The 72,089-nt window shown below is 38.0% G+C and overlaps 2 protein-coding genes across 2 annotated transcripts; one reads left to right on the forward strand and one right to left on the reverse strand.

The window, feature by feature from the left end:
- Positions 1–18,677: 18,677 nt before the first annotated feature.
- Positions 18,678–33,730, forward strand: LOC108676217 (integrator complex subunit 3). The gene is made up of 14 exons (XM_018164271.2): positions 18,678–18,875; positions 21,478–21,642; positions 22,381–22,497; positions 23,039–23,190; positions 24,354–24,501; positions 24,849–24,972; positions 25,257–25,402; positions 25,946–27,189; positions 27,614–27,763; positions 28,611–28,821; positions 29,251–29,524; positions 29,922–30,108; positions 30,360–30,873; positions 31,207–33,730. Exons 1-14 carry the CDS (start codon positions 18,801–18,803, stop codon positions 31,276–31,278), a joined length of 3,579 nt encoding a protein of 1,192 aa, XP_018019760.1. The 5' UTR covers positions 18,678–18,800; the 3' UTR covers positions 31,279–33,730.
- A 1,512-nt stretch (positions 33,731–35,242) lies between these two features.
- LOC108676220 lies at positions 35,243–57,552 on the reverse strand. The gene is made up of 3 exons (XM_018164273.2): positions 56,644–57,552; positions 37,402–37,538; positions 35,243–37,131 (listed from the first exon to the last, which is right to left on the reverse strand). Exons 1-3 carry the CDS (start codon positions 57,232–57,234, stop codon positions 36,084–36,086), a joined length of 1,776 nt encoding a protein of 591 aa, XP_018019762.1. The 5' UTR covers positions 57,235–57,552; the 3' UTR covers positions 35,243–36,083.
- Positions 57,553–72,089: the final 14,537 nt, after the last annotated feature.

The following is a 72,089-nucleotide window of genomic DNA, read 5'->3' on the forward strand; positions in this document are numbered from 1 at the left end:
GTTAAGGTTATAATATTGTAAAAAAAAATTGTACCGTGCCTTACCAAGAGATGTATTGCAGATACCGGGCCATTCCCTGAGACGAAAGGCCAGACCTAGCGAAGCGTTATATGTGAAGAGAGGACGGGTCCCCGTTCATTGAAAAAAAAACGCCATGTAAGTGTGGAATCACGTGATTGGGAGAGTCAAACCACATCATTGGGTCATGGTAAGCCTAGATAATAAGATTTTACTGATGAAAAATTGTCCCAAGTTAAATCTGATACGGAAATAAAAGTTGGCATGTAATCTGTGTGAGAATAGCATATTTTTTTGGTAACGAGTAATATGGTAACAAGATGTGTGCTATAGGCTAGGACATTGAAAAAAAAATTTTTTTTATACTAGTCTAGTTATTAGAATGTGTGTTCTGCCATGACCCAGGATGAGACTCGTTTCATTTAAAATAATTTCAAGACGAAAAAAAAAAATATTGCAGAAAACGGGCCACTCCCTGAGGCGAAAGGCGAGACCTAGAGACACATGTGAAGAGAGGACGGGTCCCCGTTCATTAAAAGGAATACCATGTAAGTGTGGAATCACGTGATTGGGAGAGTCAAACCACATCATTGGGTCATGGTAAGCCTAGATAATAAGATTTTATTGATGAAAAATTGTCCTAAGTTTAAATATGATGATGAAGATAAGGCCGTCATGTAATCTGCGTGAGGGTAGCATATATATTTTTTTTTTTGGTAACCAGTAATATGGTAACAAAATATGTGATATGAGCTAAGACATTGTAGAGAACTTTTTTTTTTTGCTGTTGTTCTTGTTTCTTCTACGATATTAGGATGTGTGTGCTGCCATGACCCAGGATGAGACTCGAGTTCACTTAAAAACTTTCAAGACGATCAATGCCGTCTAATAATAATTGTAGAGTAAAATCACGTGATGCCACACAAGGGGGCCCGACTCCCTAATGTAAATTTAAAGACTTTTCATTTTTTTTTGCGGTGCCTAGATTGAGTCCTATACCTGCGGGTGGCAAATGTATTTAAATGTGAAGGTAGGCTAACCACCAGAAATATCCACATGTACAATCAACGCGGACGAGCCGACGAAGGGGGAAGAAAAATTCAGCTCCTGAACCGGCGGCACTCCAAATAGAACACGTCCACAGGGGCACTGTCACCGCGGTCTAACATTGAAAATTCAACGCCTCCGATGGATATATAAATATAAGTTTTTATTCTAATAAGCTTTCGAGGTACAGGAAAATTTTTTTTATGTGTTAAGATGTTTAAAGCGAATTTTGGGTTGCGTAGTAGAATTCATTTCTGTTCTCACGATCATAAGCGAGCTAGTAAAAATAGACTCCTGTAGCGAAACCGGGTGTGAGATTTTTTTCGGGTGTGTAATTGTGTATATTCTATGGGGTTTGTTATTTTTTTTTTGTATTGGGTAGAATTTTGTGTCCGTAGGAAATCAAGCAGGGGTAGAAAAATCACAGGGATAAGTTCTTAAATAGGCTGGATGAGTCTTTCTGGTCAGAGGTTACGACGGCGTGCTGTTTCTAGGTGTTACTGGGATTACAATTTTTTTTTGACGATAAGGGGTGCAGGGAGAGAAAACGAGACGATTTAAGGTGTCGCTGTGGAAGCGAGAGAAAGAGAAAAGAAATTAACGAGAATGTACGTCCTGACGGATAGTGGGACGATAGTATTTATTGGTGATTAGAACAAGGGGGTGCGAGTTTTTCAGAGGAGACTAAGAGAAGATGTGCGAGTGTACGGACAGAGATGCGCATGTGACCGCGATTAGGGGATAGCGCAAGATTTTTTTTTTGTTTTGTTTGTTTGATTAGCTGGGATCGATATAACAGTAGAAGGAATTATTTTTTTTTAGATAGAACGCTCCATTTCATGTGTCAAATTGATTCTCGTCACGTTATTTTTTTTATGTGCGCCAACGGACATTTTTATCAATAGATAATTTCTAATATTGTTTTCGCACATCTTAGAAGGAATTATTTTTTTTTAGATAGAACGCTCCATTTCATGTGTCAAATTGATTCTCGTCACGTTATTTTTTTTATGTGCGCCAACGGACATTTTTATCAATAGATAATTTCTAATATTGTTTTTGCTGAGAAGGAATTTGTACGGATCGATTTTAGACATATAATTTTAAATAGGCGTTTATAACTCAATGCCACAGGATTAATAGGTTTATTGGAAATCTTTTGGAATTAAACTTTTGTAGGAAATTTTTATGCCAGTATTGTGGCTGTAGATAAGTGTAGAAGTGTCACCTTTATTCTGAAACTAAAATGGCGCTAGGCTAACGATTAATTGATACTAGGATATGATTTTTCTGAGCGTAAATGACGACAAAAAATTTAATGGTGTTGATAAATAATAAGGAACAGAATTTGTCAAATGAGTGCGGGTATCAACAGCGCGAGATATATCTATAGGATGTGACGGTATAACAAGAAATTCCTAAATAGGGGGCGATGAAATTGAAGAATTATTGGCAAAAAGTTTGTATTCATAAAATAAGTCCGTTTTAATGCTGCATTTTTTTTTTAATTCTGTGGAAATATATTTTAGCCGCTGTGTGAAATTTAGTACGCTTGAAACCATGCCAGAATTTGTTTGGGAAGAACTTGGTTCTTTCCCAGGCATTATAACAATGGCAACAAAATTATTTCATTAGTTAGGTCTCTAAAAAATTATCGACCTTATAGTGCAGTGAGTCTGATTCAATGCGAGTGTTCTTATAAAGGTTCGAAGTTTAGGATTAGTTCGAAATAATTTGTTGAGATAATGCATAGCTTATTAAAGGAGAATTTAGAGATTCAGGTGGTCAGGCAGGCATAAAAATTTTTTTTCTTGGGTAGTGATTTCTAGTGATTCAATTAAACCGTTTTTTTTTGCTTTTATTGTTATCGCGCATCTTGTGGCAAGTATCGAAGGTAGAATGATCAGTAATAATATCAATTTTGCACACGAATGCACGAACGGCATAGTTTCACTTTCAGAAAAATTTTGTTTGTCTGTGATTCCATTTTTTTTTCTTGTTGATTTCTATTTTTTTTTTGCGTGTTCCGATAACTTTGGTGGAACGTACTACGTTCTTAATTTAATGTTTGTTTCGAATAATCGTCAATAATGTTGCGAAAATTCAGCGACTCGAGTTGAAAGTGATTTCAAAACAGTTCAGAATATCCATTTCAATTTTGGGGTCAGTAGTGATCAATTTGTAGGCCAGAAGAATTTACGTAGTACGTTTTTCTCTCTTTATTAGTATTACATACAAGTATGGAGAACGCTCTATTTCATGAGTTGAAATTATATTCGCTTTGTGATTTTTTTTTTGTGTGCGCCAGAAATTTTTTTTTTCTGTTTCATGGATGATTTGGTAATTCCGTGTATTAATTGGGTGACACAGTTATTTTTCTGTTCTTCTCCTCTGGTGTATTGCGTACTAATTTTGTGACATTAGGATGTCACATAGAGTGTTTAATTTGGAAGTTTTTTCTTCTTATTATCATTGTTGCTTAAGAAACACTGGGTCTTAAATTCTGATTGAGTAGATCATGTGCAGTTATTTTTTTTCGTATTATGCATTCATGTATTTCTTGCTATATGGCGGTAGATTTTTTTTTTTTGTGAATATAAATGAACGGTGATGAGCGAGTGAATTTAACGGAGCTTAATGCAAATTTTAATGTTTTTTTTATTTTTTTGTACAAGACGAGCGACATTGAAAGTAACAACCAGGACTGCTGATGATCGCGAGCGTTTACACCAATTCAAATGTTGCCGCTATTGTTAAAATTTTTTTGTTTTTTTTTTGTGTGAAAATTTTTTTTGTGATAGGAAGTTAGAGTAAGGTTTGATAGATATATATATATATATTGCATCATATTTTTTTTTCTTGTGGATGCGATGGTGATTTATTTTTATTTTTTTTTTGTTTCGTATGAATCTCTGTCTAGAAAGAATACAAATGAAGAGTATGAAGATTCAAGCTAAAATAGCTTCTGATTCTAATGTTAAGAACGGTGTTTTGTTCCAGGTTTCTTTGGGAAATTATATTATAACTCTTTCTGTAAAAGAATAGGATGCTAAGGGAAGGAGAAGTGCCTGGGAGTTTATATATATATAATTTTTTTTTTTCTGCCAAGGATCCACATAAACATTCGTTGTGAAAACTTGTTCTGATATTTCATATTTATGTGTCATGTTAGTAGGATGCGAAAATGTACTCTGCTTTATAATTTTTTTTTTAGGTTATTATTCTTTTATGGGTTGCTTTGGTTTAGCTGCAAAATTTGGGTACTTCAGGAGGCCTGTCGGTGATTATATTGTATGTGTTATTCTAGGATCCCATCTGTTTTATAATGCGGTATGCGGGGGGATTAACAAAGTTGGCCAGAACGCAGGTAGAGGGAAATTAGCGGTGTTGAACGAGGGGAGGCGAAAAATGGAGACGAGAGTAAGGGATAGGAGTGGCGAGATGAAAGCCATGTAGGTCACGATAGATGCACCTAGAGAAATTGGATCGTGTTAATATGAGTTGCAAAATCGTTTGGTTCTGTAGTGGAGGTAGGGTTGAAAAAAAAAAATCATCACGCTAGGCTTAGATGTTTTTTTTTAGCCAGCAAGGGAGGATATGATAAGGATAGAAATTCATAAAATTGGGGATATATGTAGAACCGTTGAAGATTTCATAAGCCGACGGTTTGAAAACAAGCGGGTATACGACGCCCCGCGCGGGTAGCGAATGGGGCTATAAAAGGAGGGAGGTAGTAGGAGAAGCAGCGCAGAGTGAAACGGCCAGCGTGCCGAGTAACATCGTTTTGTGAAAAGAGAACCGTATTATCATCGTGCCAGTATAGCCACTCTGGTAAAAGTCAACCTGGCAAATTCCTAATTTGTATCAGATGATAGAAAATCGATAAATTAACGTAATCATTTTAATACGGAAGTTGAAATTCTGATTTAACCTCGTGGCAACGTTAGAAGTGATTAAAGATCTCGAACAGAGTTAAAGATTAGCGAGAATTAGGAAGTCTTAGACTTTATAACAAACCTACAAACCAAAGTTTTATTCATTACCCCAGCCTGGTAAGACCCCAGTCCAGCCTTACCCCAGCTCACTTTTTTTAATCTGTACAGAAAACTATGTTAGATGCAAAACGTCCGAGTTGTAGCTTAGAAGCCCATTGCATAGATACACCTTGTGATAGGTTTAGGGTTTTTTAGTTATTCATGGTATAGATGCTACAGGCTTGTTAGTGATTTTGGTCCTGTCTTACCCCATCTGACTATATACCCCATCTTGCAGAAATGGCCACACTTTGTTTTGGATAGGGGTATGAAAATTCTGTCAATAGCTTTAGCCAACACCTGTCTGCAAGTTTTTTTTGCAAAATTTTTTGATACAGCAAATACATTTTTTACTAAAGACCCTAGCAGAAGTACTTTCTCTAAATATCATTATTAAACATTTTGTCAGGGATTTTTTAGAGCTAGTAAATGAATGATTTCCTAACTTCCCTTATGCTACATAGATATGAAAAATGTCAAAGTTTATGCCACTATTTTTAGTTTTGCAATACCGGTAACCTATTTTAAGCAGTTTTGCTGCTATAACTTTTTTGCCCTATGGTGGAGGAGGAGGACTGTCCCAATTTTTGCCACCAGTCCCTCATTACCCTGATTGATGGTATATAACAGAGTAAGATTGGCTATAATTAGGTGATTCTAAAATGATGTGAGCAAGTGTAATGGGCAAATGAAATAGTGCAAGTCGAATTCATTAAGAAGAGGCAACAACAGGTTATTTCTGCACATCTGGAAAAGGCTGGAGACTGGGTGCAGGAGAGGACTACCAGTATCTTGAAAGGACATTCCATGAGCTGTTATGTTGTCATTATTCTTATGCAGATATGCATATCACCCTCCAATTTAATTATTCCAAAATGATGTGCAAAAACTGAGGGAAGAGCACAACAAAACATCATTATGGAGAATAGATCACTAGCTGTGCACAAAATTGCAATTACCCTACATATAACTAAAATCTTGCTGCTCCCAGGCCTGCATAACATATTGCTGATAACTTTGGAATCAAGAGGCCCAATAATACACTTTTGTTTACAATTAGATAGAAATTTATCTATCTAGCAACTAGCAAGAATTTTGTGGTACCAAAAATGTCAGAGAAAAATCCAATCAGAGAGTACCAATTCATGAAAAATCAGAGAGATCTTTTGTCAGAGAGAGTACCAATCTTTTTGTCAGAGAGACTACCAATTCATGAAAGAATCATGGATACCAGCATTATCATACTGCATACATAAGAAAATAAGAAATGGTTTTAAATCTTGATTGGATGAAGAAAATAAAAATGAAATGATTCTAAAAAATCGGTGGTTTGAAACCATGATTGTAAACTGTAAAGTAACTGTACTCTGTAGATTGTATATTTCATGACTCAAGTCATGACTGTAATTGCAAGCTCAAAAAAATAATGAAGACTTTATTTGATTTTAGGCTTTAGCAGTCATTAGACCTTAGAAGTAAAATATAAAAAAAAAACACATCAACCCAATAACAAGGACCCATCATGGGTCCTTGTTATTGGGTTGATGTGGATCTCCAACACCATAATTGGGTTGATGTGTAATCTTCAACACCCAACATCATGGGTCACCATGGTGTTGAAGATGGCAACTAATGTGATGACTGATATCATTAGCATAAAAGAAAATTTCCACACGAAGTGATTTTGGGAATTGGTCACTCAGCAATCAGCATTATGTTGAACATTTGAAAAGTGTTAGAGAGAGGACTGCACCATAAAGCCGCCACTTACCAAGAGGTTTCATTTTCATCTCAGAGAGGCACTCGCCATTGCCAACATATTACACCTGTTGACACTGTGAGTCATGTTGTATGACACTGGCAAAGCAGAGTTCTTTAGACACTCACACAAGTTAAATTTTGAGTACTATAAGTAGACCAGTAAAGTATCATGGATACCAGCATTATAATACATAAGAAATCAGTTTAAATATTGAGTAATTGAGGAAATTAAAAATGAAGCGATTCTGATAAATCTCTGATTTGCCACTATGCAATGTATGCTTGAGAGAGAGATAGCATTAGACTTTGAAGTCCCAATCTCAGTTGTGGAAACTACTAACTAGAAAGGAGCTTTGGTATATACTCACTATCCTGCCACAAAACTGGTCCACTGGATGGGCAGTGCTTTCCAAGCCTGATGGTCAGGAGACAGGACCAGGAGGCCTCTTTTTATGTTCTTTTTAATTCCCTTGATACCAATTATTACCAACTGTACCAAACGTTGAAGAGTCTAAACTACCATCTGTGTCTGGCCTCTCAGCTCTGACCAGCTGTAAGGACTGAGTCAGCATCACTCTTGTGTCTGATCATTGGAACCCAGTGTGGAATTCTAGAGTGATATTAAATTAACCAGTACACATAGCACATTGGAAAGCAGGACCTGAAAGCTTGGAAAGGCCAGGAACTTCACACTTTCAGTCAATTATGTAAATATCCTATCCCTTTCCAGTTTCCAGAATTCCAGCTGTGATTGATTGATAAGATTGTGATTTTAGCCCCTCTCAGCTTTCCAGTTGTGATTGGTTAATGGAATTGTAATGTTATTTTGCTTTATAGCTGTGATTGGTTGATGGGGATGCTTTCAAGCTGTGATTGGTTGATGGGGATGCTTTCAAGCTGTGATTGGTTGATGGGGATGCTTTCAAGCTGTGATTGGTTGATGGGAATGCTTTCAAGCTGTGATTGGTTGTGTCCATAAGCCCCACCCCCAAATATGGTATATGTGCTACAGTACTGGTTAACTAAATACTTAACTTAAACTTGATCATTATGAACAAAGAGCCTGGAAGATATTAAAAAAATCCATTAAATAAAATAAAAATAAAAAATATCTATCAAACAAGAGACATCCAAATTATTCTATAACAAACCTGATGTACTATACAATTGAAACAGTTTGTCCACTTATGATCCATCTTTACATTTATAGTCAGTAACATGGCAGAGCACTGTATCAAAGGAAAGCTTTTCACCTTAGGTGGAAAGCTTTTTTATAAGTGAACTTCCATTCTTAGAATTCCAGCCTGTTGGAACCTAATGGACCTGATAAGGGCAGGAACCCCTCAAATTTTGCATCATCATGATACCTATTTAACTGCACCTCTTCAACAGTTGTTCTCAATGTTGTCTCAGATCCTAGCCAGAAATCAGAGCCTTGACAATCCATAGAGTCTAGAGATAGAGCTATGATCAATGCTTGTCCCACTTGAGAAATGGGTCTGTGAGTCAGAATGGATGTTCTGGTTCTCTCTTCTCCTCATGATTTTCTGGTAACCCTGACATAGGTATTGACTGAGTGGGTTGGGCCACAGCTGCCACACTTACCCCGACTTGCCACCTTTATTGCCATGGCTGGCTGGAGGCTTTTCTCGCAGAGCTTTAATGCTTATCCAAATTAAGTTAGGTTAGGCTGCAACTTGCATAGATCCTCTTTTCATAATGTAATCGTAATGCAGTCGAGTGAGCAGAAACTATAAAAAGCCATCCAGCAGTCTGTGAAAAAAGGCGGAGATGGGGTAAGCGTGGAGGTAGAGTTATGCTGGGGGTGGGGAAAAACAGCTGCAACAAACAGACAAGCTAGAGTGCTGGATGTGCACCAACAGCGCTGTGGCATAGTGAGTTTTTTACCAAAAATTATTAGGAGGTTAGGCAGCATGGGATAGAACTGTTGGTTCGTTGGACGGTTTTAAATACAGCTTAGAGCAATTGTATTGGTGCTGGTGGCTTACTTCTCATTAGCTTGCTGGTTCATTTCCATGAAGGGGATTTGTACCTTTGGCTTTAAACATATAATCCCTTAGTCTACACTGCCCTTAAGCAGGCTTATGCACGGAAAGGAGTATGAAAGGGGTCGCCTGCCAAAGGCCACCACTGCCTTGGATATAATGGACTTCTTCTTCTTCTTGTTTGATGATTACTGGAGCTTTGGAGACCCGTCCATGTAGCTCCACGTCTGCAGGGGGATTCAGTTGTTACAGCAGTCCGACCAGTCACACAACTGCTTCACAATTCAGAGACTGCAGCAGTCCCAGCAACTGTGTGCACATGAAGAATGTCATTAGCTTAAAGCATCATAAACATTGTGTCAATTGGTCAGCTACAGCTCATAAAATTAGGGAGTTATATGTCAATATCATGTTCAGGGAAATATTTTGCAGCGGGTAGATCAAGGGACAACATGTTTCAAAATAAAACATCATTCAATATTATCAGGAGATGCTAGTGACTAGTTCATACTAAACAGAAGATGCCATTAAATTACCATAGCTAGGCCAAATTACCCAAGTTGGTAACTAGAGGATGCCCTACCTTGTGCCACATACAAGAAACCAGACTCTAGGTGAGGGTCCAGCCTGGGTGGCGCAACCTGGAGCCTCTTTCAGCCAAATGTGGCTAGTGCAAACAGTATTTGATGCAAATACGCTAACAAGATGTCTCTCTTATGGGCAGGGCTCAGAAGGAGGCAAGGGAAAAACTGTTTATCTGGTGGAGGCAAATAGAGGCACCCTTCACATAGGCAGTCATTACAGCATTCAATAGATCTGCACAGAGCACCTCTACTTGAGCTCATGGATGCACCTAGTGGTGCGTTTGTTGAAGATTGAAGATGAAGTTAGTTCCACAGAGTGTTATTTGCAATTAGTATACTTGCACTTGTTAGCTGTGACAGGCGAAATTTGAATAAAACAAATGGGCAACATTAAGATAGGTTGGACATACTAAATTCTATTCCTTAAAATTACATTTGCTTCAGGGCATTAATTTCCTTCAGAAATTCAATGGTAGCTTTGATTATTTTCACCTGTATCTCAGGTGGGAAAGGGCCTCCCCCAAGCAAATTTTTCACAGATTGATCTATGTTGAGCAAGGTTAGTGTGTTAGAAAGGTTAGTTCGGGCCTGAGCATGCAGATGGCAGTGAAGTAGCAAGTGATCTATTGTTTCTTCATGCTGGGCACAGTTACACATGGGATCAATCATTCTAAACCTAGCCAAGTGTGCTTTCACTCCAGCATGACCCGTCCTAAGCCTAGCCAGTGCTGTCTCTGCCAGCCTGTTTTGGTTCAGTGCCCAAGGCTAATTGCCTATTTTATCTTTGATTTGATGAAGGAAAAGGCCCTTTCCAGAAACTTCAGTACCATTTACCAACTCTCTCTGCCAGTACTCTAGTAGAGCAAATTTGCAAAATGGATATCTCTCACCGTTTCTTCCTTTGACCTGGGAGTAATTGTACGATACCGAAGGTTGTGAGCCTGCGATGCTGCGTGATCAGCTGCTTCATTCCCAGCAATGCCCCGGTGACCGGGAACAAACTGGAGCTTGACATCGTGTGAAGTTACCAGCGCCATCAGCCCGCTCTGGATCTGGAAAACAAGGCGAGTGTAAGTTTGGGGCTTCCTGTCTTTAATTAAAAACAGTGAATTGAGGGAGTCTGTAAAAATGACAATTTTTTCTTGATGTCTGAGGTTGTGTTGTGCCCACACCAATGCCTCATAGATGGCAAAGAGCTCTGCCTCAAGAACTGAGACTTCAGGACAGAGTTTCCAATTGAGGAGTACACCTCTAGAGGCCAGTAGAGGGCACAACCATGGCTGCTGATGAGGAGGGCATGGGTTTGGTGACTCGAGATCCATCAGTGAAGGCTGCAGTGAAGTTATGAAAATGTGTCTGTAGAAGATCTTTGAAGATTTGTGAAGCAGAGTTAGGTGAGAGGTCTGACTGTCTGACACAGGAGTTGATGCAAAGGCTGTTAGCCTGTTAGGATGTTGTACCAGGGAGGGAGGGGAGAAAGGAAAGGATATCTCATTGGTGTGGGGAGGGGCAAATTATGTTCTGAAAAAGTGGCTCGTGCGAGAGCGGTGAACGATGGTAATAGGGAAGGAGATGTTGGAGGGTATGGGTCATTTCTTTCCGCACAGAAAAGATCATTGGATATAATGGACCATCAAGATTCCTGCCTTCCGGAACGGCGGAACGTAGCCTTTAACACTTCAAGCCGTCCGTATCTAGACCGTGGGTCGAACCAGCCCTCGGTTGAAGTTTGAACGGCCACTTGTCAAAGGACAAATGGACAATAAATTTTGGAACAGAATTATACTATCTGAAACCTAACAGGCTAACCTCAGACGCGGTGAACGTAAAATTACGTAATTTAACGATGCCTGGAAGTCATATTCGATCCGCGGCCCGGTGGTGCACACTGCACAGCAGGTGGTGGTCAAGGCTGGAAGAGGACAAAGCCGAGTTGTGCACGGCTGATTGGTGTAGGTCAGGAGAGATCCAAGGGGTTCGATGCCGGTCTCACCGGCCAATTTCCAAATTCAACGATCAAGGAATATCTCTCAAACTAATGAACAAAACTCGAAACTTGGTACACGTATTCATTAGGACCTAACGATAATGTTTTGCTCGTGAAAATTGTTTGAATTTTGTCATCGTTTGTTTTTGCCATAGTTATATGGCAATACGGGCCTAAATTCACAGTGATCAAGCTATATTTCTTCCAAACTACTGTACATAATCGAACGAAAATTTGAATTTACAGTCCTAACTACCGAACGGTAATATTTAGCTCGTGAAAATTTTTTTCGATTGTGCCTTCGTTCGCGAGTTTTTTTTTTTTTTTTATTTAACCTTCATTTGTGATTTAAACAGCAATACGTGCTTGAATTCGCAGCAATCAAGAAATTTTTTTTCAAACTACTGAACAGATTTGAACGAAACTTAGTATTTAAATACCCAACCTCAGGAACGGTGATATTTACAATTTTTTCGTTTTACCTTCGTGTGCGAGTAATACGGCTATACGTATAAGGCACTTGGTTAAAACGGCCGGTAGAAAAGCCATTCGTTCCTCCTATATCTGTATAACTCGCGAACGAAAGCAAAATAGAAAAATTGTCACGAGCTAAACATCACCTTGAGAGGTTAGGTATTTATATACAAAGTTTCGTTGAAATCTGTTCTGTAGTTTAAATAAATTTTTTGATCGCAACGAATTACCCGGCGATGCGGGCCGAATATAAGGAAGTGTGAAATCAAGGATGACGGTGAAATGAAAAAAAAAACTCGCAGACGAAGGTAAAATAGAAAAAAAAATTATAAGCTAAAAAACCACCGTTTGGTAGTTAGGAATGTATATTCAAAATTTCGTTCAAATCTGTTCAATAGTTTGGAAGAAATTCTTTGATCACTACCAATTTCGGCCTGTTTCGCAATATACGCGTAACTCACGAATGAAGGTGAAATTAAAAAAAAATACGAGCTAAACATCACCGTTAGACTCTGATGAATACGTGTTCCAAGTTTTATAGAGCTGCGTTCATTAGTTTGGGAGATATTACTTGATAATTGAATATGGAGATAGGTCGTGGACCGGCGACGAGTCCGGCCGTAAATTCACCCGCGACGTCCTAGGTTTCTATGGTGCTGAAACAGTTAAAACAGCTGAACCACATATTGTTCACTAAATGTGGTTATATGTATTTGTGTAATGCACATTTGTGTTTAACCTTTATCTTTTAAAATTGCGCGTACTAAATTTCAAGAAAGAGCCGTATGTCAGTGGGGGGCGCTAGAAATTCACTAGGAGCCAAAGGGGGCGCCAGCCTGAAAAAGTTTGGGAACCACTGCTCTAGCTGCTGCAGCTAAGGTTTACGGAATTAGCAACCGCATGACTTGGCAATTGTGTATTGAGTGATACGTAAAAAACTACACCTGCTTTCATTCACACTCAGCCGGAGTGATCATTTTCAAAATTTGTTTTGCATGTTTTGCTGTCGATTTGAAAGATAAAATTTGTTATTTAGGAACCGTTTCACACATTATATTGCCATAATATATTGCAGTGAGAATTATTATCTTCAAAACATTTCATTCAATTAGCGGAGCTTGATTGTTTGACCATTTTAACTAAAAACAATCTAGTTAAAAGAATGCATCCCAACTCTCGTTGGCGGAATAAAAATAGGGTTTGGGTAGCATATTATACCTCATTGTATTCTCTTTAGCAAAATTTATGAGTGACATGTAGCATTTGGGGCAGCCGTGTTACAAAACGGGTAGACCAGTAGAGTATGGTACATACAAGCATCATCATATAGATATTGAATAAAATTTTGAACTAAATCTGGGAATAAAAATGAACTAGTTTCTAAAAATTATGAAAAAATCTTTCGTTTGCTACTATAAAACCGGGTTGTTAGCAGCAGAAAAAATGTACCAGATGCTTCTCCTATACTCGTGGGATGAATTTTTAGCGATTCCTTACAACGCATTATGCATTACCAAACCATTCTTTACCTAATTACAATCAAAGCTATTTATTCACAATACGCTCATACGAGCGTTGTCAGATTTTTTGCCAAGTTTTCAAATTAGAGCGCAAACGCCAATTTAGTGGTCCTCCTCCAAGGGGCTAAATTTGATAATTCAAGGGGGCCATGTTAAAACAAAGCAGACGAAATGAAAATTTACAACGCTCGCGGAAGCATATTAAGCATACATAATCTTTGCTCTTAATAAGGTCATGATTTCGCTCGATTTGACAAAGTGTCATGTTTAGAAAAGGGTATCAAAACTTGTCATTTAGCGCACTAACTAAAACCGAAGCTTACAAAAAACGAAATTGCTTACAAGAGCGTATTAGGAACAATTTACTTCGTTGTTAGTAACATTAGTATCGGTTTCGTTTTGAAAATGTTAAGCGTGGAAAAGGAGCACCAGAAATATCGTAGAAAAATGTCAAAGCAAATGCAACTCCACAATGTCAGGCTTACTGTTTTTCGTCGATTCTACTGAAATCTAAACATAAATAAAAATCGAAGCAACTCTTTCGTTTATTTAAGCATTACCTCGTATCAATAACTCAATTCTAGCATTTTCTTTTTCCGGTCATAAACTTACGAAATTTTTTTAGATGAATAGAATCTTTTATTCATTTTGAACACGTTTCAGCAGTTCATTTGACCGTGATTAAATCATAGGAAATTATGTCGCAAGGATGGTCATTGGTGTTGGACTAAAGATGGTAATTTATTCAAGCTAAGAAAGGTTATCAAGTAACTACCTATTTTAAAATAAATTTTGTGTAAACTTTCAGATATTTCGAGCCTTTTCGAAACAAAACACTCGTGGCAATGTGTTTATTAGTATTTTTTGTTCATTCCTGAGCAACTATTTTAACACGTTTTTTTTAACTTAGCTTCGCGTTTGTTTGTGGATTTGTTTGTTGTTAACATTGACAACGAAAATTAGCCCACTTCTAATTGCTCTAGATATCTGAAATTCGGCATGCAGGCTATTTTTTGCCTAACAATTTCAAATACAATCATAAAAACTAGCAATTAGAGACCTAAATTAGCTTAATTGAGTAAAGTATATATATATATATATAGTATGACGTGCGGGCGCTGACGTTATAGACGAGCAGGCGCTGACGCTGCGTATCATCGATACGTACGTACGTCAAGTCATACTTAATCAAGTCTTAATCGTTTTTCTTGTGGACTAAAAAGTAGAAAATAAAATACTCCAAAAAAACTTTTTAAAAACCACATTTTTCTTGTGGACTAAAAAGTAGAAAATAAATTATGGCTCGCCCCAAAAAACGTGGGTCGGGCTGTACGTTCACCATCAAATTTCCAAAATTCGTGTGTTGTGTGCTTTTCGCTTTAATCATAAATATGCCCGACACACGTTTTTTGGGGCGAGCCATAATTTATTTTCTACTTTTTAGTCCACAAGAAAAACGTGTTTTTAAAAAAGTTTTTTTAGGTAATTTATTTTCTACTTTTTAGTCCACAAGAAAAACGTGTTTTTTTTTAAAGTTTTTTTTAAGTATTATATTTATTATTGTTCAATCCGCAATAACTTCATTATTTGTTAGCAACAGATTGTTTACACCGCACAAATTCATTAATGCTGTTCATTCTCATTTTTATATTTTTTGTGTAGAATTGGATATTTCTAGTTCACACTTCTTCCGTGATCTAAAATATATTCCAATGATCCAAATCAATACAGCCTGTTTTTCAGAAGAGTTCCATCAACAGTTAATGATACGAAACTACGAAGCTAGAGTAAAACACCGACAAAGGCTGCAATAGGAAGATCCAAAGTTCATTGTTTAGGAGAAATGCAAATCCATATTTTTTCTGCTCCTCACTGAACGTTGTGATCAAGGCGTCATCGATTGGTCATGGTAAACTAAGTCTTGCCCGTTCGCAAAGCTTCATCCAGTGATAAATTAACTATGGCACATAGACGTTTGAACTCGTTTAAAGATTTACTCATCACTATAATCGTATAGATATCCGTCAAAGTTTTTTTATGTTTGTTCGAAACCTGACGCCGTAAATATACAGGTCTGATAGAACGCGTGTCGTATCAGCTAGGATATTACCGGGACCTGAAAAGTTATTCTAAGTGAGAGAATAGCAAGGCATTACAAAACGGACAGGAAAATACTGGACCAAAACATGTTGATTTTGAAATTGGTAGTTATCTTATAATTTATATTATAAAGGCGCAAAATTATTTTTCCGTACTATGAAACGAGAGTTAAAGGGGAGTTCTATTTTTCATGTACAACGTAGGTTTTAAAGGGATCTTTTTATAATGAGCAAGCATAAGCTTTTTTATGTGGTTAACGGAATTGGGACATGAGTAACTGGATTCGGAATAACGGTATTCCTGCATTATTATCGAGCCTGGGCAAGGCATGGCTAAAAAGACGATCAAAATGTCCAGGCATCAAGAAACCTCGATAAAATCTATCTGCCTGACGTACAGCGAAAGGATAGGCAACAGCTTTCACGTGGTTCATGGCACATTTTGACTTGACACAACCATTCATTGGGGTGGGATGTTTGATTGCCTGTTCAAACGAAAGACTTCGCAGCTAATTCTTAGTAACATGTGGACTGGAAAATCAAGCACTATCAGAGATACCCTTACGTACTTCCTAAAGAGAATCAATGGTTAGTCCGACTGTGTTTCGGAACTAAATCTGATGCCGGTAGCTCGTTGGCTGCGGATCAATTGGTTAGGTAGAACACTTGTGCTTCCATGGCACGCCCAGTCCACAACTGGGCCTCGCTGTGAACTCCTGGAGCTCGCTGCACAAGTGGTCATTGCGTGGCTATTTACTGAACACCTAATGTCGCGTACTCGCTGCCATTGTAGATTTAAAGTTCTACTACTATTTTACTGCAAATCGTTTTTCATTATATTTTGGAAACGAAAGTTATTTTATCTGGTAAATAGAAGAATGACTTATTTCCGTGTCACTTCAATCAAGAGTAAATAGTCAAGCTATAATAATGTTCAGCGTCAGGCAGTGTAAAATGCGAAATCTAGATAAGATGACACAATTTCGGTGTTATTTCTTCAAGCCTATTTTTTCTTACAGTTCCATAGTTTATGATCGGTAATAGGCCTTATTATATGAACTAGAAGTCGTCGGTGGATATGGCGTCACAAGCTCCGGCATGCCTGGCGAGCTCTGACTGTCAGTTGCTGACCACCTTCCTCGCACTACACGGATGCTCCGCCACCACTGCGATCAGTGCGATGTCAACGATCATTTTGCATTCCTAATCCTGAAACGGTGAAACCTACGCTCACTTCAATCACAATGCAACTTGAGTCTTTAGCAGGCATTCTTTTAAACATGTATAGATTTTACTGTAATAATCTTTAACTTTAATTTACCCGCAAAATAAGACTATAACGACGGAACAACACATATAGCATCGAAGCAAAATTAATTGTATCGGAGCAAAATTTACAATGTGATAGCAAAAAACATGAGTTGAAGCAAAATTACGACGTTGAAATCAAATATGCAGTTAATTTTAATAAAATAAATTTAAATATTCGAGTGAATGCAATAAATTTAACTTTTATCTTGTCATAATAGATTTTCACGATAAAAATAACATAATTCAAAAACTAAATTCTAACGAAAATTTCAGACTTACGCAATGAAATAATATGCCTTTAAAAATTACTTTTTAAAGACAACAGTTCTAAAGAATAGTGTCTCCGATGTTACACATCTATATTGAATTTCTAATTTCATTTCCATATATTAAAAAATATAACTCAGTACTCACTGCAGTGAGTGACAGAGAGCGCATTTTCTCGTCGACGAAAACTTGAGGTCACGGACAGACAGACGGACATGGCGAGCACAATAGTGCATTTTTTCCATAAATGAGAAAATGCGCTAAAAATGAGTTTTCAATTTTTCTAATATTAATATATGAAATAAATTTCTATTTCCAAAATTATTTATTGTGTCCATTGATTCATGCATTGTCTCCGATTTTGCGTAAGTGCGCAAAATTTTAGATCGATTGGACAGGAAGAAGTGGTTAAATATTGATTATAAGATTTGTAGCAGACAAAAAAAAAAACAATAAGTGAAGTTAAAGAGAAGTGTTGTTCTTCACTTCTTGTCGGTAATGAATCATTCGTCAGATTGTTACTTGCTCGACAATTATTCGGAGCAAGATGTATGTATTGTTCGGAGCACTATAAGATGCCAATCGACTTAATCATGCAACGAGTTTTACAGTGCTATCTGCGAACACAGACCATAAAAATGACTCCTCGTGGAGTTGTCTGCCTAATGCTTGGCAGTGCATCAGTCATGGGGGAGGAGGTCAGTTGACAACTTGACAAGTGGTAGAACTCTAGTAAGCATGTCAGACGTCGCAGATGTTAGCAACATTAGCTTTGTAGGGGAAAAACGTCACGAATGTTACCACAAGATAATGTATTGTTAGTCTACGGTATATATTAAGAATGATCAGAATTGCTTTTAGTGCATTCTTGAATAATTGTAACAATTTATATTTACAATATACTCAAGCCATTACGCACTGCAAATCTGGACACAATACGAGGCTTTGTGTCAAGTAATTTCATTAAAAAATTACACATTAAAACGCTTGAAATTATTTTTGTAAGGAATTTATTTCAAAATTTAAAAAATAATTTAAGGTCGGATTCTTTTATATTGTATAGCAACTGCTTGAAATCTCAGGACATTCAAGGAATTAGTAAACTCTGTGCTTAACTTGTACCCAATCCCCAGCCGAGTCGCATTTGATTTTACATGAGATGAAACTAATTAAAATTTGATCAATACATATGTACGCATAATGCAAAGCATAACTAAGCTCATGCGTAAAAATTAGCCTTTATTAGTAAAAAAAATTGTAGCAATGTAAATAACTCTACAAGGCAGCACTGCGAGCACGCAACATACTACCTCGTTCAGTTCTGCTCGGTAACTAGCACTTCAGCACAAATGAAAGGTTGAGTTGCCAAGCATATTTTTGTGAGAAAAATTATTTACCCTAAGATTTATCACTAATTTGACTATGCCCTAACGCAAATTTAATTCCCAATCAAAATGAAACTAAACAAAGTTCAGTCACTAATAAGTAACACAATATATGTATGCAAAAGCTCTCGATAATTTTTGACTCGATGATGATAAATGCTAGCGAGCACTTGTTTGTGAGGTGGCGCCTCACCTCCGCCATAGCCGTGCGCGCAATGGCTGCGCGTTGTGTCTGATGGTTGCGCTGAAGGGAATCTCCTCATTTAATTGTTATTTGTTGCGTTAGTATTGTGATTATGTGTTAAAAATGGCTACTGAGCGAACAAACACCTCTCGATTATTTGCTACGTCAGTCGTAGAAGGAAAACTTGATATAGATGAGGTAAATAATACTGTTATTATACTGCACGTCTCCCGTCGGGTCCTTCGTGTGTTCATGTGATCATGGCGGCGGAGCTCGCTCTATCCAACAGCTGATCCTGTGAAAAATAAAATTTTAATTTACAACTTGATTGAATAGATGAATTTACATGCCATATGATATTTTGTTATCAATTTCTTTTTAATTTTCCGTTCACTTGGAAGCTAATTCTATTGCAATATTCGAAATATATATATTGTTGATAAAATTCTCGACTTTTGCAAGTTCACTATGTCTAATATGGAAACTTTATCAGTCATTCCTTATGGAAAACATGTGAAAATATAAAACTTATTATTTTCCTGGTTGAAGATTTTTTAGATTTTAATTATACAGAGTTGATTCTTATTAAATTTTGCCTATATAAAATTACTGATAAATTAAAAATTTATTAAAGAATAAGGACAATATGATTATAGGGAGACTATGATATGCCAATTTAAATTATAAATTTTTGTTTAAGGAATAAATGAACTAGATGCTTATTTTATTTTGTTAAAATTTACATGCAATCATTGTCAAGCTCAAAGTTAAAAAAATTGTGTAACTGAATCTGAGCACATAAATGATTGCATTTTGTACCTCATATCATTTTTTTCTTTCATAGTGTATTGAAATAAATTTGTTTAGCTTAAGAGCAGCCCAGAAGGAGCCTGGGGGGGAGTTTTTCCTGCAAAATAATTTCTAAACTAGCAGCTAGGGCCTAACTGACAGATCCTTCTGAAACTTCTTACACAGGTGTTAATTTGTTTAACACTAATAAAAGGACAGTTTTTGTTCCAATGATTTTATTGAGGAAACAAAAGAAACCTAATTGCATAGAAAATGGGTTACAGGAGAACTTTTATAAATCTATCCCAATCCCCTTCTTGCATTTATAAGCTAAAAAATGAATATTTACAAGCTATAATAGCAGAAGCATTCAATTTGTGATAAAAATATCTGTGGAGTTGAGAGGCTATTTAATTTTTTTTATTCTTGAAGGACTTTTTCTATTCTTTTACCCCTTCATCTCTAATTTCCTTCAGTTTTTTATAATACATTAATCCAAACAATAGATGAATTGGGAAAAAGACTTTCAGAGTTGCTAGAATTGGGGTAAAACAAATTTATATGTCAAATTAAATGATATGTCTCTCATCACTCAATGTTGTACCTTAAAAATATATGGAGAAGATAGAATTAAAATGAAGCAAAAAAAAGGCAATTTCAATTGTTCAGAAGAGACATATAGGTTGGATGGATTAAAAAAAGCCAAGATAATGAAATGAGCATAATAATTTTAATAATGTATCATCAGCTTTTCCATCACCTATTTCTCGTATTGAAGGTACCATCACGCACTGCATGACTTAATGTTATCCATTTCAATGAAAATAACATCCTATAAATACCATTTTTCTTGAATACCTACATATCTTAAGAAACAATTTTTGGCTCCCCCTTAATGCATAGTTTGGTTAAATTTTTCCTAGCAAAAATTGACTCCTGTTGAATCCTCAATGGCTTTCATAATTGGTGCAGAATAATTGGCCCAGATATTTTGCAGAAGTACAGTATATTAATTTAAAGCTGCATAATAATATGCTCAGTTGCCCTAATTTTGTTTGTTTTCTAAGAAGTTGTGTTTTGAAAGATTTGCCTCTGTATTAAAGCAAACTTGAGTTTGATTTCAACTTTGTTGAAAATAAAAAGTTTGAATGTTGAACATGATTAGTGACTGACTATTTTGAGACTTATCTGTCCTGCATTTTTTTTAATTGGGTTAGAACTACTTGATTCTCCATGCGTATTACTATTCAGATGGTTTTAATATCCACCTGAGTTAGGTAGCATGCAAAAGTCATGCAGAACAATTAATACAACCATTTCCATCCTATTTCCAATTTTCCATCAAAGTGGTTGTCAGTTTGCATTCAGAAGAATCACAAGATTTTCAAGAATTTACACTGGTGGAATGTAGATGATGAGTATTTAATTTGTACATGAAAAACCTGGGTAATATCTCCTGGATGTGGTCACTCAGCAGTGACTCCTAATGTAGCCAAATTTTCTATGAAATCATTTGCTCAGTTTCCATGATCAAGGGCCACAGTTGTTGGAGTGAATGTTTTATAGTGAATGAAATTATGAAAATAAAATTGAACTTATTTCCAAGTTCATTCAATGTGTTTACATTTAAAATCTAATCCTTATTTACCATATTCAGGACACCATTGACTTTAGGGCATTAGCTAACCTATATTTTGAAAATCAGCTTCCTTGGCTACAATACTTTTGGCCTTAAATTATAGTGTTTTATCTGGAGATATGACCTAACTAATGCCATCTTCATTAACTGCTGAAATAGATGACAATGAATACCAGTTAGAAGTTTATAATTCATAATTTGTTTCATAGGAACCATTTTATCTTAGCCCAAAATATTCAGCCCAAATTTATATAATTGATATCCAAATTTACTGATGTTCATTCTACAGTTGTATTTTGCAGAAATAGCACTTTCTAATTTTTTCTCCATAAATTATGTTGTGATTATCCTGATCTATTCTATGCTGTGCAGAAATATGACAAAGCCTACATGATGCTCATGAACCTCACCCGGGGCCTGAGTGACAAGGAAGCTCATGACATCCTCAACAAGGCCATTGATGATCCAAAACAACATGAAGATATATGCCTAGGATTAATGGTGGCCATTTTGTCTGACCCAGCTCAGGCAAATAGGGTGGGTGGGAGAGATGACTTTTATCATTGAATTAGTTTTCATTTTTTCTTATTGTAAAACTTTTTTTTTCTATAGGTAGAAATGACTCTTAATTGTTTCATGACCAAACATTTTGGTGTCACTTTTTATTCCTTATAGCATTTCACTTGATAATTAGGTGTTTTGCTGCTTGCATCAAACTTTTTTATGGATGGTGATATGAATAAAATTGAAATTTGGGAGGTATGGACCAGGCTGTAGATGAAGCATTTAAATGCCTTACATGTTTTTGTTACCCATTTTGAGTATTGAAGCATCTAATGGCAAATGATAATTTTACCTTACATGAACATGGAGGAAAAAGTAATTTTTGAATCTTAATGGTTGTGGGTAGTTTAGTCAATAAATTGTTAATGGATAATCTTTTCATGGAAATAACCTTGTGGTATATTATGTTTAATGTTTAGATTATTGGGATTTTTTTCAACAATGAAGCTTTTTTGAGATTTCACATTGTTTTACTTTTTCAGTATTGAATCAACAACTTTTATTTTGCGCCCTATTGAACCACAAGTTTTGATCTTTAAATAACCAAAAAAAATATATTGTCACAATAACATTTGTATACATCTGTATGCATATGGTTAAGTTTATTGTACATTCTAATGTGTAAGTTGTCTCAATGCTCTGATTTTTAAAATGTAATGCATAAGAATTTTTTGTTACTAAAATTTCTAAATTGTGGATAATTATTTGCAGGCATTCCAAGACCTGATGATGGTGTGTCGGGACAGCCTGAAAGGCGTGTGCGACGCTCTCATCAATCACATTGTGACAGAGCGCTTTCACAGACTCCTAGAAAACACTAAAAAGCAGGTATGTAACCATTCACTTTGTGCAAGCTATACCTATATCTGTACCTACTAATCATTATTGGAGTCCTGAGTGATATGTACAAGGTAACAGACTTTTATAGAGCCTTCTGTCACGTATGCTAATCTATTGTATATGCTTCTCCGAATGCCACATATTGTAGTTTATTTATCATTTTTTCTCTCGTCTATCATCATGCTGGGATAACCAATCATTTGAATGGTATCAGTGCTACTATGCATTTGCCCTGGAGCATTGTTCATTACAAGTTATTTTCCGAAATTTAACTTGCTTAAACTTTTATGCTGAGATATCCCTTTATACAGGGTTAACTAGCTATTTTTTTCTCACAGTTTACTGAGTAATGATTGGTTGATCCATAATCCATGCTTGATTTTTCTTAAGGACTTGTTATTTTTATACATGAGCATTACATTGTTTGGATGATGTATAAATTTTGAAATTTCAAATGCTATGTTAAACTTATACTTGTGTTCATTAGACGTGTTAAAGGTAGGTAGTGCTTATTGTTTATTATGTTCAGGTGGTGTGGCTAGTGCGTCAGTTGGTCCGTGCTGGTGTGGCTCAGGTGGAAGGCGTTGTGTGGTGCCTTCTACGACAAATGGCTGGTGGTGACGTCTCAGCACGAAACATATGGCTAGCTGAAAGCCTCTGTGATATGCTCAAGGAAAACAGGTGGGTTATATTTATCATTTGAGGAATTTGATTTATTCCATTTAAGTATCTCCGTAAAAGTTTTGGCCTTGCACTGTCAAGTAAGGAGGGGCTGTTGTTCTCAGCTACTATGCTGCAACTATGATTTTAATTCCGCGCAATGCCATCTATATATTGCTCAAATTTTTTCTAGTGAAAATAGTTTTTGGTTAATTCATTTAAAAAAATAGAAGTGTATGCTGTTACGTGTTTATATCTGCAAAGCTTATTATTAGTTTTGCTCAAAGATAGACATATTGCACAACAGTATTTAAGTTTGACTAACTGGAAAAAATGTATGACATTTGGCCACTTACAAGTCTAACAACTTGTAACATTGTCATATTATTTAATATATCAGAAAAGCAGTTGGTCATTCATGGGCAGTAATTAATGTCCTCATGGCAGCATAATTTTTTTGCTCATATGGTGGTGCATCATCCAACAATTAGAATAGGTTTCCTTTGTCCTTTGTTAGTAAATACGACAATTTCACTATTTATTTGTAGTTGAAAAAAATTTACATGTCAGTATTCTCATCTTTTCAGGAACAATTTTTAACCACTTGTTCAATCTAATTCTGTTGCCACTGATCGTGGTCACTGTTGCTGTCTATAATTCCTCCACATTTGTGAACTAAACTGAATAAAAGTTTTAATTGTATGGACGCCCATCAATATAATGTCCAGCTTGCGCTACCGTTCTAGACTGACTATCAAGTTTGCTCTGTCGACTTCACTTGGGTGCAATTGATTGAAGCCTTGCCTGCTAACAACAAGCATGCTTCATACTTTAAATCCTGTCAATGCGTATTGCTATTTGGGTTTGCAATATATACCGTATATATCATACTGAATAACAAACGGCAATGCTAGTTATATAATAACTTATGATATTAAAAAATTTCATGGTAGTTTTGTATAAAGGTTACTGAAATTAATAACAGAAATTCAAATACTGAAATTAATAAAGCAAATTCATAGCAGTTTTTTATGGAGGTTGGTGAAATTATTTTAAAAAGTCATGGCGGTTTGAATGGAGGTTACTAATACTTGTTATTTGTGGGAAATTTCTTCATTCATTGTTGTATTCATGTTTAATTTGTCCAATCTTGAAGTGTGAACTAAAGTGATCCCATGCTTCAGAACATGGCTAGAGCGGTACAGCGTGATCATAGCGAGCACCGTGTACAGCTTCCTGCGCATATTGGAGGACCATCAGGCCCCTAACTTTGCCGCGTTAAGGCAGAAGGAAGTCTCGCTCGTCATAACTCTTCTCAGAGAGAAATTCCAGGTAAATTAATGTAGATTTACTTTTTTAACAGAGATACCTGGGTATGTTTAGCTGGAAAATGAGCAAAGGAAAATGAGCAAAAACATCGTAATAAGCATAAGTTTCTCTTTTAATTTTATGATGGGTTCAAACTGACTTTATTTCCAATAAACGAACAGTAAGTATTTATACAAATATTACAATAAGCACACGGTTGTATAAAAACAAATATATTTGTTCAAATTGTCTTGTAATTGCTTTATCGGGGTAGGTCAGATATCAGATGTCTCAATATCTCATTCTAATTCTTCAGATCTTTCAGAACACTGCCTTCATTTACATGCTTAATTATAACTTTCAACCCTCAGGACTGCCTAGTTATTGGTCGTGATTTGGTGCGTTTACTTCAAAATGTTGCCAAAATACCCGAAATTGAGGCTTTATGGCGTGACCTGCTGCACAATCCTGGTTGCTTAGCACCAAACTTCCCTGGTGGGTGAATCAAAAATCCTTCAGAGTTTTTCATTGGAGTTCTATATTACGAGTATCATAGAAGCAATAATCAGTAGATTCATTAATGTCTTTGTCATTGATCAATAATTCAATTTTGTGAGGATATTTTGCCCGTATTATTTAAATATTTCCATCCGAATTGAAATTCCGTGCGTGAAATTCGTTTAAGGCATTGTCAACAGACACTGCATGCATTTAGGATTTTGTACAAGCATTGATCTTCTTAATAACTTTAAATGGTTGATTTATTATTCATTGTGCAGGACTTAGCCAACTAATGTCCACACGCACATCTCGTCGATTTTTTGTGGTGCGACTGACGCCTGAGATGGAGCGCATGATCCACTACCTTTGTTCTGAAGTCAAATTCGGGATGCAGAAAAGATATCAAGATTGGTTCCAGAGACAGGTGAGAGCTGGTATCTAGTGGCAGCTATCAGCGAGAGGTGAATACTGTTATCTAGTGGCAGGTATCAGCAACAGATGAGAGCTGGTATCTGGTGGCAGGTATCAGCAACAGATGAGAGCTGGTATCTGGTGGCAGGTATCAGCAACAGATGAGAGCTGGTAACTGGTGGAAGGTATCAGCAACAGGTGAGAGCTGGTATCTAGTGGCAGGTGAGAACTGGTATCTAGTGACAGGTGAGAGCTGGTATCTAGTGGCAGGTGAGAGCTGGTATCTAGTGATAGGTGAGAGCTGGTATCTATTGGCAGGTATCAATGACAGGGGGAGCCAGTATTTAGTAGCAGAGACATTACCGCGCAGCAGTTTTGAATTTGATATGATTTGCATCATTGCAGGATAGGTTGAAATTTGAAGTTATCTTGATACAAAAATGGCAGTGTAAAATAAATTGCTACGTCTTAGCTAAATTGTTTTCTCTTTCCTGTGCAATGTAAAAAAAGTATTGTGCCTCAGGATTTACTAATCACCAGTTCGTTTTTTTTGCAGTTCCTGAACACTCCCGAGTCTCAAAGCTTACGGTGCGACCTGATAAGATTCATCATTGGTGTCATCCACCCCAGCAATGAAGTGCTCTGCTCTGACATCACTCCTCGCTGGGCGGTGATTGGTTGGCTGCTGTCATCGTGCACTTCGGCTACGGCCACTGCCAATTGCAAACTTGCCTTGTTTTATGATTGGCTTTTCTTCTCCGGTGAAAATGACAATATCATGAACATTGAACCTGGGATCCTTGTGATGTACCACTCACTCAAACCACATCCCATGCTCACCACGACGCTCTTAGACTTCCTGTGCAGGATCATACCACACTTCCAGCCTGCCATGGCAGCTCAAGTGCGGACTGGCGTTGTAACGTCTCTGCGACACATTCTTGAGAAGCGTGTCATTCCCAACATTGAACCTCTCTTTGATAACCCACGAATGGATCCCGAATTGAGGAGGCTGGTGCGAGAGACATTCCCCGAATTTTGTTCGAATAATTTGAGTGCTGGAGAGGAATTTCATGCCGGAGCGCCTGTGCCCCTGCGAAGTTTAGACCTTATGGCGGAGGCAGGATTGGATTTCAACAGTGGTGTTAGTGGAGCAAATGCGGGGCCTGATGTGGAACTCAACAATCATCACCCAAGTGTTGAAGAAGATGCAATGTTTAGTGATGAGGATGAGGAAAATGGAAGTGTCACGCCTATTAGCAATAATGTAGCCTTAACCAACACCCGGGTGACTTCTGCTTGTAAACCTCTATCAAACAAATTATCCAAAAACAATACCGATCCCATTATCAACCACTTGCCTTCCGTAACCACTGCTGATGCAGTCACTGGCTCCTTAACTTATACCACGAGCACCCTGAGCGCAATATCTCAGCGACCGCTAACATACAGTAATAACAAATCTTCTAGTTCACTTCTTAATTCCACCACATCTAGTAACTGTAACAACATTAGCAGTAATAATAATCACGCAAATTTTAAAAGCAATAGTGCCCAATTAAATAGCATAATTTCTGTTTGTAGTGGAAGTGCGGTTAGTGACGATGTTGTGGAGGTTATGGCAGAAGATGGTGTTTGTATAAATGGAAATGTGATGCTCCTGAATGGAGGAAGAACTAATAAGTGCAGTGCCCTAACAGATGCGCAATCACAAGAACTGAATGGGCATCTTAATACTTTCGAGACTGACATGAAAGACTTCCTACTCGATCTCAAACTAGAGAAAGACCAAGCCCGAAGGTGAGTTGTGACATCCAATATAGTCGTTAATTTTTTTTTATGCTTGCTTCAGTTACGTATTCCATCCAGTTTAACGAGGACCAATGTCCAAAGTCTGCAAATCTGGCTTGCCAGTCACTTGGTGGTGTGAAGTGTGATCTGTTTCAGAATATCATTCCATAGATCCTGCCTTTTTACCATATTCAACCACAGCAGCTTTATTCCTCCGGATTAGTAAATTCGTAGAATAAATTTAATTTAATGCATAGTCATCTATTTTCATAGAACGAGTCAGGTATTTATGTGATCATCTGATGAGGGTGCTTTATAATATTAACATCTTATTTTTGTAAGCTTCTAAAGAAGCATTTTTGTAGTTGCGTTGCTCATAATGAATTGTACTATATATCTGAATTACCTAACAATGTCTCTTGATGCGTGTCAGGTGCGAGCTGCTACAGAAAATCTGTGATCTCATCTTTGCTGAAGATTTAGATGAAGAAGAGGCCGAGCATCTGGCCGGAGCTCTGTCCCTCCTGCTCGCCTCTGACTACAACACTGAAACTTCACTGTTGCCTCAGCACATTTCACAGGAGTAAGTGGTTCATTTTAAGTGGAAGTATTTATTAAATAAATAATATACGTTTAAAAATTACCTTTTAAAGCCATCACTTCCAAAGAATCCAGTGTCTCCAATCTTACAGATGTACAATGAATTTCTCATTTAATTTTTGAATATTAAAAAATTAATTTTTCAATTTTTTAATATATAAATTTTTCATATATATTTTAATATATATATTTTCTTCAAAAGTATTTATTCTATTAATTGATTCATGCATTGCCTCTGGCTTCACACAAGTGTGCAAAATTTCAGATCAATTAGACAGGCAAAAGTGTGTCAAATATCAGTTATAAGATTTGTAGCTGACTAAATTATTTTTTCAATTTTTTTAATATTGAAAAAAAAATTTTTAATTTCTAAAATCATTTATTTTGACATTTGATTCATGCATTGTCTCCAACTTTACGCAAGTGGGCAAAATTTCAGATCGATAGGATAAGTAGAAGTGTATTTAATTTTGATTACAAGATTTGTAGCAGACAGACAGACAGACAGACAAACAAGAAGTGAAGTTAAAGAGAAGTGTTGTAAAAATTACTGAGCATTGCGTGAAAAAATTTCCCAACCTCTTAATTCCCAGCTACATCTGCAATTGAGGCGATTTGTGTGTAGAAGTTTTCTGTTCCTAGATTTAAATCAAATACAATTTAGGTAGCAGTATTCAGATTTAGGCAAATATACCCTAACAAAGTGTTGATTAGCTTTTTTTATCAAATGCTGTGTGTATGATATGATTCAGAATGCTAGGTCCTAAAAATTGTAACAATCCTGTTTAAAAATTTTGCTGCCTATAAATGGAAATTTTTCATGTTTGCAGAAGTTTGTGTGAAAGTTTAGAAGCGCCCATCTTCGTATTGTTCGAGAACTTGTTGAGTCTCAACGAGGACGACCACCGGCGGCAGTCTCTGCTGATGCTGGTGTCGGCGCTGCAGCAGCTCAGACCCGCCACTGGCTACCGCCTCCTCTTTTACATCACAGCGGCGGCCAAGACGCGCGCCACCGACTCCTCTGACCAAATATCATTCCAGGTAACTTAATGTCTCGACACTGAACAATGAAATAATTCTCATAAATATTAGGCGATGTCATGCTAAATGAGTCGAATAGATCTCGGGAAATTCAATTTTGACATTTCTTATCTACTATGATCTTGAATTAAATATAAAGAGTCTTGTGGAATTCTGCCAATTTTATTCAGTGTCATAAAGATTTTACTCTTATTATAATTAACCTCTTTTTTTTTAGGTGTGTAATATGCAGATTTTTCGCCAGCTTTACACTCTGGCTATAAATAGTTTTTTTTTGTCAGGAATAATTTCATTAATAATTTCATGTGTAGGGGTACCAAAATGAAAACGCGTCATTCGACGCCTACAGTCGCATCATGTATAGAGATTTTCTGATAAACTTTCACAACTCCAAAAGCCTATTATAGTATTATATAACTCTGTCTACAGGTGTATCGAGACCTGTGGAAAGCGTCAGGTCAGAAGGACCTGAGTGGCTTTATTGTGCGGGACCTCACCGTTTGTTCTGAGGACGACCCACGTCTGCTGTGCTGGCTGCTTCCTCACCTCTACAACTTCTTCCCCAAGCACACGACCGGCAACGCTGAGCTCGTTCATCTTGTACTGCAGAGACTTGATGCGGCACAGCTTCATGACCTCGTCTGTCTCGTACTGCAAGGCACACTCACAATGTTCGATAATAGTTCCTTCACCAATATCTTGGGTACGTTCCCTAACACTTGATCATTTATGTTAGTCTTCGGTTATCCGTTGTATTTGATTTTTTTGTTGCAGCATTGTTTATAAATATTTTAAACGTTTGAACATCTGTTTAAAATAGCCTGTGCGATTGCCGTGACTGCTGGGGACTTTTTTATATGTAAATGAATCATTCTTGGGTTATTTATTTTGGAGCTGTCATTTTTCTTACTAATACTTTGTACTGTACAATGTTTACATTATTTGCTTAGCCAGGTGTTCTCTCATCGTGAATACTAGTTTGTTGGTATTTTACAGTACATTTGATCTAACAATATTTATCTTGAACCTCTTCCATGTCTACTTGAATGAGTGAATCACGCGCCGATTGTGGTATTTTTAACCGTTATTATAATTTCCAGACAAATCTTTATCATGGGAGAGCGTGGAGCAGTTTTTCCTGTGGCAGTTGGCGCGTGCCCACGAGATCCCCGTGGACTGCTGCCTGTCGGTGCTGCACAGACTGCGCTTCTCGTCGCACACGGACGCCGTGAGCACCGTGCATCCTGAGGCGCTCGCCAACATCCTTATGATGCTCAGAAGAGAATCGTGAGTTCTTCTAGTCCTCTCTTTGACCAATTTAGTTCTTACCTTCGACATCTTTTAAATTTGATGAAGGTCAATCCTAAAAGAATATTTTCATTTATGTTCAGTATATACCTATATATTTGTGTTCAGTTTACTTAAAGAATTTATACATTTCTTGGAAGCACTCGTCTCGTTTATGTAAAGAATGAGTTGGATGATGGACCTTGATAAATTTGGTATAAATTGATAAATCGAATTGTACTTCATTTTAGGCCGTCAGAAAGTCTGCTGAAGCATTTACTACAACGTGAGTTGAGAACTGAAGATCCGACCGTGGCTACCATCTTGCAATATTGGGTCCAAAGATACGAAGATAAAATGGCCAAGCTAATCAACGACATTGTTAATAATAAACCTCCAACCTCTCCTAATAAAAGAAAAAGGAACCAGGGTGGAGGTAAACTCAATAGTCACGTTACTCTAGACCAGTTATTATCTCACTTGAATCATCTAAGAAGAGAGTGCGACCAAACAAAATTTTTTAATTTATCGACCATGCAAGATTCTTTACAAGCCGCGCAAAATCTTTGCACTGAAAGTCAGAAGAAGAAATACGGTGATTTATTTGCTTTGATAACGGACAGTCCGGACGAGAAATCTGGCAAAGAAGACAGTGGAAATTCTTCTGCATCCACGGCCAGAAATAAACAGAGCAATAGCAAGCGCGGAAGAAAACCCAAGCTCAGAAAAAAACCCGAGTCGGAAAGCGAGGAGGAATCGAGTGAGGTGAGAATGCGTTTTCTTTAACTTTTTATGATTTGACACTTTTATTTTATTGATACTTTTATTTTTTGCTTGCTATTCAACTTACGTGTAACGTGCGAAGTTCATTTGAATCAGACGCCACGATTTTCACTTTGTAAAATAATACTGAATCCTTTAAGCCTGGATGGATCATTGACACCTATTTACAGTGAGAACGTACTTGTTTGTGCTATGTATGATCGAAGAGATTTTAGTCAATTTATATCATCGGCTGTGCGAGAAACTGTAAGTTAACGCAAGTTTCTGTAATATGAATGAATTGCAAACTCTAAATGAATTTTTCTCTGGTTACAGGAAGAAGACGTTAAGAAACCTGCAAGAAAAAGAAAGAAGAATAATACAGTGTTTGCGTCGGACAGCGACTGAAGACGCAGCTGAAGTGCTGCATCTGTGACAAAATGTGATAAGCTCTCTTTAATGGAGCGACTATTGTATAATGCTTGAACGCTCCTCGTGGCAACCCTTAGCTTGCCTTTATTCCGACGATAATTTTTTGCTGTTGCTCCTCTGCTGGACTTGGAGTGAAATTGTGTGCACGTGAATGAGAGTGATTTTATTGTGGATTTATAGTATGTTTTTGCGTGCCTGTAATTTTTTTGTGAGTAACAATTTCTTAGGAATTTTAAATAGTATGTCTATAATTGCAGGAATATCAAAGTTTGAACGAGCATATAATTTTCTGATCTGATACTGTGGCAGATCCGATGTTCAGGAATTTGATGGATGTTGTGTACGACGTACGATGATCGAATGACTGAATGCCAGTTGATGATGAAGGCGTTGAAACGAAAGTGCGAATTGTTGAAATTTTGAACATTAATTGTGCATACTATTGGCATATAATTTTCTTAATAATAAAAGAAACGAAATGATCAATTGAGTCATCCACTAATTGACCTGTTTGCGGGGCGTTATTGAGAGCGCAGCGTAAGCTCAAAACTACGGAAGGCGAAGTTGAGAGTGCAACATAATCTTGCTGAAATACAAATTCTTCAACGACACTTCACATGTTGGAAAACTTTTATGTTAATGAATCTGTTCTTGCTTAATACCTTCCTATTGAATAATTCAGCTTGTGAAACTTCTTTGATCTATTTTTTGTTGACATTATGAAAACAATTTTGACTTTCAATTCGTAATAATCCCACTGATAGGTTATTTTTATATCTGTTTTTAGTTCTCAAATTTTGGCAAGAATATTACACGGATATCTGGGTAGGGGTACTATATAAGGATGGTTATTATCTTTATCGGTATTTCCACATATTTTCCCTGGCAGTCTGTGTTGGTTTAAATGTATGCCTCTGGTCCCTGCTGCTGTTGACGTGGCACAGCCTTGTTTACTGTCAACATTTCAACTTATAATTAAATTACCGACATGAAGGCAATTTATTTTAAAATGTTCAGAAATGAGACGATTTTTTTTTCTGAACTGCTAGAATTTATAGTGTGTTTTTCTGTATGCGGTGTAATTTGTTTTCTATCATGTGCTATGTTCGGACGGAGATGGCATTACTGCTAATGTATCACTCTCATAATTTTTTTTTTCATAAATCCTGATCGTTGTTCAAATATTCTTTATGGCGCTGTTGGAATTATTCTGCTGTGCAGTGTTGAATTAAGGCCGGCATGTGGCCGGGTTCTAGTCTTCTTATTTTATGAAGCTCCTCTGACGTAACGAAAACAGTGATCAAACGTTTATTTTTTTGACGGTTATGTAAGATATTTCTTTGCTATATGCACACACGTGAATTGTTATTCTCCTAGTAATGATTTTTTTGCTTGAACTGATCGGTAGAGATCAGTAGATTCAGGAGAGGTCAGTATCGCAACGTCGATAGGTTGATTTTACTGAAACTACTGAATAACTGAATGTAGAGAATTTTTTGAAGATTCTTCTGCATAATTATTCAATACGTGGTCGCATTGAAAAATTAATTTCAACTGAACCTAGAGAGTGACGGAAACTCTGAAAATATATGAATTCTGGTCTTTTGCATCTTAATTGAAGTTCTTCGTCGTTGATCTCAGAGCTCCGTGTCTTTTTATTGAACATATATTTTGCAACGGAAGTCTTTGAATGAGACAATTTTCTGATTACTGTATGGCCTAAAAATGGAATTGAGTTCAATGTCAGCAAGCTCACCGTTGAGATTCACGAGATTGAGCTCACGAGGTTCACGTACGTTGGCTTTACTGCAAAAAAAATGTATTTTCGTTTAATTTGTCGTGACAACTACAGGGCCCTAATCAGAGGCTCGGAGATAATGTTCATATGTTCGTGACATTTTATGAACGCGATGCAATGCATGCAAATTACCATGCTTAAAACTGGCAAGCTATAATTTGAACCACGCTTGGATTGTTTTTCAACGTTTCTGTGTTCGATGATACATGGCATTGCAACGTGCGATTGCACCGCTCCTGGTCAACTCACTTTGTCAATCGTATATTTGTTACAGCATATCGCATGCGCTTCTTGCAACTGACTTTCACATACGAGTTATTCTCGTGTCGTATGGTTCAATGTCGGTTCGTGCAGGTTCTATATCGGTTCCTACAGGTTCATGTCGGTTCTTGAAAGAAATTAGCGAGGAGATGAGCGTGTGGGGGCCTCTTCTCGTGAGCTACGAAAGCGTCAGTGATGTTAGTGCCTGCAATGGACACCGTATGCCTCTACTTCAGCGCCCTCTCTCTGTTCATATGTAAATAATTTTATCCATTAAATGCTGTGATAGCTCATCACAATGTTTTGTATGTAAGATTTTTAGTTGTTTTGTACAATGAATGTTGTAGGTTAGAGTAAAGTATTCTACTACGAAGCAACTCAGTATCCTTGATATATACAATATATTTCTTATTTCCGTTACTCTCGTCAGGCTGCAAAGGTACAACTGTACCTGCACTAGGTACGATTGTCACGTCATAAAATTGTGCGACCTAATGAATTTGAGCACATTACCTCACTGGGTAACGATTACAGGTACTGACACTGTGTAATACCCAGCCAGGCAGTAGTAATGAGTTAGTTGGTGGAGTCAAGAGAATCGTTTTTTCTAATGTGGTCATCTTCCTTGCTAGTGATGAGCACTTGTGCTTAGATTGTCTTGAAAATTCATGAAAACTAACAAGTTTTTGGATTAATATTGAACGAATACTTTTGCGGTTACTTTTAATAATAATATAACGTCAATTATATTAAATACATAAATTGCTAAATTTAAATAATGAAAACCCCAGACCTTTTCCGTCACACACCTCATTAGCCCATAGTGTACACAATTTTAATCAGTTAGCCGTGTTAGGTCAGCATTCATACAAAGCTCACACGAACCAATGAGGTTAATAATTTATATTCAAGATAACAGAAATTAGCAGTTACGTGGCGAGAATAAAGCGCTGGTATCACGATCATTCTACTCGCCTAGCCACCCAGACGACCGCGTATGACGTATGAACACGTATCTAATACAATGTAGGTAGAAATCTTATAAATTGGTGTCAGTCGACTTAGTACAATGAAGTTCGAGAATTTGAACCTGAGAATTAATATAGTGTACGGTAAAGTTAACCGATTTAATTTTTTATTTTATTTTTTTTTAATTGAACCATGGAGTTTCGTTAGAATTAAAGACATATGGCTTGCCATGTAAAGGTAATGGAAAAGCAGCCAGAAATTATGAGTCTTATGTAGAAAAATGTGACGATAATTATAAGTAAAACGGTAATCGTAACTGCAGAGTAAATTTAAGAAGTTTGACTCAAACTTAGAAACAGGGAGATTAATGTAGGGCAAGATTATATAGAAATAATGTTTTGGTCTCCCGCGAGCAGAGGCTGACTGGCCGTCCACACTGTACTTACCTGAAGCTACTATATATATGCAGTGCGCAAGTGTTCCAATATAAAAACCTGACAGATGTTCAGCACACTTGTGCTAGATCAGTCACATGTTCTAACGTAATTGCAATATCGTAAATCGCTACGTAACTCGCAGTGAGGTTCAATTTAAACCTGCTGATAGATGTGGCCATTTACACAACTTTCGGCCCTAGTGGTTCTCTAGAATCACGTTTACCTCCTGTCAGCGTTCAGAAAACAATAAGTATTTTATTTTTTTTTTGTATCCTTCATCAAAACGAAAACATTCGAGCTTTTGGAGTAAATTTTAGGATACGAAATTTAAGATTATTTGACCGGGGACAACTTGAGTTGTTGTTACAGGAAAACTTAACGATAACGCACGTGGAAAGTTCATCACGCTTCACTGTCTTCGCAGTACAAAAACCACAGCGGTAAGCATAGGATAAAGGATAAGAAGCCTAAAGTGTTTCCGGTACTTAGCATTAATGTAATGTTCAAACACAAAATTCATTCATAGGTTAGGTTATACTTCAACTATAATAGCACCAAACAGAGAAAATCCAAGAATAAAATACGTTCATCTCTCGCTCGAGTAAAATAAGAACAGTTGACCAGAAAGCTTTGTTAGAAAATAACTTTTCCTCGGTAGAAATAGCCTGGTGGTTGGAAAGCAGTAACCGGTCTTATCAAAATTTTAGTTAGTATGACGACGACCGGAAGCGAACAGTATTATGCAAAAAATACCAGCCAGTAACTTAATGTTTTAGAAGGGAAGATCAGCGTTCGTCATGTGTTATCCCAGTTGTTCCGTTTTTTTTTTTTCAGGATTGTTCATGTTTTTTACGTACAGAGATCCACCTTTGGTATATATGTTACCCGCTTCATGTTCTTACTAGTCAAACAATCGATTGTTCTAAACCATTATTATCATATGAAAGCGAAGGCAGGAAACGACAATTAACTTTTCATAAAATTGAATAAGTACGAGATGTAAAAGTCAGAATTATTAAATCATTCTGCAATCCACACAGCGATATATTTCTCAACTTCACTTTACGAACGAACAAGTTAAGAACAGCACACAAAATATTATTATTAAAAAAAGTAAAGAAAAGCCAATCAAGTTGGCGGTTATATATGTGAATGCAAGTTATTCACCGTCTAAATCCGACTCACTGTCACGCTGTACTTGGACGTAAATGTTACACGCTTAGATTTGTATTGTGCCCGTCAGACCAAACTATTTCTAACTTGCTAATTTATTTTATAATATCACACAATCTTTTATGTTTAAAATAACTTCAAATTTACATAAAAACATTTTGCTTATACTCCATGCCATACTCATCTGCAATGCTACACTGGGCGTCTTTTAACCGACTAGAAATGGAATGAACTTCGCTTGAACTGGCACGCCGACCCAGGCCAACCGCACCACCTTTGCTTTTACTAAGGCTCGTCTCTCCATCTTCAGACATTCGTCTACTAGAGTGGTTTTCCTTGGATGTTTTCTGCAGAGTTGGCGAGAATTCAGAATTACTTGACCCGTTTCCATGAAGCGACAGAGAAGCAAATATCGAAGGCGAACCAGATGAGTCACGAGAATTTAAATTACAGAGACTCACAGGCCCACTGGGGTCAACATTTACTGCGATGAATCCTGATCGCCGAAACCTTTGTACATTAAGAGATTGACGGGGCTCCACACCAGGGTTGCTGCCGTCAGAGTTTGAGGCTAAACCAGAAGTGCCGAAGGTTTCTCGAGTCCCGGCTATCACATCTGCTGATGAGCTAACACCTGCGGCAGTACGATCACCATCGCGTTCAGGATTCTGGAGGTCATCTTTTCCTATATGCATCTCAGGATTCCGTGGCGTAACTCCTGAGGAACTGTTTGCATCCGTGCTTGTGTTATTAGGTAAACTTAAGAATCCGTCATCACTAACAGATCTCAGAAAGGCTTTCCGAATATTCCACAGTCCCGATGTCTTCGAATCGTCGCTAAAGACTTCTTCAGTGTTCGGAACACTCGATTTGCTCCTCTTAGATTTCCCTTTGGCATGCTGTAATTTTGACGGCGTTGAGGGTATGCTCGTTGAAGATATTTTTCGCGAGTGGATTCCACAAGGTTCGTACGCATTAATTTCAAATGAGTTATTGACTTGGCCACGGTTTGGAGTATTTTTACCACATAATTCATTACCACAGGTTCCGGAATTGACGATCACTACATTAGGGCCTGACGTTTCACTGTCACCAGAATCGCAGCTGGTACCAGGCTGGTTGCTAACACTGCCGGGAGTAGTCGTGTCGATCAAGTTGCCCCACTGGTACATCCGTGCCAGCCAGTGGTAGCTGCAACACCGAGGAGATCAATATATCACGTAGACGTTTTGAATTCATAATAGCTATACTTCAAATTAAAAAATTAAATTTTGCAAGCCCATGTGAGTTACTCAAACTTTCAACAAAATAGATAACTAACTTTTTACGGTTCATGCAAGTTGAAGCAACTAGGGCATAAATTAACCAAATCCAATCTGACGATTTCACAATAAGGCACTACTTTGACACACCAAAATTTTAATGTGTGCCAATTAATTGAAGACACAAAAGTTTCGGTACCTCGGCGGACTCTCGGAAGCGACGGCCACGGCGCTGGGGTAGTCGGGCGGCTGCGCGTCCATCTTCTCGATGTCCTCGTACGGCGGCGGTTTGTCCTCCCGCCCTTCCAGAGACGTGCGGCGCGCCGGCCGCGTTACCTGGAAAACAATTCCATGACACTTCAAATTACGACTACAATAATTTGATCTGTAAAATATAGTAGTAATTAAATACATATAATAATGAGTGAAACAATGATACGACGCATAGAACATTATATGTAATGATATGTAGATATGAAACCTGCTGGATACAGCGACTAATTCTCTATCATATAAAAAATTCTCGAGTTTAATGCTCTCGAATAAGCAGTACTGCAAACATAGCCTGATAAGCGAGTGCAGACGACAAGACAATCGAAAATGCCTAAGTTGAGCTCCAAAAAACACTCTTGTGTAAATTTCAAAATAAATTTAAAACAATTTACTCAGGCGCAAAGAAAAAATTGTCAAGCAGCAGTAAAAAAATTCCATCTAAAAAAGCAGCGCGGAAGTTCACTGGTCAGCAAAAACTGGCGCAATGAGCCACGCGGGGAAGCTCTGCAGAACGGGAGCCGCGGAAACGCAAGCTCTGGAAACGTTAAATTGTTATCTCGCGGCAGATAATTTAACACGAAAACTACAAACGAAGCAAGTAAGAACAAATGATCAACGGTAGAGGGAGGTTTATCCTCTAAACGTCGGGTTAAAAATGAATATTTAATTATTTGAAAGCTTATTCTGGTCTGAATAGTCTTTAAGATCGATTATAAAATAATAACTTGCAATTGCCTTCTGACTCCCAATTGAGCAACTTTGGATTCGATGTAATTTAGTTTAATAATAAATAACGACTCTTCATGGCTCATTGATCTCGCAGCTATGGCTTCACAGCTTCCTCTTCCCCAGGCATTGACTATGCGGCAACGAGTGACATGCTGCCTTGGATTCATCCATCGACAGCACAGTTCAACTTCCTGCTCCCATTGCCTGAATGACAACAACCTTGCGTAGTTGTGGCGTATTAATGCGATTATGTTCGTATATAAGAATGTAAAAAATCAATCTTAACGATGCGAAGATTTACTAATGATATTTAACGGATGGCTTAAGCAGATTTTTTCCACAGAGGAGCGATCAAGCGAGAGTCAAGGCGTGAGACAAGGAAGCATTTTGCTTCTATTTGCAAGCCAGAACTTCCATCAAAGAAAGGCTCGAAAAGTGGCGAATCTGATTGGATGACGTTGCTATCCGAATATGGTCAGCGGGACGTTGATGAAGAAGAATCGATAACTATCAAATGTGAACTCCGCCAATAAATTGCCTTTGAACAATATGTTCCAAATTAATTGGAATATATAATACTCGGACATTTTTACGTCACCTTAGGTGAAGTATTACTTGGCCGGACAAGAAAATTAATTAAATCATGCTTTCGAAAAATAGCTATTCTACCCAGATAAGCAGACAGAACATGCACTCAGGGTAGGACAAGACAAATTTTGTAAAAAATACTTCTAGAATATACTTGAATGTTTAGCTTCAGCGCACTAGCATTATCCCAGGGACGCAATCAAAGTCTTGCAACAGGTGCCTGCAAAATAATGCAAAATAATATAATAACACAAAAAATAATAATATAATAATAACGCAAAAGAAACCGAGCAAGCTAAGTAGGATAAACAACAGAAAGAAATAAATAAATAAATAAAAACGAGCTCGATTTAGTTAGCATGAGATGAGGGGCTTCGGTTTTAGAGTGAAATATTTATTTTTACGTTTGCTCATAATCTTATGGGTACATGGATTATGGTCATCAAGTTTGTTATTCATGAAGAATGGAAATAGAGCAGGTATGTTTATGGGCACTCAATTTTCCTTCTTCTTAGCTCATTACCTTGCCAAGCCTTACCTGAAGTTGCAGAGGTAAACACGAGCCAACCTCAGCCACAAAACAAACCCGGCATCCTAACCCCCAAGAGGTAAACAAATATTGGAATAGCGTTCGCGGCGGTGAATACAGCGTGACTAATGGCAATGACTGGTGCTTATTGTCAGATGAGTGGCTAAGACTGGAGGCGGCTATATCCTTGAATTACCAGCACCACAAGGTCTATATCAAGTGATTACTGCCTACACGCTTCGCTGGCATAGCTCATTAGAATAAACTGCCACTCTGAGCTTAAAATGTAATTAAAAAAATTGATTAAGCATTTATTTTGGCCAATATAAATTCCATAATAGGGATGAGAAAATTTGGGTTTCGTTACAACAGTCTTCTAGTGAACTGCAGTTAATGGGATGATGCCTTTCAGTAATAAAGATTTAATAATATTATTATCCATTAGGAAATCTATATTGTATCCAGGCAGTGGTGGGCACAGTTCCGCTAATCCGCTAACCGCTAATTAGCGAAGCTAACTTTTTCCTTATCGGATTAGCTGTTCAGCTAACTTTGAAAACCTTTAGCGGACCAATTAGCTTCCGCTAAATTTAGTTCCGCTAACTGGAAGTCCGCTAAAAATGTTTAAAAATCTCTGATTTAATGCTAAGTATCGTAAGCCATGTGCCCCGCCCACACCTATACTGCAGTCCTCTGGTGGACGCAATGCTGGCAGGCATCACGAAAAGGTTTGGGCCTCTCCTAGAAGACAAGGAGTGCCAGCTGGCAGCGGCCTTCCACCCTAAGTTTCGCCTGTTCTGGCTGGAAAAGCATAATCACAGCCATCTCAGCAGGGTACAGAAGGCCATGGTGACCGCCGTGGAGACAGCCCTGAGGGAGACCGTTGAGGAGGGCAGCAGCACCACCAGCAATGACGAGGATGGGGAAATAATTATTTATGTTACGTACATCTTGATCATCGTCTGATCTTAGCATGCTACATCTTTTTGGAAAGCTCCTTTTCAAGGCTGAAAGTTCAGCTCTCTAGGCCTGTTTTTCAGAGTTCCCCCCCCCCAAAAAAAAAAAATTAAGCGAAATCTAAATTTATATATTAAAAGTTAGCGGTTAGCGGCAAATTCCGCTACATTTTTTGGTGATTTATCGGTTTAGCGTTATCGAAGCTAACTTCTCAGTTAGCGGATTAGCGGTTATCGAAGCTAACTTTTAGGTTAGCTGTGCCCACCACTGTATCCAGGTATGAATTTAATCCATCGCAAACAAGGGAGGATTTCAGCAATCAAATTATTTCTGCTCATTGAGCATTAACTAAAATTAGCTACACGCTTCACGGATCTGATTTCCGTCTCTACACGTCGATTGAGTGTCGTGAGACCAGATATAAATAACTATTAGGCAAGTTCCACCACATCCATGACCGAGTAGCTTAATCTATGATGACTTACGGTATGATGGATCGATAATTCATGGATCGATCGCACGAGCTTCACGTCCACCGTAAAGCTTCGTATTCTCATCAATCGTCACGCCTTTCATTGAGGAAACGATGAACGAATCTTTACAGACGCTCATTTCACGAATCATATCCTAATCTGCTTTCAGGAATAACGTAATCGGTGGAGGATACGTGAAAGAAAGTTCAAACAAAACAGGAATGAAGCTGATATGTCTGTCTCAAACTAATACCTAGTTTGTAAATACTCAAATAGCATTTTCACTTAAAAAAATTATAAGAAGATTATGATCTGATCAACATACATAGTACATCTTAATCCGAATACCTTTACAAGATACTGATAACTAGACTAATAACTTGACAAAAATCAACAACAATAACAACTAAAATTCTGTTGACGTAATTCTTATAGCAATAATTTCTTACCATGTGGTATACTTTACAGGTTCAACAAATATTTCTAAAAATGAGAACATAGAAACACTATGCGCAAGTCGAGGCATTCAATTTTGTAGAATGGTATTTATTTGAAAGCAAAAATACGGTGGAGCAATAAAAGATTTCAAAACCCTAAAAATAAATGACTTTTCAAGCTTTCAACAATTAAAATTTCCCATGAAGAACACGCGAGATTTGCGGATAAATGCTAACGACAAAGAATACCTTGCGATACAAACTAATTGCAACACACCCTTGCATTTCAAGCACGCAACATCGTTCAATAATGATGACTTACAGAGCTGCAAAGCCTGGTGAGGAAACTGTAATTCTTCCTGAAACAAATGCACAGCAAACGACTGTTTAGTGGTAGTGTCTATTTGAGTTCGTTGCCTATCCGATCTTGACACTCATTTTCTTACAAGGGCGAACAAACGCCACGGTTTCTTTGTGTCCGTTTAAAGACTCTATTGTTCTAAGGAAGTGTGCAGATCAACAGGAAATCAATGAGCGACTGAACCGAAGTCTCTCGCTATTCTTAGGCGGTCAGTCAGCGATACGGAATAACCTTCACGGCCAGGATTTGGCCTAAAAACGCACCAAAGCTCGCAATCGGATAATGGTCTTATTTTACATGCGGGTCTCAAACGAACAATAAAATTTACTTGCATGAAAATCCTTAGTGCTAAAAGATATAGAAGTACACTATTTATCTTTAAAGTAGCTTTTAGTGTTTAGTCTGAACTTGGAAAACAAAGTACATGCTGAAAATGCATGTGAGAAATTCGGGGCAGTTAACTCGGCAGAAGAGAGCGCGTTGAGCAAGTTCAATTGAGTAAACCGTTCATAGAATAAAATCGAATTCATGGATCGATCACATGATATTTTTTCAAGTCGCAACAGAAATGGAATGAAATTAGCAATCAAAAAGATTATTTATAAGTCAAACCATGCGAAGGTCAACAAAAACGGATGCGTTCTAGATCAGCTGCAATTATGATTGAATTTATGTTGCACAAACTGAGCCTTACATTTCGCTACAGTATATATCGATTAAACACCACGAAGAATTGCTAGTGTGTTAACAATGATTTCATCCGTTATTCGTGGCATCGATGACAGGAAGCTGAATTATTTACACAAATTTGTACACAGCTCTGCGTGCCAAGAATAAAACAAATCACTGGCGACAGCGGCGAGCCGACGCCGCGTGTACTGCTGTATCGGGTCAATGCCACGCACACCACCACAGAAAAAGAAAAACATCCGAATACTGACGTCTCAGAAAGACGATTTGTCTGACTCGGCACGTCAGAAAATTGCTCCTCGTGGCAGCAGCCCGGGCACTTTTGAGCCCTGTGAAGAGCAGAACAAACTCCAGCCTTGATCTCATTCTTGGAAAGTTAAGGGGAAAAAATATAGGAGGCACCGGAGCTGCAGGCAACAGCCGTTCACCGGTCACGCTTTCTGTTGACGACGCGACTCAGGGACGCGCGAGTGACACTTCTAGTTTGCTCTTGCAAAACCGCCGTCGTTCTACGAAGGTGGCAAGCTCGCGCACGAGTCGCATTTTCTTGTGATGCGTTCGAGGGTTAGGCAAGGTGCGTTTTGATGAAAGTACGGCTGTTAGAAAGGATATAACATGTCCCGGTAACCAGTATGTTACCTGTCCAAATAAACCTGTCCATAAAATATGAGAATTGCACGTTGCAAGAACGTAGTTGTTCCTTTGTAATTAGCACGCCTTGCAAAATCTCAAGTACAAATAAAGATAAATTTTTGCGTGAATGAAAACAGAAGATAATTAGAATTAGTTAAAGATTATAGCCAATTTAATGGAAGCAGCGCAAATACTTTGAATTAATTCTGCTTAAATTTGAAGGAAGTTAAAGTAGCTCCCATAGCAATGCAAGGACGAAGTGTCTGCCGGGAAGAAGGAAGCACCATCGCAATAAAATGTATGATGCCGTCACAACAAACCGCAGATCCGGTGCTTAATATATAGGCAAAATACTCCAACGTCTTCAAGGGAAAATTCAAAGGAAAATTTTAAAATTTCTAAGATTAAAGAATAATATAAGTGACCGTAATGTAACCGGATAGCTCTAAAAGAAGCGGAATAGTTAATAACAGCAGACACAATAGTAAGAATGTAAATAACCTCAGGCCATATCCAGGCAAGGATACTTCCTGCTGTGGCAGCGTACGGGTTCATTTGAAGGCGAGGCGTCGCGCGGTAACAATCAATTTGTTGCCTTCAATTCATATACACGTTGGAAGACACCTATTTATTACAACACTTCTTTTTATTACATCACATCTGTTTAACTTAATTCTTGTTGTTCGTTTGTCTGCTACAAATCTTATTGTCAATATTTAACGCACTTCTAGCTGACCAATTTGGATCAAAAATTTTGAACACTTACGTAAAGTCGGAAACAATGCTTGAATCAATTGACAGAATAAATAATTTTGAAAATTAAAATAAATTTTAATACTAAAATAAACGTAAAAATAATTTTTTGTAATGTATATAAATAAAATAAATTCATTTTATATGTGTAACATCAGAGACACTGGCCTCTTTAGAAATGTTGTCTTTAAAAAGTAATTTGTAATCGCATAGTATTTTCATATTACATTTCTTTTCAAGTCGCTTCCGTATCGATCAATTAGGAGATTTCTCGTCTTTCAGTCCTTAGATTTATAATAAAAATTCAATTCAGTCAAACGTTAAACTGTAAATTAAACATTAAAATTCAAACGGTTTATGTTGTCTGTTTTACAGGTCTGCTAATGTAAGAACAGTGTAAACAACTCAGACACTAATAAGATTTTTATAATGGATGCGAGCGTGATGCCATCCATGTATCGTTACAGCATGGAAAGGCAAACACGGAACCACCACTAAAGACTATAAATGTAACTTTGGACCCTTTGTACAGGGACGCTTGCCACGTGGGAGTAACGCACACTGTTAATGCTCTATAAACAGACACGCATGAGGTGAACGCAGGCACCGTATCGTTCCTGCTCGCTGCTCCGAACATTCAGCGAAAAACGAATGAGCTCAGTATACTGTGCTGTTCAATTATAATGTGCAATTTAAGTTCATTTTTGGAATGGTTTTGATCTCAATGGGATCAATTCAAAATACAGAGTTGTTTAAGTCAGAATATCGATTAAAACAACTGCAATTTAACTAGAAGTCTATTCAATATAATGATACGAATTCACTTCACTTCATGACAAATAAGAAAAATAAGAATTGAACCGAACGCACATGATCGACACAAAAGTTATACAATTATGAGACAACAAAACAATTACACAATAACAACTTTGAGGGCGAAAGAAAACTTCCCGTAAAAATGTGGAGGATAAGAAAAATCATGAAAATTATTCCTAACATAACTCCATCGGAAAGGCATTCTATTATATTCTTTTATATTCTATTATTCTCTTTGTTTTCAACATGCCATAACATTAATTTTTCGGGCATTAACTCTCTAGCTCCAGATGAGAAAGGATTAATGCGAGCCAATGCATCCACTTTCGCCCGGACAGAACAATACTGAAAACGTGAAAGTAAACAGGAAGGGAGGCTCCAACCTAAATATCTATCTGGTGACATCTAAAGTTAATCTCACGACGAAGCGAGAAGAATAGCAGTGCCTTGTTCATGACTTTGCATCAAATTGTCTTCTTTATTCATGAAGAAACCCCATGGAAGATGTTAATACGAACTTTTGAATCAAGTCACGAAAAATTCAAGAATCGGCAACAGGCCATGGGCCTATTTCTTCAGTGCCGACACTTCTATTCTATTCTATTCATGGAAGATGTTAAGACGAACTTGTCTCAAACTCAATACCCAGATATCAATCTCGTATAAAGACACAAGGTTATCACGGATAAGTGTTTTATTATACGATAAATAGTCAACATCCACCAGAATATTGTCTTTATGACAATATCAAGTCCGTCTATGAAAAATTTATGATTCTGACACAGTAAGATTCATTATACAGCACAGGCAGGATTAGGAGTTACATCCGCAGAGATGAGTCAAGCAAAATCAAAGTTTTACGGCTCGTGGTGACAACGAGAAAAGATTTTTATTAGCGGAAAACGATTGTCTGGAGATATGAAGCATTGCCTCATAAATTGTTAAGAGCCTTTTAAAACCTTGAAAAAGGCTCAATGTTGAGCTTCGTTTAATAATTGATTTACATATAATGTAAATCATACAATACAACAGACAATTGATGATTCACTTTTAACTGATTTAATTACGTGATTTAATTACGTAGAAATGGTAGTCAAATCATCAATAAAGCATAAATATTACAAATCAAAGGGAATAAAATAAATTTTTTCGCAAAAACATGAACCAGAGTGATAAATAAGCACGAATTCAGTACGAAACACAATCGATATCACAATAAAAATACAATATCAATGCATTTTTAAACACAATGGTTAACTAAAGCAGCTTCTATGAAGCTCACTAGTGCAGGAATTGACCAATAAAACATCTACAACATGAGGGAGGGACTCGATCGTCATGAAATTTTAGAATCAGAAATATTTTATCACCAACATGAGGGTGGTAAATGGCCAACCCATGCACTAAAGTAGTGAGAGAGGAGCAGTGTCAGCATCCATAAAGACGAAGAAATGATAATTGAAAAGCAACTAAAATGAAGACATACGTAAAAAGGTTTTTATTTTTACGAGATTTCAGCAACTCGCGCGAGAGACAGAGATATGACGTGTAAGCAATCCTGCCTTAACAAATGTACACACATGCGATGAGATGAGCTAAAAATATAATTGAGTAGTGCAGAGAGCAAGAGTTTTCGATTTTTACAGTGGTTTCTGAGGCCAGAATTTAAATAAGCAATGAACATGGTCCGCAATCGATTTCTACAAAAAACAATAAGCGTGAAAACATTCAAAGAAACAATATTGAGTACAAATAAAGCTAGTGAGAACGAAAACGTCACGTGAAACATTACGGTTGGTTTGAGTCTGCTTCTCAGTATTATTTTCAGGATTTACAGCATACGGAACTGGTATCGAGATAAGACGAAGTCGAGTAAACATTTACAAGCATCGTCCAATAACGCCAGTCTATACCGTCACAGTAAAACGTGAACGCGGCCTCATTCTTATCGCTCATTTCTGTACATTTCCGGATTGTAAAACAGACGGAAGAGCTTGAAAGTAGGAGAAGTTTTAGCATCGCTATCTTTCTGCGTGTGTCGTCTTGAAAGTCAGAAGCATGACGAAAAAAATTTGACTTACATGAATTGTCGACAGCCATTTTATGAGTTAAATAAAAAAAAACTCTGTAATAGAGGAGTTTCAATTATGATTATACTTCAGAATTATCCAGCCATGTTGTGTATGCTTGTATTGAAAGAAAGTGGAAAAATATTGGACTGAAAAATGATCCGAGGATGAAAGAGACAGGGAGGGTGAGGCTGTGAGGGTGGCAGGGTGTAGGGGCGATCCGGGGCGCCGGCTGCTTATATTTAGACGGCGGCCACTGTCCGCTTATTTTCAATTTATTTATTTTACATTAAATTGGTGCGTGCCTGAAACAGCTGCTACTCCAAAACAATTTACGGCTTCAACTTCACTAAATCGTCGAGCACTTGATGATGAAACTCGAGAGATATTCGGAGAATATTTATTCGTAACTTTTTTTTTGTCGTTCAAATTTTGAAAATTATCAGTACCGGCTGGAATCATCCTGTGCGTCGTGCACTACACTGCACTGAATTACTCAAGAAAATTCACATTATTCACAATAAAAATAAACTATTGATCAAGTTAGTTTCCTCAACTCTAAATGTCAGCAAGACTCACTGTTCTGCGAATTTTCAATCAAAGTAAATTTAAGCAGCAAATTTAAAACTTGCAGCTTTAATTTGACGCAACTACTCTTTCTTTTGATGAAATTCTTTTTTCCATATTCTTTTTTAGGTTGGCGGCATGATTTTTTTTTACTAAATATCACTAATTTACCGCCTAAAATTTCTAATTTCATTTTCAAGTGGAAGTTAACAACCACATGAACGGCTGTCACTTGACATTATATCGCCGTCAATTTAGTCACTTTATTTGAGGTGCTGAAAGTGACAGCAAGCAACCAGCTATAGCGGGGAGCCAGCAGAACAATAACCTCCCCATGCATGCAATTTAGTGAGGTAACTTCACGAGCTGCATGGCCACCACTCACAATTGAGGTCGCTAACTGCACAGTTACACTAGAGAAGTTTACTCGAAAATCATTCATGGAGCGGCTTTGTGAGTTCGGCATAATAAGGTCATTATTCGACATTAATTCAGCCAATAAAAAAATAAGATCATTCAGAATACTATAGGTAATTAGCTTAATAATTAATATACCCATTGCAATATACCCACCTCAATAATATAATTTTAAAGTTTCGAGCACGTCATCTAGTTTAATTTCATCGCTAAATGATTTAACATGGGTGTTACCAGTATCAAAAATACATCAGGTTGTCGTCCCAATACTTTTAGTTGTCTCAATACTTTTCAACCATTTACTGTAACCCAAATCAACAGCATGTAATCTAGGAGTTGCATATAATTTTTGAATGAGGCGTTCCTATTTATGAACGCCTAAATTATCATTGAAAAAAGACTGATCTATTCTTGCAAGCCCACGTCTATAAATACAGTACCTTAGGTGCGAAAGTTGCATGTTCATCTGTCACATTTTTTGAATAACAAAAGTTGTCTGTCTATACATGGCTACAATATTGTTATTTATGGTAAAAATGTAGGTTTTATGAAATACACTCGTACAGAATATAATAAAGTTGGAATTAATTATTTGCATTATAGATACTACGATACTACCTAAGATTAATTCATTACAAACCTGTACTCAACGGCCTCAACTGCCAGTTCTGCTCATCATTGGGAATGGATGCAGCGAACGAAACAATGGTTGCATTTTATTCAGGTGTTGAAACTCACCACCGAAATAAATAATGATGAAAGGCACGTCTACTGTCTAATAAAAGACTTCAATCTTTTCTTATATCGCTAGCCAATATATCGCATTGGGATGCTGTTTGGGATAACAAAGGAATAACCACTAAAGCCCAAGAAAATGAGTCGTTTTTTTGCCCATAAATTTTCGGACTATGATCAATGGACAGGGCTTCCTTACAAAGCACAGGCAGCAATATTTCTGTCCAATATACAGCAAGCCCTGCACAGCCTTCAGAAGAAAACTAAGATGTGCTCTCATCCCGCCAAACGTTGTTCAGGCTACACACTCAAGTTATTAAAAAAATCCCGTAACAATCATCATAAAAGGTAATATGCCATACACGGCTTTTATTAAACACAAATCTGCGTGCCTTAATAACAGTTTCTTCTCGGAGCCACGATCCTCGTTGAAAATGTTTGGTAGAATATTAAAAACATTTCAGACTGCGCAGGCACAGACAGAAATTTTTAAGGAGTTTCACAAAGAATTCGAATGCCGTGACCGCGAGAAGGCATCAAGTTGTCCATATCATACCGCCCCATATATACGCGGCCAGAGTGATTGAAATTCTTAATACAAGCTATTTATTGTGTCATTGCAAGCTGCCTTAGTAACTCGCATATTGTTTCACTGTACCCGTTGACCACACTTCCCACGCGTTCATCGGGACGTAATGAATGCTAAGTTTAGTAGGATTATGCAAAATTGCGGTCGTGTATATAAGCGAGACGCGGTGATTCCAGCACAGCCGCGATGCCTTGAGAGTTTCTTGTGAGCCATCGATCGGCTTAGGCGTCCTCAATCAGCGCCAACTGCATGAGGTGCTGCATAGCGTTGAACTATTAATGATTAGCAATAAAGCGTTTGTGGAAGCTATAACACTTCATCAGGGTTCAAGAAAACTGGGGAGTGTATTTCTGAGAGTTATCTTATAACTGTAGACATTTGTGGTCCATTTAAAAGACATATGTACCATGTTTAGAGCACAATTAGAGAACTGAGAATTAGAAAGCTCCATCGTATCGAGTACGGCTCTTAATTACAACGGATGGCTTGCTAATTGCATGCAGATTGTAAAGCAGGCGTTAGGACGTGCGGAGAAATCCACGAAGCGATGATTAATTTTGACGGGCTTATAAAATGCACAATATATTAAGAATATTTTGAAGAGAACGATTTAAAAAAACAAATAAGAAACGAAGGAGGAGAATCATAATCTATTACTTAAAAATTAAAATTTGAAAAAAAAAATAATTTATAACATTGTTACGCATGCCAGTTCAAATACAAACTATCATTAATCAATCAACGATCGCTCTGAAAACGCATAAACTCATTTCTCCCTAAACGCTACCAAAATTTCTCCCTAAACGTTGCTCGACCAAGCGAGGTCGAGTAAACGGCAGCATATCTGTATCCATACTTTGTGAATAACCAAAAACCGTCACGGATTCCCCTGAAGTGCAACCTTTAAAAATAGACCACCACAAAAAAATTATCGAGCGTCGCAATGAAGTTAAGTGCTAGTGCGTCATCACTGGTCAGCTGCAGGCAACATTCATCACATCTCGTATTCCCTGAAATTTGCGATATACTTCTCTTCTTAATCCTTGCGCAAATCATCGTTGAGTTTCCTGACCGAGCAATTCCCAGGAGCCAAATTAGAGTTTACTTACATCGTTCTCGCAATTATGGTCGTTGTAACGTCCATCGTTAAAAATTATCTCGCTGATAATAGCAACCTAATTTGCTGCTTTTAGGTTGTTGTTCCATAATTTGAACTGTATTTCAATGTCAAGATTAAAATCATTCATCGTAACTTTCAAAAACACTTGAGATTTATTCGTTTTTTTTTGTGTGCAATGTTAGTAATCAATAGACACGTTATATAGCGGGTGGTACAATGTTAGCAAGGAATGTCACGCTGAGCGCGTAGATCAACGCAGGCACGCAGGCGTGTGTACATACATCGCGTAACCCGACCTCCAGTCTCTGCATGATGGCGCTGACACGCGGCTTAAACAATGATGAAATAAAATTGATGACCGGTTCATCTTTGTCTGATGGCAAACCAACAGCCGCGGCCCGTCGGCCATTTTTGACAAGAGGATAACACGAGAAGGCGGCGATTCGCACAAAAGGCACAGAAAAAAAACGAAAGGAATTCTGCGTAGATAATAACTAAAACCTATGGACAGCTGGCACTCTCTGTCATACATCGCGAGTTTCACGGTTGGACGCTCAGGAACAATGTCTTTAAGATGGCGAAATCTCAAAGGATTAAATAGATACACGTCAGATTAACTAGCGGAGGTAACATTAACAGCTACTTGGCGCTCAGACGGAAAAATGATTATCACAACTAGCTAGTATCAGTTTTTATTAAAAGGAAGGCCAACTCCTATATCAAATAAAAATTTCAAGTCCAAGAAAAAACAATTGCAACGGAGCATCCGTATCTTTCTGCTAAATACATAAGGAAATCATTAGAAGCGTTTTTCTCAATAAAAAGAGATAAAATCAAATTTAATTTCATGTAATTAATGTTTGGAAAGCGTGAAATTTGATTAGCTTGCAAGTGATGGAAAGAAGTGGAAAACGAACGCGATTTTGTAGTCATCCCAATTACATCTCGTTCAAATTTTACTAGACACAGGCTTATCAAGAAGAAAAACGTTCGTAGTCCCCTAACAAATCATATCTTATTTTGCATATCGCAGACTGCCTGTGGAATTCAAGCGATGCCACTATTCTTATACTATATACGCGTATTACCGCGAAGATGCACGTGAGCAAACGTATATTTTGAAGACTTATTCAATGACAAAAAAAATCTATCTTGTAAACAAATCTCAAGCTCGACATAATTATTTTATACAACATATGACGGCAATCTATGTTGCTTGTTTACAACTCTATACTATACATTAACATTATGCGTTTATATGGCTGTAAATAAGGCGAGAATTATATGCAGGGGCGCTCTCTGGCGATCTCTGCGTGGAGGTTCATTAACGAACAGACAGCGTTCTTCTGTGTTATTTTACATTAATAATAACTCCATCTAATTAAAATGAAACGAGTTAGCTTACAGCTCGCATGGATTCACCGACTATTCTGTACTCTTGATTTCATCATATATACAAGTTTTGTCTTACGAAAACAAGATGCGGAACATCGAACTAAATTCACGTCACTTATACAGCACCAGCTGTAAGACGCGGAACTGATTTGTTCGCATACCAAATAAAAGCATAGCTGGTGACCATACTAATGCTTTATTAATTTATTATAGTCGAAAACTAAGATATCATTTCACGTAATTTTTTATAGTGTGGTGGTGATTTTCGAGGAGGTTGTTCAATGAGGAGATCACAGAGCTGCATTGGTCGCGTGATTGCTTGATTGCCAAAGATCCACTCAGCGACAAAGACAAAGATGAGCGAGGGGAATTATTGCCTCATACAGTCAAATAATCAGCGTGAGAGCTTCTGTTGCACAAGCAGTTTTTGCACGAGACGTATTTGGTCTCATATTAATTTATGCTCTAAATACCTGGATCAATTAAGCTCGGTATCATTGCTTGTAGAATATTGAGGTCAGACTACAGCTACTACAGCTTCACCCATGGCCTCGAAGTATGACATCTGTGATGCACGCTGAGATGGGATGACCCCCGGCCTTACAGACCTCACCCTCACAACAACCTTGACAACGTTCCGCTGGCGACCACAAGCACGGCTCTGGGATTGCGTAAGGCAACAATACAGCACAGCTCACGCCAGAACTCCTCGCTACAACTAACTCTTGCTCTAATGTACCGTTTGCAGTCACCGCTATAAGGTAACATTTGAAAGCAGATATACCGTTTGCGAACGAATCTTTCACGCGACAGAATAAACAGCTGTTCTCAAGGTCAACAATGACATGTGCTCTTCTCGTGCCAAGGGAAATCTTTGCCCATTTCGGCGATGCTGGATGCGGCGCAGAGGAAAGAATATAAATTACAACAGTTATCTACGATGTCATTGGATGTGTCGAAGTTATCTTCGGGTAGAATTACTGAAGAAGGGAGTTCAAAAAACATGTAGTTTATTTCGTTTCAAAACCTGGAAAACAATAGCAGGTCTCAGAAAAAGATGCAGGTAAGACACCGAATAGAGACATTCTAATGAAAGTGTAATCTGTTCTAATCCAAATATGAGATAACAAAAAAGTCAAAAGCAAAAGCTATGGAAGATCATAACTGAAGTGGCGTTATGGCAACGATTGTGTAAAGTTTAAATTTCATTGTTCGTAACGCGGGCACGCACGCTTAGTTTATACATAAATATCTTGTACAATATTAACTCAGCACTACTGCGTCAAATTTCAACTCGCCGCACGCAGGCTGTGACAGAAAACAACAAGGTGAAGCGGAGATCTACTGCAAGAATTACCCACTTAATTCATGCAAGATTAAGCGCACCAGGCAGTAATTTGCACGAACAACTAAGCTGCATATCAAATAAGATAGAAGTATTTTTCGGCAAGATGACGAATGTCATCTTCATAGTATCCACTATCGGTTCAAGTACACCGCTCCCGCAGCCCGTTTATTGGGCAACGAGGAATGTTAAGCGAGAAAGATGACTATCGGAGTCGGTCGAAGCTCAGGGAGTCGTGCAGGGAGCAGCTGCAACACTTGCGACACCTCATGTGAGAGATGACATGAGAAGTATACTTCAGAATTCCTCGCTATCTATTGTTATTCCATATACTACCACGCCATCCATACCAATTAGATTTTTAGAAAGAATTCTAGCTTAGACTTTTTAACCTCGCATTATCCGGGTATTTTAGACTGTCGATTAAAGTATTTCAAGATCGTAGTTTACTCGTATATAAGCTTCGCATTCGATACAAATATTTATATGACCTAAGATTTGACTTTTGCAGCTTTTACTAAAAAACTAACCATGTTATCTATATATATGAGATCGAAGGAACATATCGTTCCATCAACAATATGTCATAAAAAAATTTATGAACTTGAAAGCGCTGCCTTCAGCTGCGTGCTTCAGTAGTATTCGATTCAGATGCTATTGCTCGCGATATTCTCCCTGAAATGATCACCAATTAAAACTTGAATACTCCCAACTTCCGAAGCGAGGCTGTGGTGTGCATAGCGATCTCATACCAGCATCTAAAAATTTTCCATCATTATTACAAACTGGATACTTTAGGTTAATAATTTCAAAGCATTTGAATATTGAATACTTTTTTAATATGGTACGATCCATTGAATAAAATATTGAAATTGTTTACGATATCACTATAAGGCTAATATCAAAGGTAAATTATCATCATTAATTGGTCAAATATCACATGCTATCTAGTCTAAACACGTAACCTCGTATCATCGCGAAAAATTTGCAGCATAAATATAAGAGTGAGCACACTAGGAAACCCGTGAAACTGTCCGATGCATGGCTATCGAACCTGGATAATAACAATGCAAAAAAAAGTCTCAACTTTTACAATCACTGTATTCTTGAAAAAAAATGCCAAAAAACTTCACTATCGTTGACATCAATTGTTTAAACGTAATAAGCCTTAGGCTTTAAATGCTTAAATTATTTTGCATTGACTATTAAATAGTCGTATTAGTTCCGGCTGCAGCGTCTTCACAAAGAACTGCGACTATGAGTCTCAAGAGACCAAAGTGAAACTAGGAAAACAAAGAAATTGAAGAGAATTAAATGAGCAAAAGAGAGAGAGAGAGAGAATCAAATCGAATCACTAAAGCAGTTTCAGGCTACAATATAATCGCTTCCCGATTTTATGAAACAAACAGACAAAAATAATATTTGCATGCATAACGCTTTACGCCTAATTAGGAATTTCGCCCCCCTTAAAAGTAAATTTAATCGAATACCGGTACTGCCAATCACTCAGAAGTGAGACAATGTATTCAGATGCCACCGTTAACGTACCCAAGCCGATCACAGCGCTCAATTTTCGCTCATGAAATCAACATACTCCAACAACGCAGCTCTCAATGTCCGCGGCATTAAGTCAACATGCTACCACTACGCAGCTCTCAACGTCCGCGGCATGAAGTCAACATGCTCCTACAACGCAGCTCTCAATGTCCGCGGCATGAAGTCAACATGCTCCAACAACGCAGCTCTCAATGTCCGCGGCATGAAGTCAACATGCTCCAACAACGCAGCTCTCAATGTCCGCGGCATGAAGTCAACATATACTCCAACAACGCAGTCCTGAATCTCTCCCACGCATAAATTGATGTCAAGATGCTTCCAGAACTTAGCCCTTAATATTTGTAACGAGTTCGACTTCCAGACGATTTCTCTAACTATTCTCCGTCATGTAGTAAACAAACCCCCAATGCCATCTTCACGCCATTTACATAAACTGTAAATAACACGGAAGGGAGATGACCGTTCAAGGCCTGATGATAATACATATTTTAATCGCATGCTCCACAAATTAAAGCATTAGTATTGCAGACGGGCTTTCGGCCTCATCCGAACGCTCCTAGAATAACGTCGCAAACTGCCACTAACCGTCGAGGGACAGAAAGCTACAATTCGTTTGAAGTTCGTGCTTTTATTACACTGCTACACAATTTAAATTCTTAAAAGCCAATTTCATACAGGAAGGGGAGATGTCTGTGATAAAAAAGGTATCCGCAATACATAAGGCCAATCTTAACATGCCATTGAAAAAGTAGCAAATTGCAATTTCAAACACAAATATTTCAACGACATGATAAAAGACCAAATCCACAACAAATTTGCCGACCAAATCCACGACAAATTTGAAGCAAAAAAAATTTTTTTTTCAGCACATCTGTGTTCAAATGAAGCTAGTTTAAAGAGTAACAATTTATACCTCCCCCATTAATAAGAAATTTTTGCAAGCCCACTTTAGAGACCTCCTGTTCATGTTCCGCATTTTATTCTTTCGATTGTCAATTTTTGCGACACTATCTCACACACGTTAAAACGGATTTCAGCGGCCCATGATTAAAAAAGTATATGACCCACTAATTACCTTTTATCCCCATTTCATCACCAATAGTGAAGCCTGAGCTCCTTTTACTAGCCATCAACTAAAATTGTTATTTCTGTAATCTGCTTCTGACCGTTATGCACTCACAAGCCGTATGCTAGCGAGCGAGATATATAAAGCAATGGATGTAAGGGACGACCTCCAAGTGCGATGGAGATAATGTGTGTGCGTCCAGTAAACTTCATGCACCTGCAAGATCCGAGTTCAGCAGGTTTTTGACTGCAGCGTGCTACAGTGCGCCTGGGATCAATCAGCGCCTTGCCCCTGCACTTTGATGTGGTGGCGCAGTCCCTCACTCAACCCTCTACCGCCTGACATGAGTAACCGGAGCAAAATTGTCACAAGCCTACTTCCCAAAAAGGATACGTTCTAGTGAGCGCAAAATGACTTTTACTGATGGTTGCCGTCACTTACGATAACTTTAAAATGTTCTCTTTTGCGTACAAACGTCTTCAGTTTGCTATACTCAATAGTTTACGTGTAATTCAAGTTGAAAGTTATCTTCCCGGAGAGTGAGTGACATACGGCGGTAGAGGGCTAAGCTAGTGAGGGACTTGCTGCATTTTGTACCCTACTGCAGCGTTTGTAAGCCTAACAAAATATACGATACTACCAGCCAAACAAAGAATATAGGTCGAGCAAATCTATAGGATGTTACAATATTGATCACAAAAAAACTCCAAGGTGGCTCTTCTGTCTGGAAATGTCGAGTCAACTGAAGTTGCTGAGCGGATCAAACTAGTTATGCCCGATATCTTTACAACGATTTTTTCAATCCGCTAACGCACTAATCCTTTGCGTGAATGGATAAATAGCTAATAATGAATCAACACGAGAATTATACCATAATCTAAGCAACACAATAAAAATCTGTGCCGTCTCAATCGTGACTTGATAACCTAAGCATTTAAGAACACAACACGTGCCCGCGAAGCCAGCCACAGCAGGCAGGTGCACGAAATAGCACACACAAAAAACTAGCATATCCTGTGCTTAATGATGCCTAACAAAGCCTTGCATTGCCGGTTGTTGGATGCGAACAAGAAAGATAACATTATCTTGCTTTTTGCGTGTGTGTCAATTTATGATCAGAACATCCAGATTAAATAAGTAAACAAGATGTTAAAGGATGATTCGCATTGCATTTTTGTACAGTTTAGAATAGGCTGACGTTTTACGCGAGATTTCAAATTCCAAAAGCAGGTTATCGCAACGAGTAAATTAAAAAATATTGACTGAAAGTAGTTTAAGGGAGACAATTAGTTCGTATTGTTCCTGATAACACTCGTCTAAAAGAATGATAATTATAGCTCACCGGGTTACGATGGAGGTACTGGCGGTACTTGTAGTTGACGAACGCGTTGCCGGCGACCATGGCAGTGATGAGGCTGGCGCCGAGGAGGAACGTCATGAGGTTGTTGAGCTGCACTGACGGCGAGTATATGAGCTGGGGAATGCCAGCAAACAGCAAGATGACGCCTATGGAGCCCACCATGGACAGAATGCATTGCGCTGTCGAGTACAGCGAACTTACGGTCACCGCCCCCCGTGACGAAGCATTAGTGGTCCTCTCGCTGTGGTTGGGGATACGGGGGGATGAAGGAACAGAAGTGCGAGGGGAGGAAGATGCTCCGGACAAAAACGACACGGGGAACCCAACACGCGGGGATAAGTTGTGTCCGGCACGAGGTGAGGAAATAACCTCAGAGCAAGGAGAAGCTGGAAATGCAGTGAGAGGGGTGGTCAGAACAACAGCGGACAATGGGACCTCTGGTCGAGGAGTATTCGGGAGTGATCGGCTAGGAGAGGCATGACATCTGCTGGCGCTCACGTCACCACGAGAGTGAGAGTGTCTGGTGAGATGTGTGCTTGGGAGGGTGCGTGGAATCGGCTCGGGGTTGGACATCTCATTTGTGGTACACAAATTTCCGAGAAAGGTAATAAAGAAGAGGACTTAGTAGATACAGAGTGAAAGATGTATAATGCAGTTGTATCAAATTCGCGGTAAGTTCCGTAAGGTAAGGTCTCTTGGTCCGTAAAGTGGCGGTAGAGAATTCGGAGAGGCAGTAGTAACAAGGAGCACTGTCACTCTTATTGTTTGACACATTCAAATAAAAAACTTAATTATTGACATAAGAATGAAGAAGTGGTTTAACTATAACTGTACATGTCACTCCATTCGAGATCTTATATATATGAATGGTCATCCAAAGTAATTAAAATCTGGAAAGAATAAAAAACGAGTAAAAACACTGTCACATATACACAAAAGGCAATCACGAAACCAACACAAAAATAACCATCTCCTTGCTCCGTCACACGGCCACAGCACAAAACTTTCAAAGCTTCCCTCCAACATAAACAGTAATTTTCCCGAATAAAACCAAGTAACTTTTGTAGACGAGTTTTTGGCAGTGATAAGGTGATACTGTTTAGCAAAAGCAATACATCCACCCTGTAATATTCCATTGCGACAATATGACATATTACGTAAGGTGCCCAAAATAACCACGATAATTGCTTGCAGGGATGTTATGCTATTTTCGTGCACCAAGCTAACGAGATGTGAGCCTCAACTCTCTTAGAGTCCAACGCTATTAAAATCTACTGTGCTTTCAAATTACTTTATTCAATTTAAACTGTGCCAATAAAATATGTAAGTAGGAAGAATGCAGTAAGTAGAAACTTTGGACAGTCACATCCTAGTATCAAGTTAGTCCGTAACGGTAAGGTCTATAGGAGGGCTTGGAAACCTTAAAGATTTCATCTTTCTTTCTCACGACCAAGCGTCGCCGGATAATCGAGCCAGGATGCGCGGCGTCACATATTGCATCCGCACAGACACATTACTCATGCGTCTAATTTTAGGGATCATGCGCAATCTACCTCTTTCTATACGTGATTACTGAGAGGCGAAATGCCTTCATATAACAGATCCCATCCAAGTATAAAAGTACGAACAATAAATCCGCACAGACCAAATTTGCGCGCTTCAGATTTTACCACGTTACTATTTGAACATTGAATAGAACGTTGAAACGCGCCATAATTACTTGAAGATCTGAACCGAGACGCAGGAACTAGCGTTTCTGGGCGGTGCGCGCATAAGCAACACAGAAGACAAAGCGTTAAGCGGTGCGCCTGGCCACGCGGAAGAGCACACGCTTGTAACGTCCGACGCCCTTTACTGTGCACGTATCTACAGACACGCAAGCACGAGGCTTAGGGGTCCTACAAGGTAGAAAGGTGTGCATACACATCAGGATATAGCTGTAGCGGCGCAGCGAAGTTAACAGTTATAGTATGGCTGTAGAGAAGAAACAAGCAAGATAACGATGGTGTGGTTGTACATGGCACAACGAAGAAGACAGGGATGGTACACGATGAATAAGCCAGTGACGGTAGGGCTGGAGTATTGACTCAATGAATAAGCCAGCGAGGTACGGTGGTACAGGTGCAATGAATCCGCCATCGACGGTACGGGAGTATTGACGCGATGCATGGACGGTGCAGGACTACGCAGGAGTATTGACACGATGAATAGATCAGCGAAATACGGGAGCAATAGACACGATGAATAGATCAGCTAGATGTAAGAGTATGGACACAATGAAAATAGCAGCAAGTACCGGTAACTGAAATATAGACACAATGCATTAGCCAACAATCTTACTGAAGTGAAGACGCAACGATAAATCGAGCCATGGTGAGGGAGTCGAAACCAAGCTAAATTCAACGATAGTAACCATTAGTCGATGCTGTCAGAGATGATGGAATCGAGGAAGAACATAGGAAAATTAGGTGCTTCCTTAGCCAAAAATGTAGCACTCAAAATTTTCATATTACTCTGCACCACACGTTTCTCAATCAAGAGAGGAAGTATTGTATTTCAGTAAGAAATATATGGGAATTACGTAATCAAGAACTACAAAACCTAATATTATGAATAGAAGTAATAAAATGCTCATGCTAACATTGCTGGCTACAAAAATAGTAGCAGATATAGTTTCAGTGCTCATATAATTGCATAAATGGATTAAACGGGTATATGACGATATCTTATATTTCCATCTTCCTATGGACGATGAAGATTATTTATACTTTCGCAATGAGGATAAAAGATGAACGAAGACATCTGTAATCATCAGAGAAGCAGGAAATGTCCTGCGGAAGTCGTGTAACGGTGACTGCTCTTTCATGAGCAGAGAAAAAACTAATGCCTGAACACAAGAAAGAACGGACAGAGATAAGGACAGAGGCGCCGTTACTGGACGTCCCTGGGATACCTCCAAATATCCTCCATGAACTCATAACGGGACAACGGACATCCAGTGACCCCAGCAGCGCTCTGCAGGACTATCGCTATTCCCCAAGTCCAGGAAGTATTTGAAGACTGCTTAGTCTATGACGCTACAACAAACTGACGTTACAATGAGATGATTCTTAATACGGCATGAAATTTAAAACAAAGCTGTTTCAATAACTATCTAACCCTTGCAAAACAGCGCGCAATCAAAGATATGAACTGCACTTTAGCGCTACGGTTACGAGGAGCATAGCAATTGATAGAGAGGACTGTAAAAGAAATTAAAACAAACTGCTTTCCCTACCTAATTTTCATGTCAAAAACGCAAGCAGCATTATAGTGAAGTGGCAGAGAGATATTAATTATCAAGGTCACATTAATCTGGCAAACAGTTTGTTGCCTCCAAAGAATTTAAACATCAGCCATAATTTTCAGTTAGGCTTAGGGCATTTTTAAAATGCGTCTCGACAGCATGCTCCGTAGCAAGTTAAAACTTAACTTTATAAATTTTGTATCGGCTCTAAGACACAAAGGTACTTTAAACTTGAGGCAACTTTGAACTTGATGAAATACATCATTCAAATTATCTGAGACGCGCTTTCGAGTGGCCGATGTAGTCTGTGTGTGTAGTCATGCAAGCTTATTTGCGTCGCCGGACACCGAATTTAATAGCGAACAACGCATTTTAACTTGAGTTATACAACATTCTATACGTTGAGCATACTTCACCAGAATCTAAATATAAATCGAGTGTACATAAATTTAAGACTATCCTTTAAGAATCGAGATGTTTAGCAACAAATCTTTTCAAATAAAAATTATCCAACCTTGCAGAGTGTTAATGGCCATTTCACGTGATTTTAGCCGACTTCAAATAATATTTAAACAGATGCATTTGACCTGAGCGCTTCAAAAGGCGGTGGTGCTGGGACGGCGCTTTATGCAGGAAGAGACGCGAACTTCCAAGAATTGATCGTCAATCGACTGGACTTGCTAGGTCATCTCTAACAATTTTCTTACTGCTGTTTGCAACAGGGACTCAGTTAGATGTCGTTACCAAGGTCATCAGAGCGGTCTAGGTCACAAATGCGGGTCGATATTTGACTTCTTTCTTCGTGGAATTGTTTGACGTTTAATTTTAAAACAATATGGTATTGATATCCATAGGGCATGATTAGTTTTGGCATGCGTGCCAGCGTCTCATGCATTTTTAATCGCTTTTAAAGTTCACATGATGACAAACTTCCTGTAGCTTTGCATAATTGATCTCCACTTAAAAAATTGACCCAACATTCTTGAATTGATTAGTACATTATATATATATATATGCTCACACAAAATGCCAAGTATAAATTATATCATGATTTCAAGTTTTTAGATATATGTTTATACGAATTTCAGATAAATCACACTCTACGAATGTCAGAAAAGCTTAAATTGTAGCCCATATTCGAAGTTATTTTTACCAACCGTCGAATACATTGAGGCAAGAAATATCAGTGGAAAGAAAAATACGTTTGTTTGCTATCCAGTGCAACACAGTTCGTTCTAACTGAACGAACTACATCATGCAGCTTCCTTCGCGAATATAGGGGAATCGACATGTCTGTGATTTTATTTAAAAACTTTTCCTTCGCAAACACTTCCCGTAGTCCATACATTAGCAGTGTTTTTTCAATAAACCCCCCCCCCGTTTCATTAACGAAAAATTAGGTCAGCGCATATAGGGTTTCCAACTTAAATAACCACAGCCGCAAATCAGCGTAGGTATATTGTTTAGAAATTCATATCGGGGCAGTGCACAGTCGATTGAGAGCCTTCAACTTCCGTGGTGACAAATGCTTCTGATTTTTTTTTTTAAGTTGTACACAACACATGACTGGAAAATAAATACTAGTGCCAGTTAGGCCTGGATATCACAAAATTTTATACGCAATTGCTAAATAAACATCGCATGTTTCACAAGGTCACAATTCCCGTTGTCAAAGGCATGCCTGTTCTTATGCCTAACCCAACAAACCGGTTTTAGCTGGAGCATTCCCATAGAACCTGAAAACGCTGTAGATGGTAGAACCTGTGAACTGGATAAAGGTAGTAGGTAAACTTAAAAGGAAACTAAGTCTATCAATATTCGTACTTCGTTGTAACGTAATTTATTTGCCGTTTTTCGTTACTAAACTTGAAAGAGGCACGAACGAATCCAGGGAGTATCCATGGTTTTAAATTAGTGAGGCTAAAATGCTGGCGGCGGTGTTATCAAGCAGCACACATTGATCGCCACCGAACTCGCACTCTTTTGTGACGTTACGAACATACAGTAAGCGGCCAGAATGGCAAAGTAAGGTTCAGAAAAATCTTTGAACTAATACTGAATATATCCCGCCTGCAATAATATGACGACAGGCCAATCAAGCTGATTGCATCGTGTTCACACCATAATTAGCGTTGTCTTCATTCAACTCTATCGCAGCGAGCATCCCATGTCACTTCCTCAGCCTCCTTCCGGGATGTCTAAGGCTTTGGCACGCCGCACACGAGATAAACAATTTGTGCCACGGGGCAGAACACAGACTTCTCTGGGTATGCAAGGCATTTTCAAAACAAGATAAAAAATCAACTAGAAAATATGTCAAGCAAGTTATCAATGTTTTTTATAGTCATGTCTTCGAACGAAGAAAGCCAGACGTACTTGAAACATCACATTTCACCATAAGTAAGCGGAATGTAACGAATTTATGATGCTTCATTCTCCTGATACTAAAATTCTGAAAAAGAAAGGAATGACACCATTCGACTATCCGCTATCGCATTCTATCTCGAAGACGTGAAAAAGTCACATATTAAAACAGAATAATTTTACACCTTAAACAGGCGTCTAAAATCAAGAAATCAAGGTTACCATAATTCATGTCCGCATCTGGCATAGCGAAGCTAGGAAACTGCTTCCGAGGTGAGAAACGGGAAATGGCGTGCGATCCTTCAGCAGCGGCGAGTCTGAATGCTGGACATCATCAGACGTTGTGCCATGGCGAGAAGATCCAGGAGGAATGTTTTACAACAGTGGACAGATAGTTGCGCCAAAGAAGAGAGGTTAATTTGGCATGAATATAAGGTTCAAAGATACATTTTCTTCTGACATCTAGTGAATGCATCTGGATTTAGATTGTAATCGCGTCAGAAAGGGCGAATGCCACTGATCCTGAAAAAAATACTTGTCAGAATTAAGCTGTATGAAAGAAATTTATGCTGGGTAAAGTTAAGGTTTCCGTAATGTTAATAGGATTATTTCGAATATTGCTCAATAAAAAATGTCGCTAGCATAGTTTCTAGACTTTGAGGAGATTACGAATGAAGATTGAGAAATTTCTTCATGGCATCACTTACAAAACTATGACACGCAAAATATGTATTCTATTTGTATTCTTAACATGAATAGACCTAATTATAGTTAACTAAACATTAAAAATTACCCAATAGATTGGTAAGTAAAAACTACTAACTTTTAAATTTGAGAAGGATTACATTGAATGGTTGAAAAGATTAATAATGCATTAACGGACATTATTTGATATTGAGAAAAAATAATGGAAATAAGTGATTGAATCTTCAACCTGGCCACGAAGCTTGTCTTAATTAATAACATATGTCGAAGAGGAATGTAATGCTCAATTGTAATTAAAGTGACTAGCGCAATATATAAATAATCGATTATGAGCATAAGCCAGGCGACTTTTCTGAATTGCAGAAAACATATTAAATTCGTATAAAATTCATGGCCGTAGAAACTCGATGATGAGAATAATCTTCTGCTTGTAAGGCATTTGGAGCACTGCTTATGATCCATAGAGGGTAAATAAGTTAATATAATTCGCAAAGTTTGGCGGTGAATTTGTGCAAGTTTTAACGAACCGATATCCATCAATAGAATATGTTTAATTTTAATCTAATGTTTACGTCAAACCTACAGAATACCTTCTCTTCGCATCTTTAGTTTGTCGCGATGCTAAACGCTACATCAAAAACGTACCCAATACAAAGAGGTGTTCCAGTCAGGTGATTTCTTACCTAGCGCCTAAATAAGTTCTGAAAATTTTTAACACATAGATAAAACAACAAAATCTTCACTGTAATTGAAGATGAATAAATGTTTTCATTCACCTTCAGCTGATCAACCCCTCTATATACGTCAGTCAACGCATCATTCAAACGGTAATTCGACAATATATACCTACAGCTCATGACAAGCATGAAAATTCCACACCATGAATACTATCGAAATATCGTTTCTAAGCAAATAAAAACCCATATGAGAATGAAAAAAATTTCCCCAAGTCGTTGTTATGGACAAAAAAGTTGAAAAATAATAAAAATAACGAGCGTCCACGGCCTTCAGTTTGTACACATTTTTTCTTACCATGTAGAATCCATAATTACGTGTGCGCTTCTGATGTAAAAAGATCCAATGGCATAGAACAGGGGTCACCAAACTATGGCCCGCGGGCCGAATCCGGCCCGCGACGTCAGTTCATCAGGCCCGTCGACGGTACTTTAATTTGCCTAATAAAACGGTTGGAGCACGAGATGTTGTGATACAATTTAAATTTTATGTTTATAATACTAGGAAATCTTCGCGCGTGAGGAGACCTCCTGAAGTTCATGGAAGTGCAGAAAACTGCAAGACTATGTATAACCTTCCGTGGAATCAGCTTCGAAGTGTTACAGTTGATGGAGGTCAAAACATGGCTGGAGTGAGGAAGGGTCTGATGGGGCAGATCAGGACTCAGTTGGAAGATCTTCAAATTCCAGGTGCTCTGTTCATACACTGCATCATACATCAGCAAGCACTCTGTGGGAAAGACGTAGATATTGTGTACTGAAACCAGTCGTTTCTGCTGTGAACTTCATTCGGGGACTTGCACTCAATCACCGTCAGTTCCAGGCTTTTCTTGAAGAAATTGATTCTGATTTCTGTGACTTGCCTTATTAAGCAGCAGTGAGATGGCTCAGCTGTGGTAAAGTCCCGTTTCGTTTTTACAAGCTCCGAAACGAAATAGATGTTTTTCTCACTGAAAAAGATAAGAGCGGATTCACAGCTGTCAGATCCTATTTGTCTGTTAAAGTTGTCTTTTTTGGTCGACATCACATCCCACATGAATGAACTGAACTTGAAACTTCAGGGAAAGGATAACCTCGTCTGTGATCTCTACAGAATCATCAAAGGATTTCGGAGAAAGCTGTCATTGTTTGAAGCACAAATGGAAGGAAATAACTTCTCTCATTTGCACTGTTTCGGAGAGTTTTGCCCTTCAATCGCTGAAGGTGTCAACCTCGATTTTCCAAAAAATATTGTTCGTGACTTGAAGAAGCATTTTTCAAAGAGATTTTCATTTCTCGACAGAACTGATAGTGATATTCTTCTGTTCCAAAATCCGTTTGATTTTAACCTTGGTGATGTGCCAGTTGAACTACAGTTGGAGCTCAGTGATTTGCAAGCAAATGACTTGTTGAAAAAGAATCTCAGAGAAGGAAAACTTGTCGAATTTTAACGCTGCTTACAGTACCTGATCCCGAGTTTCCGAAATTGAAGAAATTTCCCGCTTGTATGGTATCAGTGTTTAAAACAACTTATGTCTGTGAGCAAACATTTTCCAAAATGAAGTATGTGAAGTCAACACTTTGAACGAGATTGACTGCTGAACATTTGAAAGCAATTCTCTTGATTGGATGCAGCAATTCCAAATCAAACATTGATATCTTGAAAGCCAAACGTCAGTTTCACAAATCTCACTGACCTTTGCTGTTTAGTTTGTGAGATTCGGATATGTGCACACTATGTCTGATGTAACTATCTTTTTGCTTACGTCGCCTTCTTTGAAAACTTTTTAGTAAATAAAGTGTCGGTTGTCTTTGTTTTTTTATTAACATGGAATGCTAAAATTAGTTTTTCGTCTTTCTTCCCAGAGCTTTCGTTCTGGCTTGCAAGTATTGAACAGAATGACTATGCGGCCCGCGCTGGTCATACATTCAGTTATCCGGCCCACTGTGAAAAAAGTTTGGTGACCCCTGGCATAGAAGAACGAAGATAACCTTGAGGCATCAAATTTACGAGGCGCATCATGTACATTTTGGTTTACTAACCTGACGGGTTTGTTTTATGTTGAAGCTCAAGATTGGCACGCATGCACCCAAATGCATGCACTTACCGAGATCAACAAAAACCGACTTGATTGCTTCTGAAAATAACAAAGGTGTAGGATGAAAATTTTTAACAGGCATAAAAGGCGGAAATGTTAAATGGGATACGTTTGTGATGCAAAACATGAAAAAATGGGATCCACACTATTCACCTTATATAGGTACGATCGACGGTTAACTTCAGTCCGAACTATATATTATGTCAGTATACCAAGGATTATAAACTATAAAGCTCTACTTTACGAATTCGCAGTGAGATTTTGAGACAAACAAAATCATTCTGAATCGAACATGCGATTCATCACTTGAACAGAAACGACTCAATATAAATTTACCTTCATCGATGACAACCCAAATGATGTTTGTATAATTCAGAGAAATTATCACTTATCATCAGAGATCATAAAGAAACGGAAAGCTAAGAATAGACAGCATGCGCAGAAAGTACTAATATTTTCCTGAATGGAATTTCGCTAGGAAAAAAACATTATGAAAAATGAATAAACTATTTTTACTACCGTGTTCACAGTATGATAATAGGTCAGCAATTCAGCATGTATCTGAAAGAAAGTTCTTTGTAGGCAATTTATTCACTTGGCGTGAACAAACGTTACCAGTTTGCGAATGGTAATGTTTTATGGTTAAAGTTCGAAAATTTTTTTAGTTGTAAGTTCAAAAGTTTGAAGTCGTAATACAGGACGCAACAAATTTGAGGGCAGCAACTTGAAGAGTAATTAACATGAAGAAGTTACGTCACATTACGACTGAAATAATTTCAAAACAAAAATCCATGTGCAGTTCACATTTTTTCGTAAAAGTAAAAAAATCGTGATCGAAAATTAGAGCGGGTAAACAATGAAGCTTTATATCTTACTATATATGCGCGTATGGCGTCACGGTCAATGTACTATCTTGTATCACCTATACAACACAGTTGAATGGATAGAAGCAAACTAACCCGATGAGAAAAGCGCGGAATCTCTAGCGGATTGCCACGTAGCACGGGGATGGAGGAAACGAGCGTCTCAGATTGAGAGACTAGGTTAAAAATTATCCAACGCTGCGTGTTCGGAACAAAGCAGGGAGGTGAGTACATGTGTTAAATGAAGCTTTGGTAATTCTGTCGCGTGTCGCGTGTGAGAAATGTCACCTCCATCAATTTTCATAAAAATTATTGAAAGTGGGGTGTTGTTCATCAAACTACCTAGTGAAAGATGATGAATCAAGACGGGGTCACTAATTACTTCGTCAATGTTAATAATTCGTTTGAAAATATTCTGCTACTTTAAATGGCACGCTCCTTCTGAAATTAGATACAGAAATAAATTGATAAGTCAATAATTTAAAAAAAAATCAGGCCTGGAAGGCTGTAGGCTAATTTCAAGAAGTCACGATGCCATGAGCGCTTCTTTTCTTTCTGATTTTATAAAAAATTTCCAAGTAAACTACAGTAAATCAAGTTGAAAAATAATGCAATCTTATTATGAATACGTATTCTCATCCTGTACTAAAAACGAGAGCAACACACTGAGTCTGGAGTCACTTGATTTCAGAACACTGCATTAGGTTCGTTTGATCATTCTTGTATGACCAAAATACTAATAAATGAGGAATTCTTTAAAAATATGAGCAAAGCGGATCGACCGACACAGTTTCTTGGTAACGAGGTGTGGCACATAACGAACATTAGGCTGTCGCCTGTGACGACGCCACAACAGCATGAGGACACTTGGAACGCGGGAAGTGCGAGCACAACTGCACAACCTCACACAGCGACACTCCACTCTAGACTGACTGGATGCCTTCGGGTTTCGGCTTCAGTTGCCTCAGCGCCATGTCCGCTGGCTGCTATAATACCGGAATTGCCTCTGAAGTTGGCGGCCTCAGTAACGCCATAGCAGCATTGGATGGAAAAATGTCCTAGGGAACTCCACATAGCAATTTTAGGGACATTTCCATCTAATCTTTGCTGCAAGGTTAACCCTGGAACCCATCATCGCGCAAGGATAGGGATGTGGCTCAAAAATTAAAGTGGATTTTAATATTAAAAGACTACTTCTGTTAAAATATGCATCAAACCAACAGTCATTTTAGGCTTCATTTGAAAAGTAAATTTCGAACACATTCACACAGAGTTATTCCCAGCTTTAGAATAGAAATAAAGTGATCAGGAAAGCTCCGTAATTGAGTTGATTAAAAATATATGCGTTTAAAAATTACTTTTTAAAGACAAAGACTTCTAAAGAATATAGTGTCTACGATGTTACACATGTACAATGAATTTCTAATTTTATGTTCATTTGTTTGAAAAATTAATTTATTATTTTTTTTCAATAGTAAAAAAGTTATACGTTCAAAATTATTTATTCTGTCAATTGAAGGGGGCGCATGCCGGAGGCCAGCTTTGCCATACTTCACACTTGGTTCATATTCCTTTCCATAGGTGAGAACGCTAGAGTGCATAACGGCCCATGAAGTCAAGTGCTCAAAGCCACAGCGCTGGATGTCCACAGCCACAACTTAAGCTTGCCACAGCCAATCAATATGTTATGTTAAAGGTAAACATGGTCATACTGCAACTGGCCAAACCTCATCTGGCCAAACCTCTTCAGGCCTAACCTTTACGAGCTGCAACCGTTCTTCACCCAAAACAAAGCTGAGCGGACCTAATTCCTAACCTCATTGGCTGCAAGAAGTTAGAAAGGCGGTCCAAGTGTGCTGGTAAAGCCAGTCATTGGCTGTAAGAAGGTTGTGAGTCGGGACAGCGTGAATAGGTTAGGCCAGAAGAGGTCAGGCCAGAGTAGGTACAGCCGGACGGGGAACTGCCTGTTTATGAGCGAGCGTGCTTAAGCAGTGGCTGAAGACCTACAGCGCTATTACAGTATCTTTCGGCAGTGTGTTGCTTGTCTGGATTACGGAGTTCAAGCGTAGTATGCGGCTTCTAGTTCTGAGCCTGAGTAAAGTTAATGCATGGTGAAGCTAGGCGTTGGCTCCAGGGCTTGTTTTAGGGTAAAATTTGTGGCCTACGGCTGCGCCCCCAATTGAAGTATGCATTATCTCCCACTTTACTCAAGTGTGCAAAATTTTAGATCGATTGGACAGGTAGAAGTATGTTAAATATCGATTATAAGATTTGTAGCAGATAAACAAACAAGCAAACACGCAACAAGAAGTGAAGTTGAAGAGAAGTGTTGTAATAACTATAGTCTATTAATATAAAGGCTATGACCAAATTGAATTAAGTACGTCAACGCACTTGGAGGCTTAGATTTCTTCTTGGATCTGCGAAACTTGGAATCTTCATAATAAGTTTGACTTATATAAGCTCGATCATGTTAAAGTTGGCAATAGGTGGAAGTGACAGAAGGAGAAACATCCAAAGCGAAGAGATAATGAATATGAAAATAATAATAGCATGTAAAAGACCAAAGTATAGTCTATCAAAAAGTTACGTATCTCTCATAGCGTCCTGAGAACTATTATTCTAAGCATTTCACTGAATAAAAATGTGTTCAAATGTAAGCAATGACATACAATGTCCGTCTTTAAAACAGGACACCATGATTCAATATTCGGAGCATCACGAAGGTGTGAAATTTTACTTAACACGTTGGCCGCGATGTGCGCCATATATGTACACGCTGTACTTCTCAGAATCGCGATGTGTACACATGTGGTACATTCATATGAAAAATACATATTTTTTTAAAATTTTATTACTCTTTCAAATTTAAAATTTCAATGATGCAATTAAATAGGCATGTTAGGGAATGCTTTGAAGTCAACTACTGCTTAGAGAAATAGTTTTATTTTCAAATGCAAGTAATACAAAAATTACGAAATTTGTGTCCATTGATGACAGCAATATATGTATCTATCTTTGTATGAAAAGAAAATAAAATATTTTCTTAGTGATCTGAAACTACAAAATTGGGTGTTGCCAACATCATTATATTTCATACCTGATTGAAAAACAATTATCGCACATGTATGACTTTCCTTCACAGTCACCAATGTATTTTTTTATCCTTCGAGTTTCACCTTTACTGAGAGTATGTTGTAGCATTCATGGCAGCGCATATTGGTTTTAGTTCTAGTTGGTTCAATGGAAGTGGGCTGTCCTCTGTCCCACTCTATAATTTGAGATATACATCCTGATTTTACTCTTTCTCTGAGATGCTGCTTGTAACAGAAGCTAAAGACAATATATACGATGATTGATCTCTATAAGGTAAATATACCTGAACTAACAATGTAAATACCCTCAATTTTATTCAGGATTATGAAAACCTGGACATCAATCTCTTTTCATAGTAATTTCCATGCGTAATATACATCGTTCACAAAAAGCTAAGAGATACCGGTAGTCATAATGTGTGCAATTATGACTCAAAACTAATGTAGATTTCTTGCGCGCATTCTAGTGATAACTTTAGGCGTTTTTCCGCAATATAAGCCATAGATGCATGTCTTTGCTTGGTACACATCGCCCACAGCATTAGAAGTGATTACGATAGGCGGCGTGAGCCAATATGAGCAACAACAGGCGTGGCTTCATTTGGTACACATCGCCAGGAATAATGACGAATTTCAACCCTGAGCGATGTGCACCAAATGCGGCCACGAATTTTATGTGACACAATGACAGAACATACCCCTGCAGAGCTGCACACAACTTTTCTCCTTGCTAGCTATCTGCCGGGTAACTGAAGATATACAAGTTTGAACCTATCGCCCGTACGGCATTCGGGCCAAATCAGCAATCGCGGCCAACGTGTTAATTGTTTGAATAACGAGGCATTTTATAAACGGGTTGGATTGAAAAAAAAAATCACTGTTAAATTGGCTGAAATTTAAATTACGCATTCGAAAAGAAATCAACATGACTGCTTGAGTTGCTTTTTTCTAAGTTGTCATTACTTTGGTTCAAGAATTGTTATGATAGGTGGGAGGACTGTCCACAAAAAGATTCTCATTTATTAGGTGTTATTGACCATGCGTAGAGGCCGGCGGCTCATATGGGGGTACGTTTGAATTTAAAATTCAATATAAGCGCAAATAACCGTTTATTAGTAATTTGCTGTAATCTGATTAATGATCGAATGCATGAAGCAATTTTGAGATTAAATTAAGTTCGTCAGGGTTCAAAGTAAGCCTGTTTGTATACGTTCCAACGGCTATAACCAAGACGCGTGTGAGTCTGCAAGATAGCGATTCATTCAAGTACGGAGTCGTTGTCTGTCGAGCTCTGCGACTGATAAAACGATTTACAGCTGTGATTGCATACAGCAAAGTCATATGCTACGCCGCAGCAGTAAAAGTTGTTCGTGGCCTTAGAAAAAGAGATCGGAAGAACAGTTTTCTAATGTAAAAAGCCGTCCTTTTTTGCCGTCTCGGTTCTTAACCTGCAGGGTTAGCCCGCCTCTTTTCGAATAGCTCTGACCCCCAGGTCAAACCCCGGTTAACTTGCTAGTGTCAAATTAAATTAAAAGTATTTGCCTCTTATCTAGCTTTGAACTTGCCTATATCTTCATTAATTACTATTTGGAACAGCTCACTTAGTTTCATTTGGGAAAATTTATTTAGCTTAGAGCAGTGTTTCCCAAACTTTTTCAGGCTGGGGCCCCCTTTGGCTCCTTAGTGAATTTCTAGCGCCCCCCCCCCCCCTAATAGAGACATATAAAAACCATACCCTCTTTCTTGAAATTTAGTACGCTGCAATTTTAGAAGAGAAAGGTTAAACACAAATCTGTATTTCACTAATAGAGCCCCATTTAGTAAACCAATATGTTTTCCAGCTGTTTTAACTGTTTCAGCTTTAGAAACCCAGAATTTGGAGTCGATCTCCAAATTCATTTAGCTAGGAATATCTCCCAAACTAATGAAAATAGCTCAATGAAATTAGTAACATTTATTCATCAGTACCTAACGGGGATGTTTTGCTAGTGAAAATTTTTTAAATTTCACCTCTATTCGTGAGTTATATTGCGATACAGGCCGAAATTCTCAGTGCTCAAAAAATTTCTTCTAAACTACTGAACAGATTTGAACGAAATTTTGAATATTCATTTCTAACAACCAAACGGTAATTTTTCAGCTTTCAAAAATTTTTTCTATTTGTCTTCGTTTGATAGTTTTTTTTTCTTTTATTTCACCGTCATTCTTGATTTCACACTTCCTTATATTTGGCCTTATCGCCGGGTAATTTGTCGCTTAAATTCACGGCGATCAAGAAATTTCTTCTAAACTACTGAACAGAT

Source organism: Hyalella azteca, unplaced genomic scaffold, assembly GCF_000764305.2.
Source record: "Hyalella azteca isolate HAZT.00-mixed unplaced genomic scaffold, Hazt_2.0.2 contig5, whole genome shotgun sequence".
Taxonomy (NCBI): domain Eukaryota; kingdom Metazoa; phylum Arthropoda; class Malacostraca; order Amphipoda; family Hyalellidae; genus Hyalella; species Hyalella azteca.

Coding starts and splice junctions, on each gene's coding strand:
- LOC108676220 (XM_018164273.2), bottom strand. CDS start 57,234: ATGTCCAACCCCGAGCCGATTCCACGCACCCTCCCAAGCACACATCTC. Junction 37,539..56,643: donor AGTACCTCCATCGTAACCCG/GTGAGCTATAAT, acceptor ATTGTTTTCCAG/GTAACGCGGCCGGCGCGCCG. Junction 37,132..37,401: donor GCTTCCGAGAGTCCGCCGAG/GTACCGAAACTT, acceptor TCGGTGTTGCAG/CTACCACTGGCTGGCACGGA.
- LOC108676217 (XM_018164271.2), top strand. CDS start 18,801: ATGGCTACTGAGCGAACAAACACCTCTCGATTATTTGCTACGTCAGTC. Junction 28,822..29,250: donor CTGACCAAATATCATTCCAG/GTAACTTAATGT, acceptor CTCTGTCTACAG/GTGTATCGAGACCTGTGGAA. Junction 30,874..31,206: donor GCGAGGAGGAATCGAGTGAG/GTGAGAATGCGT, acceptor CTCTGGTTACAG/GAAGAAGACGTTAAGAAACC.